The 72,089-nt window shown below is 41.0% G+C and overlaps 1 protein-coding gene and 1 long non-coding RNA gene across 3 annotated transcripts; one reads left to right on the top strand and one right to left on the bottom strand.

The window, feature by feature from the left end:
• Positions 1–21,614: 21,614 nt before the first annotated feature.
• On the bottom strand, positions 21,615–38,654 carry vegfab (vascular endothelial growth factor Ab). 2 transcript variants are annotated; one of them, XM_082506250.1, is made up of 8 exons: positions 37,968–38,654; positions 35,879–35,921; positions 34,158–34,354; positions 33,644–33,720; positions 31,145–31,177; positions 26,983–27,057; positions 25,046–25,189; positions 21,615–23,364 (listed from the first exon to the last, which is right to left on the bottom strand). In XM_082506250.1, exons 1-8 carry the CDS (start codon positions 38,019–38,021, stop codon positions 23,343–23,345), a joined length of 645 nt encoding a protein of 214 aa, XP_082362376.1. In that variant the 5' UTR covers positions 38,022–38,654; the 3' UTR covers positions 21,615–23,342. The 2 variants fall into 2 exon arrangements, with proteins under 2 accessions (XP_082362376.1, XP_082362377.1); XM_082506251.1 differs by lacking the exon at positions 26,983–27,057 and having other exon boundaries at positions 37,968–38,651.
• On the top strand, positions 23,733–25,036 carry LOC309689677. The gene is made up of 3 exons (XR_014271498.1): positions 23,733–23,884; positions 23,962–24,175; positions 24,257–25,036. It is a non-coding gene; the product is annotated as an uncharacterized lncRNA (long non-coding RNA).
• Positions 38,655–72,089: the final 33,435 nt, after the last annotated feature.

Below are 72,089 nucleotides of genomic sequence, written 5' to 3'. Positions count from 1 at the left end.
GAGGTAGTATGTGATAAATAACATGATTTATTTATTTTTTTAAAACAACCCAAAACAAAAGGAGATGGTCAATAAAACCCAAGTAGAGGAAGATTCACAAGCAGGGAGTGTGTTAAAGGATTAAAAAAACCAGTCAGTGAAACAAATAAAAAACAAGGGTACTGGACTTATAATTTTAACCACTGTACTACACATGGGATATGGAAAATGAAAAATACAGCTGGAATTGCTTGAATCAAGTCAAATTTTAAAATCAGACAATTGCAGCAACCAACTATGTTTTTAGCCTTTACATGAATTCTCACAGACCATAGGTTTTTCCAACCTGCACTAAGATAAGCACAGAGAATCTCCAACTGCTTCTCTGTTGCAGCCAATAGTGATGTGTCGGTCGCGAACGAAACGGCTCTTAGAGCCGACTCTTTGAAGTGAACGACATTGGGAGTCGTGTTTTTTTTCTTCTGTCTTTCACCCTCTCTTTTTTATGGAAGCCCGTTTCCGCCACTAAAAAAAAAAAAAGCTAGTATCCATAACTCGAAATTTCGAGTTATTTTCTCGAAATTTCGAGTTACTTTTCTCAAAATTTCGAGTTAGCTCTGCCAATCAAAAATATACGTGAATGAGGTCGCTTTCTTGTTACCCGGAAGCATATGGCGCAGGACCGCGCACTCAAAAACGGATCCCAACAAATTAAAGTATGTTTGCTGATAGTAACACCATGTGATTCAGCTAATAACACAGGGATTTCATCATTTGTGAAGCCAGGCTGAAAACACTCAGCAATCTGTGCATTCACGACTGGATGTAATACCGGTAGCTTAGCTGTAGCATTTGTAGCTGAGGGCTTCAGCTTCCGGGTAACATGGAAATGACGTCATTCACGTAGATTACTGATTGGCAGCGCTAACTCGAAATTTCGAGTTGCTTTTCTCAAAATTTTGAGTTAATATGTCGAAATTTCGAGATAATAACTCGAAATTTCGAGAAAAAAACTCAAAATTTCGAGATAATAACTCGAAATTTCGAGAAAATAACTCGAAATTTTGAGTTATGGATCCTTTTTTTTTTTTTTTAGTGGCGGAAACGGGCTTCCATACTTTTTTCCGCTTCACTATGCATGAGAACCTTGTGCTTGCGCTGGACAGAGGGGGGAGGGGCGGTAGTTACACTCGCAGTAGCACAGGAACAGACCAGGAGGGAGAGAGAGAGAAAGACAGCCAGGGACAACAACATCACATTAGAAAGGTATAGTAATCATCCACAACTATTTTCAGTTGCGGATGATAAAGGATTCAGAAATTTTATTCATGCAGACCCATATGACAGAGAATGTGTATCTTCTGTTTGTTTTCATATTTTAATTTATATTTAATTGTGTTGTGGTTTGCAGTGTTTTGTGTCACTTCAATTTTATTAAAAAGGAAAAAGCTGAAAATTTAAATACCTTAAAGGCCGGTCCGTGAAAATAATGTCGGGCATAAACCGGTCCGTGGCGCAAAAAAGGTTGGGGACCGCTGTCCTAAAACATATACGAAAATGGCCATGACAAAGCATCAACTCCTGGATCAAACCAAGAATTTCTCCCTTCTGTTGCATTCTCTTGAGAATTGGCTAAACCCAAATCTCAGTTTTACCTTTGTTGTTTCGAACCATCAGGACCAGCTCATCATTGCTTGGTGCCAACTTCATTATTTTCACAGCGCGTTTCTTTGCGGACTTATATTCTGAAAAAACGCAACTCTTTCAGTTAATCTCATATTTAAAAAATTCTGAATTTCGTGTTACTTATTCACAAGTTAGAGACACATCTGCTAACAGGCGTGCCGTAGCATCTGTCTGCTAGGCCTCGCCTCCGCTAATTTGAGCAGCTAAACTGGAGCTCTTGACAGTGTTTGTGCCTTTTGGAGCATTTTTAATGGCACATAATATGACCTACTCTTTGAGATAGGCGGAGAAATTTGTTCTTCATTTTTGGTGAGTGAAATTTGTATACTTTATTAGTCTGTTATTTAGTACTAGTGTTGGCTAATAAGAGCAGTAGCACTCACCCCTCTCGTGTAAACATGATGAATTCTGGCTCTGTCAGGCAAAATACTAATGTTGACGCTTCAAAATTGGAATTCCACAAAGTAGCTGGTGACGTCACCGTGGTTACGTCCATATTTTACATAAGTCACCAGTACTGAATCTTTGCTCAGTGTATTGACTTGGCACGCTTTTGTGTGCTTCTCTGAAAAAAACCAAACAAATAAAAACCCAAACAGTCATTTAGCACAGGGATCTTGCAGGAACAAAAGCAAAAACGATTTTTCTTATCAGTGCAGCCACACTTGTAACACGAGGTGATGTAGTTTACATGGGGACTGTGCCCTGCTGAACTGCATGGCCTCTCATATTTTTAAACGATCCTGCGCTTGTCTCTGTGTTCACCTTGAACTTTAATATCTCTTCTTGTTGCCACTCCCAGACATTCTGCTCTGCACACCAATAAAAAGCAAAGCTCCACCACCACCTTTTCTAATTGTATAAAATATAAGTAGGCATCTTCAAATGCTTCCAGACAGTCTTTTGTGCCTCCAATGCACCGTAACTGTCTGTGCACATGCTCGTAAACCCATGTAAACCCTGTATGTAGCATTAGCAGAGGCCTGTGGCGGCTGGAGCAGAGTCAAAGCAATCGTCGCTGCCAAGAAACTTCTGGCTCTCTCTGTGGCATATTCTCCTGAAACCCGAGGTGCAACATTGACATTATCTCAGTACACAAGCGCTAGAAAGAAGTACTAGCGGTTTGTGGAAAAAGTAAAGCAGTTATGTAAAACTTTAAATGAACCACCATGCACCTGTTTGATAGGGCACCCTTGATACTGATTCCTTCTCATGTTTTCATAAACTGCCTATTTGCGCACTTTGGATGGGACTGATAAACTGCAAGCCGTGACCTATCTTTACCCCCCAGAAAGTTCCCGGTTTGTTAGTTGTGTGGTCGATGCACTAAGCCGCCAAATAGGAACACATACCATTCCCGAGAACTCCGCAGGACTAGAGGATCTGGTGACAGTGGCTCTTGGCTTAAAGATAGTCAATGCTAAAATGAGATACACTATGTGGGGGGTGTGGTAGGAGCATGAGGTATGAGAGCAAGAGGGAAAAGTGGAGATAGTGGGCAGAGGAAAGCGAGAAGTGTAATGTGGGGCTCGAACGATCATGTGTCAATGAGTTCATATTTATCCCTCCTTGCTTCACTCTGGGGAGGAGTAAGGAGGGGTGCTGCTTTTATGAATCCACTGCATGTTTTCATTTCTCTTTTATCCCCTTCGTACGGAAAGAGTTACATTTTGGCAGCTGGCTTTCATGTGCACGTCACTTCCATTATTTATACAGTCTTTGTGCACACTTCACAAAGCGAAATCCCACCACGGCTCATGAGATTGGTGATAGGTTGTTTACTTTCACACTATACTTGACATGTATTCTTAATGGCACCATGAAACTTAAAATTCCTTGTGAAGTTCCTATAGGTACTCCTCACTGTACAAGGGTATATCCAGCTTACTGTATATGATATACCTTCACAAAGGCTCAAATGAAAGGGGGATTTCAGGTTTGCTATTGAACATTCACTTTGAGGAATTCTCCAGAGATCACACACCACTTCCACTGTTCAGTTCTTTCTAATGTTATTGAGTGTGTGTGTATATATGCTCGTTTTGACTCTCTCTCTGTGTGTGTGTGTGAATATCTGTTCTCTTATCTGCTTGTCCTTGAGCTTAAGACTGCCAGACAAACCTCAGTAAGCTTGTCAGACAAAAACAGACAGCGTAAACATGCTCACCCTTCAATGTTCTGTATTTCTTGGATATTTCTGCCACTACTGTCCAGATCAAATTGCAGAGCTGCGAGATGTTCCATTGTGCTATGCAGCCCAGTCCAACAAGTTTTCAACATTACGGTCACATTCATTGAAATGTAAGATTTTTTTTGTAGTAGAATTCTTTGAAAACCAGTAAAGAAAAGAAAATTTAAATATTTTATTTGAAGACCCATACAAGTATAGTCTTTAAATATGATCTAAATAAGCAAGTAGTTTTTTCTTTATCTTCTGTCTAAGTCTGTGTGGGGTCTCTCCTGGTACTCTTACATCCTTGCGCAGATTGATTTGTGATCCTAATCAACTTAAAATGTACGTAGGTGGATGTCTGTCACTCTGTGTTAGCCCCAGAGCAGACAGCCGACCCCGGCCCTTGCCCTGTGACAGCTGGGGTAAGCTCCAACCCCCACGACCCTGAACTGGACAAGTGGTTAAGAAAATCAATGGATAAATACGGAGCGGTGAAAAAGCATCTGTCTCCTTCTTGAGTTCTTACTATTTTACATAGTTCTCACACTGAAGTATTTCAGATCATTGAACAAACCAAAGAAAGGTAACCCAAGTAAACACAACATGCAGTTCCTAAATCATGATTTTATTTAATAAGGGAGAAACATATTCTAACCTACCTGGCCTGGTGTGAAAAAGTAATTGTCCCTTAAATGTACTAACTGGTTTTGCCTGCCTTAGCAGCAAGAACTGCAATTAAGCGCTTGTGATAACTGGAAATGCATCTTTCATTTCACTGTGGATGAATTTTGGCCCACTCTTCTTTACAGAAATGTTTTGATTCGGCGACACTGGAGAATTCTCTAGTATGAATAGCTTGTTCAGGGCATCTCAATGAGATTTCATTCTGGACTTTGACTAAGTCACGCCAAAATCTTCATGTGGTTTTTTTTTAGCCATTCATAGGTGGACAGAGGTGGTGTGCTGTGGATCATTGTCCTGTAGCATAAGCCAAGTGTGCTTGAGCTTCAGGGCTCAAACCGATGGTCAAACTTCAGGATTTTCTGGTGGAGGGCAGAATTCATGGGCCCATCAGTTATACTACAAGTCATCCAGGGCTTGAAACAGCAGAGCTGCATCAGACCATCATACTACCACCACCATGTTCGACTGTTGGTATGATTTTCTTTTGTTGAGATGCTGTGTTAGCTTTATGCCAGATGTAATGGGACACAAAGCTTCTAAGAAATGCAAATGTTGTGTGGTCAAACCACAGAATCTTTCCCCAGAAGTCTTCAAGATCATCAAGATTATTTTTGGTAAATGTGAGATGAGTCTTTGTACTCTTTTTGGTCAGCAGTAATTTTCTCCCATGGATGCTATTTTTGCCCATTTTTGTCTCCTTTTTATTGCTGAATCATAAGCACTAAATTTAACTGAGGCAAGTGAGGCCTGAAGTTCTTTAGACATTCTTCTGGGTTCTTTTATAACCTCCTAGATGAGTCATCAGTGCATTCCTGGAGATATTTTGGTAGACTCCTCCTTTTGGAAAGGTTCACCCACTATTCCAAGTTTCACTGTGATTTGCTGGAGTCCTGAAGCCTGAGAAATAGCTTTATAACCTTTTCCACACTGATAGATGTCAATCACTTTGTTTCTCAGCTGTTTGTGGCATGATATGTTGGGTTTTTTTTTTTTTTTTTTTTAAATCTTTCAATTCCTTAGTTTCTGTGTTTTTTGAATTTTAGTAAGAAGTCTTGTTTTTTTTCTTGTATATCCTTACTATTGACAATAATCTCCCTAGTGTTCCTGTTCGTGCCTCGCTCTGCGTTCCCTGTCACTGACTTCTTGAGTCGTATTATTTAGGTCTGTGTTCCGGATAGTTTTCCTGTTTTACTTGTTACTTGTTAATTTTCTGTTGCTTCATGTGTTAGCTCTGTCATTCCCTGATTGCTTTCACCTGTTGTTCATTACTTCCACCTGTGTCTTCTTCCTCAGCTGTTTGCCATCCCCAATCAGTTCTCAGTTCTTTTGTCAGTTTGTCCTTGATATGTTTTCTGCTCGTTCCCTGGAGTTTCTGGATTTTTAGTTTATTGCTACTTTTAGGACATTTACAAACAACCTAATACAGGAATTGTTTTTTTTTAGTGATTGGAAAAGCTTCGGGTTTTGTGAAAAGCTGAAACATTTGATGCAACTGTGCCAGAAAAACAATCTGACATCCATCTCCACAGTGACACCTACTGGCTACTTTTGCAATGGTCATATCTTGATAATGCTATTCTTTGAAACAAAGACATAGACACAGTTTCCAAATGAAGCTACATATTATCCCTAACTGTCGATAATTATGATCAAATCATCAAAAAATGAGATTGTTAAGGACAGCAAGATGTGACGGTAATGGACGGTGTGTTTCGGCAAATACTATTTTTCCACATTTCTGCAAGAGAAACCTTTACATTCTATACTACACATTTCCTGTAAACGCCCAAATACACACACTAATGGTACACCAGGGTCAATTTAGTGTTCTTCTCTTACAAACAACCCATACTGTTAGATGGGTATGACAGTGCCATCGTACCACATCTCTTAATTTCTTACTGTTGTTCTGTTGCAAAGAAACTTAGTGTGAATTTTGACTGTGCTTTAAAATTTGATCAACAGATTAGCTCTGTTGTAAAGACAAACAGAGTAGTTCAGGCTTTTATTACTGCTTGTCTAGGCTATTGTAACTCATATGTTTGCTCTGATCAGTCACTACTTCGTCGCCTACAAGCTGTTCAAAATGCAGTAGCACGCCTTTTGATGGGAAAGAAACGCTGTGATCACATTACACCTATAGTGACCTCCTTACACCGGCTTCAAGTCCATTTGAGGATCCAGTTTAAAATTTAATTGATGTTTTTAAGTGCCTCAATGGTTTGAGTCTCCGTCCTACCAGAGCACTGAGGTCTACGAATCAGGTGTTTTGGGACATTCCTAGATCCAGGATTAAAAGCAGAGCTGGTAAAGTCTTTTCAGTGGTGGCTCCTAATCTTTGGAACAACTTACCTTTTCACATAAGAGCTGCATAGTCTCTTAATCATTTTAAAACACTGTAAAAAACTTACTAGTTCTTGCTTGCTCTCAGGTCTAATTGAGCAGAGTGTCCTGGCTTTTATTATGCAGTCTAACTTGTGTTGTTGTGTTTGATTTTTAGTATTTAGTGACTGTTACATATAATGTGTATTTTGTATAGCTCATGCAGGACTTTGGTTAGCTGGGGTTGTTTAAAGTGTGCTATAGAAATAAACTTTGATTTGACTTGCATGCAGACCAGGCAGGCTTTGTTTCGAACTGGCTGAATGACAACCTGCGCTACCTCCTAAACCACAGCTGCTACACAGAACACAGACTGCTTGACAGGACTGTCTATTTACTGTTTCATAATGAAAAAATGTGTATCCATCATTCAGCCTCCTGAAAATGATGTGTGTAATGAATAAAGGGACATCTAAACAACTTTTATAGCTTATACGTGGAAAAAATCCCAGTTATGAAATTTCAGTGGCTGGATGTAATGACGCAAATGACTCTTTCAGTTCAGCTGGCTTTAATGAAAAAGGAAGCAAGTGGTTTTTGAGATGCTTCATGTTTCCTGTTATTTTTATATTCAAACGGATATACGCATAAGCTAAACTGTAATCTGTGCTGTAATGCAATGGTTTTACGTTATTCTACTTTCTTGGAAGACTCTGTTTCCTTTTTTTTTTTTTTTTTTCTTTTTTTTTTCTAAATGACATCAGAAACAGCAGTATGCGACATTACGTGATGGCAGAGCTTCAGTTCATCCTTTGTCATTTTTTTTTTTTTTTTAATAAATAGGACAGGGGGAATGAATGAGAGAAAGAGGGGGAGAGAAAGAAAGAAAACCAAAGGGGAGAAGAGACGGTGAGAAGGGGGGGGAAGAGAGAGAAAAAAAAAAAAGAACTCCTGGGTCACCTGTATGGAGAAAAAAAAACAAACAAACAAAAAAAACAAACAGAGGAGACAGCAAACAACAAAGAGCAACATAATAATAGAGAAAACAAAGCACCATCACAATAAACTAGCTAGTCATAGATATCAATATTTACTAAGTAATAAACGATATTGTGCAGCACGCAAGATAGACAGCGCACAGTGTGCTTTGAGGCAGCAGCCAAGAAAGCTTTAGTCCGCGTCTGTGAATACCCATGTGTGCATACCTGTGTGGATCAGCATGCTTGCATTCCAAAGGTTTCTCCATGTAATGATCTGCTAGGGAGTGTGGGGGGGCCACAGCCCCGTCCTCCAGGGTGTGAAGCGGGTATGGAGGAGATCAAAACTCCAGACATCCAGAGGCCCCCAGAACACAAGAGACCATGGAAGACCAACAGAGGGGCAGCCGCGCCACTGTTCCAGTAAGAGCTGAGGAGAGTCCCAGATGAGGGCTCGCCCAGCAGCCGCGGAGCAGAAGTCAGGGGGAGTTGCAGTGACGCGCCCGTGAGCTCCGCCGGCCCCCAGCTGCGCCTGAGTGACCGAGCCCCAGGCCGAGAGGCCGGGGGCACCCCACCTCCAAAGGGGCCCGAGCGAGCCCCAGGCCCCAGGCCCCGACAAGACTCTGTTTCCTGCGTGCATGCTCTCTGTCATGTAATAACCTGGTGGTGTTTTTCTTTTGGGGGTGCAGCACATTACAGGGAGTGCAGAATTATTAGGCAAATGAGTATTTTGTCAACATCATCCTCTTCATGCATGTTGTCTTACTCCAAGCTGTATAGGCTCGAAAGCATACTACCAATGAAGCATATTACGTGATGTGCATCTCTGTAATGAGAAGGGGTGTGGTCTAATGACATCAACACCCTATATCAGGTGTGCATAATTATTAGGCAGCGTCCTTTCCTTTGGCAAAATGGGTCAAAAGAAGGACTTGACAGGCTCAGAAAAGTCAAAAATAGTGAGATATCTTGCAGAGGGATGCAGCAGTCTCAAAATTGCAAAGCTTCTGAAGCGTGATCATCGAACAATCAAGCGTTTCATTCAAAATAGTCAACAGGGTCGCAAGAAGCGTGTGGAAAAACCAAGGCGCAAAATAACTGCCCATGAACTGAGAAAAGTCAAGCGTGCAGCTGCCAAGATGCCACTTGCCACCAGTTTGGCCATATTTCAGAGCTGCAACATCACTGGAGTGCCCAAAAGCACAAGGTGTGCAATACTCAGAGACATGGCCAAGGTAAGAAAGGCTGAAAGACGACCACCACTGAACAAGACACGCAAGCTGAAACGTCAAGACTGGGCCAAGAAATATCTCAAGACTGGTTTTTCTAAGGTTTTATGGACTGATGAAATGAGAGTGAGTCTTGATGGGCCAGATGGATGGGCCCGTGGCTGGATTGGTAAAGGGCAGAGAGCTCCAGTCCGACTCAGACGCCAGCAAGGTGGAGGTGGAGTACTGGTTTGGGCTGGTATCATCAAAGATGAGCTTGTGGGGCCTTTTCGGGTTGAGGATGGAGTCAAGCTCAACTCCCAGTCCTACTGCCAGTTTCTGGAAGACACCTTCTTCAAGCAGTGGTACAGGAAGAAGTCTGCATCCTTCAAGAAAAACATGATTTTCATGCAGGACAATGCTCCATCACACGCGTCCAAGTACTCCACAGCGTGGCTGGCAAGAAAGGGTATAAAAGAAGAAAAACTAATGACATGGCCTCCTTGTTCACCTGATCTGGACCCCATTGAGAACCTGTGGTCCATCATCAAATGTGAGATTTACAAGGAGGGAAAACAGTACACCTCTCTGAACAGTGTCTGGGAGGCTGTGGTTGCTGCTGCACGCAATGTTGATGGTGAACAGATCAAAACACTGACAGAATCCATGGATGGCAGGCTTTTGAGTGTCCTTGCAAAGAAAGGTGGCTATATTGGTCGCTGATTTGTTTTTGTTTTGTTTTTGAATGTCAGAAATGTATATTTGTGAATGTGGAGATGTTATATTGGTTTCACTGGTAAAAATAAATAATTGAAATGGGTATATATTTGTTTTTTGTTAAGTTGCCTAATAATTATGCACAGTAATAGTCACCTGCACACACAGATATCCCCCTAAAATAGCTAAAACTAAAAACTACTTCCAAAAACATTCAGCTTTGATATTAATGAGTTTTTTGGGTTCATTGAGAACATGGTTGTTGTTCAATAATAACATTATTCCTCAAAAATACAACTTGCCTAATAATTCTGCACTCCCTGTATTCTGTGATGAAGCAGAGGACCTTCTGAGGCTGAAGTAATCTTAAAAACCTAGCACAATGTTGAGTGATTGGATGATAGATTTCTTGGACAGAATTGTTAGTTGCTATCAATCCACGTATGCGAAAATCCTCAAATATGGCACAGTAAGCAGATTATACCTAATCCACTTAGGGTGTTAGATTATTTTATATGCTATACACTCTGTGATCACAACGTGAGACATAATGCGACAAGATTGCACACTATATGAGCTAAATATAAGACATGGGATTTGCTTGTGAACATCACACTTGTAATGGGTGTGAAGTATTAGCTGTGGTGTGACACATAGGCTTTAGAATACTGTGTAACGAGTCACACTAAAATAGAGAACTGCATCAGCTGTTACAATGTTAATGATAATGCCATCATTCCTTTTTTAGAGTGCAACCAGTTCTGGTTAAATGCCCCCACCGACCCACCCATTTACTTGCGGTTTGATTGGCAAGCCTAAGTAAAACGAAAGTAATCACATGTTAATGATTTAAGTGGTCAGAAATAGGCCGATTTCACAGAGAACACGCTGGGAATGTCTAAATCTCACCTTACACAGGCCCCTCTAAATGCTAATCTCTCTGAAATATCTGCTGCTCCAGGACACTGTGTTTCTGGGCGACGTGTTACCTACAATTAGCCACGGCTAATTAACGGCACCACCAGCCAGCGTGTACAATAAAGCAATGAGGCATGGCTCAGTAGCTTGGCTACTAGCTGTTAAACACAGCCAGGTGTCTCATATTTTTAAAAAGCCGTCGTTAATCAAGCTTAATTATTGTACCTGCGGATCATGTGTCTGAAAATGGAAAATTACTGTATTTGTCATCACCAGGTTGCAAATGCCTTTAAGGGTGTGTAGGTGTTTTACACCACATCACGGCACATAACTGGATATCCTCTTAGCTCCCATCCTTTTATATCTGACACAGCAACAACTCTGTGAGATGATCTGATCTTGTGTTTAGTGTTTAAAGTGAATGTTATTTAACTCTGTAAGTCAAAATGGATATTTTCTCCATCCATATTTCATCCATTCATCTCCAACTGGCTGCTGGATACTTGGTTTTAAACCACTGTTGCCCAGTGAGAGTAGAACGAGGGACAGGAGTTTGGTTCAGTGTGGGAAAAGTCAGGGAGACACTACACAGCATGTTTATTGTCTTGGGCAGCTGATACCAGCAAAATGTTCTGGTCAAAGTTTGTTGTGGTCATCCAGAGGACGAAAATGGTCCAGTGTCTGCCCCGAGGGAGGAAGATGAGAAGTGAGTCATAGAGAAGAAAGAAGGAGGCTAAACAACTATAAAAGGAGGGTAAGGTTGACAGAAATGAGCAAATAACTTCCACTGAGTGACTGGTGCTCAGCTATGACAGTCTCTCAACCAGGTTTTCAAACATAAAACCAGCAAATACCTGCAGAATGACAGAACTTTTAATCTAGGTGGTCGGAGATGGAAGATGTGAAGGTCATGGTGACATGGGGGACCAGGTGAATAAGGCCATAGACCCTCGTTACACATTTTCAAGCTGGCAACTGTTTGTAGGCATCTTTGGCTAGCAACCAAATCACTAGGAGGTTTGTGGTGCAGCAGTTTTTTGTTTTTTTGCTGTTGATTTCACCTAACAAGAGCCAGCAACGTCCAGTTACCACTGACAACCAGGCAGGGAATGCACATTTTTCCATAGCATGTCCAATTTGGTGGATAACTCTCGAGGAGTGTGTACATGAAAAATGTGCAAAAACGGCACTTGTTTGTGAATTGTTGTTGCCACATGGCCCACATCAAATATTAACAGTACGTTGCTGTCTTTTTTCAGTATAATATTTAATTTTTTTTTTTCAAATGCAGCATTTTATTGGAATGTAAAGTTCAAATCATGATTTAAATGTCTTGTGGTTATTAGTACATTTACACTGTGTTCAGACTTGGATTGTTGTGAATGTGTGATGTGGTTTCTAGTGTCAGTTTGGCTGAGAACAGCGTTAAAGTTTAGCTAGCAAGGTGACAGAGAGTTCTGTAGTGATTAATAAGATCTAGCCAATGTTCATCTGCAGTAAAGTTGCTGATGATATTGAAAACAGACAAAGCTGATATCTTGTAACAGTTCAAGGAAGAAGAAACATGCATTCAGGGTAGTCGTGCGGGGGCATATTTTACAGTTACAAATTGTTATGGAAATTGCACTGCTTTTGCCCACTTTATTATGTACACTTTGCTAGTACCAGGCTGGACCCTGTTTTGCTTTCAGAAGTGATTCAGGTGCTGGAAACAGTTCTCAGACATTGTGGTCCATATTGACATGATACCATCACACAGTTGCTGCAGATTTGTTGACTTCACAGCCATAATGTGAACGCATGTTCCCCAAGGTGCATTTGAGAAATCTGAGTGCAGTGAATTCATTGTCATCTAAGGAGCTTGGAAAGAAAAGCGCCTGGACTTTTTTAAGTTGCTTGAAGATGTTTCACCAACAACAAGGCACCAACTGTCTGCCATTTATAATCCAGTTTTGAGATCCCTTCCCAGATGCCTTAACGCCCACTCACATCCTGGGCCATTTGACCTCAGGAAATCACATGATAGGGTGGGGATAGGTTTCACAATGAGCTCACCTGAAACCTTGGCTGATTGTGACCTACACCCGTTTTCACATCTGGGCTCGTGTGATAAGGTAGAGGATCATTAGGGTGTCCATTGTCCCTCTTGGGGGGACACTCCCACAGGGCTTAAATCTGGGACTCTCCACCATTTGACCCCAGACCTGAAGAAGCTTCTCGGATGAGAGGTGAAACATCTTCAAGCAACTTAAAGAAGTCCAGACGCTTTTCTTTCCAAGCTCCTTAGACTGTGATGACCTAAATGAACCTTCACAGACAAATCATTGTCATGTTCAAGAAACCAGTTTTAGATGACTTGAACTTTGTGAGAAAACAAATCCATTACACCACCAGCACCCTGGACCACTGATATAAAGGAGGATGGATCCATGCTGTCACATTGTGTCTGGCAAATTCTGATCATATCATCTGAATGAAGCAGCAGAAAGTGAGACTCAACAGGCTAGGCAACATTTTCCAATCATCTGTTGTCCAGTTTTGGTGAGCCCATGTGAACTGTAACCTCGGTTTCCTATTTCACGCTGTCAGGAGTGCCACTCCAATTTGGTTTTCTGCTGTTGTAGCGCATCTTCCTCAAGATTTAAAGTACTGTGAATTCAAAGATGTTCTTCTGCATACTTTGGGTGTAAAAACTGTTTATTTGAGTTACTGTTGCCTTTCTATCAGGTCAAAGCAGGCTTGCCTAGTTCTCCTCTGATCTCTGGCATCAACGAGGCATTTCCTCCCACAGAACTGCCGCTCACTGGATATTTTCTCTTTTTCGGATCATTCTCTGTAAACCCTAGAAACTGGGAAAATCCCAGGAGATCAACAGTTTCTGAAATACTCCGATTAGTCTTTTGACACCAACAACCATGCCATGTTCAAAGTAACTGGCATGGTCCCCATTCTGATGCTCAGTTTGAACATCAAGAAGTCATCTAGACCAAGTCTAGATGACTAAATGTGTTTACTTAGGGTGGCTGATTCAATATTTGTGGTAAGCAATTGATTAGGTGTAACTAATAAATAACTAATAAAGTGTGTAACTAATAAAACGTGGGATCCCACATTTTGTTGTAGGCATAAAAATTGATGTTAATTCAGCTACAGACACACAAGCAGATGATAGATGTTACCTTTCATAAAGTTTTGAAAGGCCTTTTATATAACAATATAACAAAAACAAAAAACTGTTAGATAAGAAGTCAGACAGCATACATGCACACACTTGCACAGAAATGAAGCCAAAACTACTTTTTGGACTTTGGGATTACAAGAGTCAAGTTTCACTAGAGAGCCTCCTTATATCCATGTTCACCATAATCTTGCAGGTGTCACTGACGATTTAATCACTGATTTTCTTTTGGAGGAATGAGGGAGTAAATTAGTGTTGTTCTCTGCTGTAATCCTAAAATTTCATCCCTTCTAAAGTCGGCTTCCTCTACTGTTTTCTGAGTGATTTGCAGTTGATCGGGAGATGAATGGTTTGCCAAGTTTTAACACTGAGCCCTTGTGGATTCTCTAACAAGGCCAGGCCTGTCTAATACAAAACACTACACAAATCGAGCTCCTTTCTGCCTGATCTGCAGTAATTCCCCCAGCTCACATCACTTCCTCACTTGCAGATCTCGCAGTTATACAGCACACACTGTAATGCCAGCAAATTACTTTTCAAAACTGCTCAACTGCTAATTAGATAGCTTTGGTGCAGACGTGCTGGGTCAGTGACCCTCTGCCCTACAGAAGTGCTCTTAAGCAAGACAGAATCCCTCATTGTTCCTGAACTCGATTCTCCCTGAGCAGGGGCAAAGTTAAAAGAATGTTTCGATAAGAAGATTGATATAATAGTTTGAGACTGCTCTGGTATTGACTTAAGTGTTTCACAACAAAAATAAATAAATCTTGAAGCACCTAAGTTAAAGAGTTGTCCCAAAAATATCACATTTGATTTGATTAAAAACAGGCAGGAAGCACAGTTGCAGCACAGTCACGCACGATTTCATTTCGTGCAATTCAAAGTAGATCTGAATGTAGGGCACGGAAAAAGAGACAGAGAGAGAGAGAGAGAGCGGTGAGAGGAAGTAATCACTAAAGTGAATTGATCAATCGATGCATTTATTTTCTTGTACATGAAAACAAATACACGCACGCAGCACACACACGGGTATTTCTGGTGAATGGTAATGCTGTCATAATGAGGGTAAGCTGGACTACACCCATGTGAGAGATGAGTGGGCGCTCTGGAGCCAGGCTGGCAAAACCACAATTGACCAGTCTGCCCAGTCGAGTATACACTTCATAAATGTAACGCCATGATGTCAGTTTAAAACTCACAACCTTTGCCCAGTTCAGCCCAGTCCTCGTTTCTGTCAGTGAGCATATTACATTTGCTGAGTTCCCTCAGTTTCTCTTGTTCTTCTACATTCAAACACACCTACAGATGAATGAGGACACGGTGTGCTCCCCCCTCTGCACCACTCTCCCTTCCTTCACCTTATCCCTTCTCACACCTGCTCGCCTCCATTCCAACCTTATCCTCTTTTCTCACCCCTGCACCTCACCAACACTTCAGCTCAATTAGTCTCTTTTCCACTGCTCCTCTAGTCATCCTTAAACAGATTTAAGTCTTACTCTCATTCACTCCCTCCTTCCCTCTCCGGTTTCTGGCCTCATGCATCATGAAGGATATTTTCCAGTGTGACAGTCAGTTAGAAATGTGAATAAATATAGATCAGAAGCCTTAAAGACAACGTACGTGTAAGTGAGCACATATCAGGCCTAAACGCTGCAGACACGCCTCAGGGAGGGGTTTTGCCGAGTCATGATTTCTCTCGGTTTAAATCAGCAGCGTGGTGTGATTTACCTGCTTGCGAGCACGTCTCTTGTTTCAGGTCTTAAGGTTCGCAGGACTTTAATCTGACTAGCTTTCCTTGTTCTCCATTTTCGCTCTGTGGAAACCTGATCTCAACCTGAGTCATTTTCATATTCATCAATCTGTCATTATATATTTTAGGTAAAGAGGCAATGCTGTCATTTGTTGTATGCCTGGATTTGAAAATTGCACAAGAAATATAGCTTTCAATTGTGCATCGTTACTTCCCTCCCTTGGTCACACCACATACTATAATGACTCTCTGGGTGTGGTCAGGGAAATAACAGACTAACTCATATACATAACAGGTAAACTGTCCCATTTAATATTGCCTGCAGTGGAAAAATCCCTCAGTTCCCTTTGTAATTTTTGAAATGTTTACATCTGCTTTAATAAATAGTTAAACAATAACTGGATTGTCAGTATGTAATGAAATATCACCTGCAGTGACCACACCATAAAGACGATCTACCAACAGTTTTTCTTTTGACTTTATGGAAAACAGGTTTGCTGTTTTAGTCACATTTAGCTGTCTTCGACATAAAGCCACAAGAGGAAGATATTTTCGGGTAAAAGGTAAGGCGAACGCCTTACTATATGCTTTTCACACCTAACAAGGGAACCTAGTGGAATATTTAACTGTTAGATATTTCATGCTATTTTATGCCAAATATTCAAAATTTCTAAAGCTTCAAACCACCTAATTTTATTTTGCCTTTCTTGACAACCAGAAATCCACCTAACAGACACAGAAGAACTGTTGGATAAAGCTATTTATCGAGGACTAACTACCCCCGAAAATTCAGCATAAGAATTTGTTCGCTCCAAAGTAGTGCATGTGTCTAGAATCAGAAAGAGATTGCACAAATCTGATTTGCAAGGTGGTCCAGTGATTAACACTTTTGCCTCACACCAAGAAAGGTCTAAGTTCAAACCTATAGTGGGTTAACCCTAACCCCTAATGTCCAAATATCCCCCCAAAAGGCCATGGGATGGCAAGGTCCCAAGTTGATCTGATAATCTTTTGCATTCTTCTGTGTCTTTGACTCGGATATTAATCGCAATGCTCAAAATCCAGCAAAGCACAAAGACCAGTCATGCTGATCATGACATGTTGCACCAGTTAAAAGTAAATAAAAGGAGCACCAGAGCAGTCTTCCGTTGAGTGTGATATTTTTCTTTCATTCTGCAATGGTGTGATTCGATTGCATCATCAGTATATGATGTGATATCGATAGATTTCACTGTTTTCACAAACACTCCTTACAGATAAAGTTCCCCATTCAGATTTACTTATCTTCCTTTTTGGGGAAACGTGAAAAGAAAGTTTGATTTGCCTGTTTTCCAACCACACACATGTACACACATGTCAGCTGCTTTTACACACCTTTTTTTTTTGCTTTCAGTTTACCTGACTGTTGTTTTTTGGTGTGGTTAGAGTAATCAGGACCAATAATTTTATTGAATTCTGTCCATACTGTATAGGAATGTTTCTTGTTTGTTAAGCTACTTTAAGACTGACCTGTGAATCATTCAATAAGAAAAAGAAAATGAAAATGTGTTGCGTTTACCCACCACAGACCAATTTTAAATAGTTTTTTATGCACTTTGTTACCAGCAGCCTGTTGTAAAACCTGAATGTAGGAAAAATGCTAAATATAACAGCTTGGCAGGCATAAATGGTACCTTTGTTCCAACAAGTTGATTCTTAAACAGCAGAAATAGAAAAAAAAATCTAGCAAAGACCTGACACTGGACCTGAGAGATGCATCTGGCCCTTCAATCGATCCATCTGCTGTTCACTGAAGCCTCATCAGAAATCGCATCAGCGGAAGGGTGGCTGTCAAGAAGCCATTCCTAAGGGAAACAGGGAGAAAAGGATGAGATATACCAAACTACACAAGAACTGGAAAGAGAATAAGTGGCAACATCATTTGTCATCAATATGCATGGAGCAGATTGGAGGAGAAGTACAACAGTGAGTACAAGGCTTTGTAGTTGTTTGAGGCTGTTTTTCAGTCAATGGTGTTGGAGATCTTGTCAGAACTGATGGAATTATGAATGCAGAAAAGCATCTTCAGATTTTGATCCACCATTGGGAAAACATCTGATTGGCAACGATTCATGATTGCAAATACGCTGCTCATGGAGTAAACACTATTAGTCATGGATTGGCCTCCCCAGAGCCCGGACTTCAACATTATTGAAGCAGCGTGGGATTATCTCAACAGAGAACAGAATGAAAGCAGCCAACATCCAAAGAACAGCTTTAAATGTCGTCCAAGAAGCCTGGAGAATTATTCAATGACTAATGACATTCAAGCTTGTTAGAATTGCACAAACTCTTTTGCCTTGTATACTGTGTTTACATCTTTTCCCCACTTTTCTTGCAAAATATAAAGAAATGAGAGGTGACTTTTTTTGCACAGTACTGTATATTATCCATTTGTTGGTGAGATCATAGTTATAAACAACAAATTCCCCTCTGAGTCTTTTTATGAAACATATAAAAATCTGAAAAAGTTTAAATCATGTTAACATAATTCATCTGGACAATCTGGACAGGCAGCTAACTTGCTTGCTTCTTTCTGGGCTCATGTTAAATCACAGATTAGATGGTTTATGGCATTCTTGTGGGAGTTTTACCCAGTGAAGGGGGGCCCACAATTTACAGGGATTATATGGTGTGCTTTATATCTAGGTATGCACATAAAGAGCATGAGCCAGGGAGAGCAGAGCTTTTGCATGGCTGCATTAGCACCATGCAGGAGCTAATCCAGCAAGCAGCAAGCAATGGGGCTAAGTGGAACAGAGTTTTAAAACAAACACGTCCAAAGAGCCAAAAGCTGCCACTTAATCTACATTCATAGGGGTTAGATTTGGTCCTAGAGATCAGCTGCTGCTGAAGGGTCACTGACTAATACATGCTCTTACAGCTAAACCTGCTCATTGTCCCCCCTTTTGGGTAAAAATTGAGACAAAATGGTTATTTGGAGAAGCTGAGCAAAAATAGACAGCCTACTTTTATTTGGAAGCTGCTGATATCAGGTTTGCTGTAAAACACATGCATAAAGTGTCAAAATACAAGCTGCAAGTCCAAAAGTTCAAATTAAAAGGCAGAGTGGGGGAAAACAGGGTCTACAGGGGTAAACGGGAACTGTAGACCATGAGCCAAAAAAAAGGAAATCAGTTCCTAGGACTTTATTTCTAGGTAATGTTTTTGAGTTCCTAAAAAGGTCTTTCCAAGAAAAGTTGCTGTGGGGACTGTGGGGCCAATGAAAAGGTAGATCGATGATGCAGGTAAACAAGAATCTTTATTCCGTTCAATTTAACAAGTGGCAGCCAGTGATGTTGACTCAAGTAGATATCTGTGTAGCTGAAAGCTCACCTGCACCCCCCCAATATAAAGACACAGTCAGATAATGATTGACTCCTTGTTTTGGAAGTATTCCTTGTCGTCATTGAGGATTTGCTTGTTAATGCCTAACAGTTGCAGAGAGCTGAGCAGAAGGGATGCAGTGTTTCTTCGAATCAATGAAATATGATCCAGGAAGGCTGATTTACATAATAGATTCATGCGTTTAAAGGTTTATCAGATGCCAAAGCACTACATCGTATAATAAAAAACGATTAGGAAGGATTTTACACGCTAACTTGAAAGTGATTATGGCAACAATCATTATACAGCAACCATAAAGCCCACTGCGTCAGCACATCTCCCCCATCAATACAGTGATTGGCGGTGGGTTGGCGGCTTTATTCAGTAGTCCAAATGTTGATGTAGTGAAATGAATGCGAAGCAATCAATGCGCTCCATGACTACGCCTGTAAAACAGTAAAATAAAAGTAAAAATCAGATCTGATTTAAGTTCGGCCAGGCTGAACCTCTGGATCGCTTCAAGCGTGGCTGCTATTTTTAGGTGGCTCTTTTTAAACTTGCAAGTGTGCATTTGCATACACCTCCAGCTTGTGCAGATAGTGAACATAAACCTGATGTCATCTGACCTTCATGTCAGGGATGACAGCCCAGTATCTGACTATGACCTAAAAGCTAAACGGGGGGTCGGCTTTTGAGAAGGGGATATTTGGTGCAACGAATTGAACTGTGGGCATGTTCCACTCTTCTGTTGTATGCTGGCAGTCAGCAGATTTTGGTCCCTACCTGCTCTACTCACATGATTCATTTCACTATAACTCACTATGTCATTTTCTCCTAATTGAAATTCAAGTACGAGGTCACTGTTTCGACATGCTGGAGGAAATCCAGTGCATATCCGCAGGTGTGTGAGTGCAAGCAGCCAGAGCAGACTTCCGTGGAGTGATTTAAAAATAACAGCAGAGCTTAAAATGGTCCAGTGGTGCACCAACAGACAATCTTGAGTGGGACAGTGGCTAAATTTAAACAAGGTATGCATGATCACACCAACTACTGCAGAGTGAGTATAATGTATCCCAGATTTGTCTCACCATAACCTGCATAAAAAAGCACATTTATCTTGCCTTTACTGTTAATCACACAAATCAACACAAATTAAGTGTCATTCTCTTCTGCGCTCTGATAGACAGTTGGAGGAATGAATTATTTGATGTCCTGCAGAATTTGTACATTTGCTCACTTCAAAATAAATGAACAGTCTGCAATTTTTATGGTAGTTTCATTTTTAATGTAAAGAGACAGAATATCAACCAAAACCCCAGAAAAACACCTTACGTAAAACTCTCACACTGACTTGCATGTCACTGAGCGAGATAAGTATTTGGTCTCTGTAATCTCTTTAATCAGAGATTCAGACACGGCTTGGGAGAAAGTGTTGTGGTCAGGTGAAACATAAATGCAGCTCTTTGGCATCAACGACCTGCCGTGTCAGAAATGCAGAGTACGACCCAAAGAACACCATCCCCGCTGTCAAACACGGAGGTGGAAACATTATGGTTTGGGCTGTTTTTCCTGCTAAGGCTACAGGACAATTTTACTGCATTGAGGGGCCATCCATCTATCCATTTTCTTCCGCTTATCCAGGGCCAGGTCGCACGGGCAGCAGCCCAAGCAGAGAAGCCCAGACCTCCCTCTCCCCAGCCACCTCCTCCAGCTTATCCGGGGGAACACCAAGGCGTTCCCAGGCCATTCGAGAGACATAATCTCTCCAGCGTGTCCAGTGTGTCCTGGGCTTCCTCCCGGTGGGACATGCCCAGAAAACCTCGCCCAGGATGCATCCTCGTCAGATGCCCGAACCACCTCAACTGGCTCCTTTCGATGTGGAGGAGCAGCGGTTCTACACTGAGCCCCTCCTGAATGGCTGAACTTCTCACCCTATCTCTAAGGGAGAGGCCAGTCACCCTTAGGAAGAAACCCATTTCTGCTGCTTGTAATGGCGATCTCGTGCTTTCGGTCACTACCCACAGCTCGTGACCATAGGTGAGGGTAGTGGCGTAGATTGACCGGTAAATTGAGAGCTTCACTTCACTCAGCTCTCTCTTCACCACAACAGACCGGTACAGCGGCTGCAGTGGTGCGGACGCTGTACTGGCACCAATCCGTCTGTCGATCTCCCGCTCCCTTCTCCCATCACTCGTGAACAAGACCTCGAAATACTTAAACTCCTCCACTTGGGGCAGGGTCTCGTCCCTGACCCGGAGTGGGCCAATGGACCATAAATTATTGGATGAGAACCTTGTTCCTTTAGCTAGAACACTGAAGATGGGTCTGGAAGGGTCTTCCAGCAAAACAATAAAAAAACAAAACAAAAAAGTGGCCAAGAAGAAGCACATTAAAGTTGTGGAATGGCCCAGCCAGAAAAAAATGTGGTGGGAGCTGAAGCTTAGAGAGTTTCTGTAAAGAGGAATGGGCCAACATCCCTCCTTAGACGTGTACAAACCTGGTGACCAACTACAAGAAACTCTCTCTACCATTAAATATTGGAGACTGTTCATTTCTTTGGAAGTGAGCACAACTTACAAATTCAGCAGTGAATTGAATAATTACTTCCCCACTGCAGCCGTCTATACTCAGATTTAACAAATGAAGATATTGCATGGTGCTTTAAGGTGGCATTTTATTCATTGAACTGAATATCGGTCTCTCATAAAAAATATATATATTTATGTGCAGGAGTTTCTTATTCGTCTCTTCGGCTTTCTTTCATTATTATTAGATGTGCGAATGTCACTTTGCCGCACAAAAACAGAAGAACACCGCTGCCCAATTAAATTTCCGAAAAACACAGCATTCACAACACAGCAACCCTTTTCTTATTTTTTATAAAACAATATGATTTGAAAATAAATATGCTTTACTGTTTACACAGACAAAGAAAACATGTTAATAGTGAAGAAGAGACAAAGGGATCTAATAATTAGGGCTCTAAGACCGATGGCAGAAAGATGCAGATTGTTATCCAGATTTGAAAACGGTGGTAGTGTTGTAGTATTGTATACTGAGCTGCGAGCAGTAGTTTTTTATATTTGCATCTTGGGCCGTGTACAAAACAAACGTCCGCTACTTACTTAAATACTTAAATACTTACTTCACACAGATGTATCCCATTCAATCACTCATATAGACATTAACTCTTACACACACACACACATACACACACAAGTTGAAATTCTACAGAGTACCCACGCCCTTAGATGAGACGGGTTGAAAAGGAGGAGGTGTTATCAGTACAAATGATCTATTTGGGAATGTTAAAATCATTTATGATTTTTTTGTTGTTGCTTATTTTGCTTCGTAGAAACGAGAGTAGCCATCAGTGACCTTACACATGGGGAGATAGGACAGCCACAGGTACATAACACTGCATACATAAATAGACCAAATTAAATATGGGTAGACTGAATACTGAAAAATACTCTATAACATAAATTATCTAGAATGAACTATTAGAGAGAGATATTAACTATGTACAGGTTTAGAGAAGCTGTATAATCACTGGATTCTGTATTGAGTTCAACATTGAAGAAAACTACGTCGACAGTTGACAGACTCCTGAAACAATGCAAACAAAAATAATTTAAAAAGCAGTACTCTTTCGTGAGGCACAGTTTTCAAATGGAATCAATCATACAGTGGTTTTCTTGTAGGACATAGCAATACATACAAACTCTATATCGATGACCAGTATCCCTTTAAAAGTATATGGCACTTCAGAGTCTCCTCTGATCACAGACGTGACCCATGTAAGCACAGGTCAGTGCTGCAAAGTCTTCAGAGGGAAGGAAGTGATATCACGAGGAGAAAAAAGGCAAAACGTCGTCTGAGAAAGGTCCATCCATCGCTTAAAAAAAAAAAAAAAGACACCCACGTCCTCTTCAGTCCTGCCTGCTGTTTTAGCAGTTAAATATATATTAGATTGAGAGGTTTCGCATGTTATGATTGAAACACAACCACAGTAGACTCGTATCCAGTGGAGTAATTGTACACAATGATCTGACGATAAGACTACACCTGCACTGCAAGCCTGCTAGAAATGCAAAACCACATAGCTCCTATTTTGCTTTTAGACGAATCATGGGCTTAGTTATTACAGTAGCAGCAACAATTCTGTATATTCTTTTTTTTCTCTCTTTAAATGTGGTCTATGTACACACAGATATACAGTGGGAGGAAATTTCAGTTCAGTCCTTCTTTTTGTTCTGTTTCGGTCCATGGGGAATGCTTTCCACAGAAAAGAAGAGCTTACAGTTCAAAGGTCAAAAAGTGCGTGCTGTGAAGTATCTCTAATATATTCCTTCATCTTGTACATCTGGTGCCCCCACTTCTCTCATCTTCTTGGCTTGTCACATCTAAACAAGAAGAAAGAGAAATGATCATAAGCGCAATAAATGTTTATAGGGAACAGCAAAATCAGCCTATTTTTAATTCTTTTGTCTTGCTCACACAAATGCAGGCAAGGTGGCATTTATTTGGAGATAACTTATCTCATAAACTCCCCTTCCAGTTCTCCATCTATGCCCTACTGTACTATAAGCTGTTCCGATTCATTCACCTCTCAGTACTATCTGGGGATCTGTCTGGCCCAGTAGGCCTACCCCAAACCCCATATGCTGTCACATCTACATAAGGGTGTGGTCCCAGCTAGTGAATTAATAATTAAGTCAATTTGCTGCTTGGTCCTGGGCAAGCAGGGATGCAGCTTTTTGAAATAATTGTCATGGTCCGGGTGAGCACGGGGTTTTTCCACTCCGCTGGGTTCTACCTTCAGGCAGAGACTCCAATCAGCTTCCACACCTGGTTCCAATCAAGTCACCTGCATATAAGACCAGCATTCACAACAGACCTCTGCCAGATCTTCTGCTAACCCATGTCAGTGCTAGGCTGCGAACCCCTTGTGAGAACCCTCAACTACTGCTTTTCCCTCACCGTGTTTTTCTTTGTCATAGGACCCACCTGGCAGTCACGTTTCCCGAACTACTCTCATCTCCGCCTGGACGCTGGTTCTGTCATCTGGTTTCTTCCTCTCCACCATCGGACTACACCTGCCTGCCTCCCTGCCAAGTCCCTCACTCCACGCATATTCTGGATCCTCTCTGGACACTCCTCACCCGGAACCCCCTGGACACCCCTTCCTCGCATGACACTTTAAACCTGCAACGCGTAAGCCCTAACCTCCATAGCCTAACCCTGCAGCTGTGATTCACTGGACTGCCACTGACTACTTGTCTCTTCTCATTATAGTGACTGCGTACCTCCATCCAAGCCGCTGCCCCTTTTTTCCATCCGTGAAATCCAGCACCTAGCCATAGCACTCAGTTTCATGTTCACAGTTTGGCCTCACAGTTCACAGTTCATAGCATTTCATAATTCATAGCATTCATAGTCTCCTGTTGTGTAATTTCACTAGACACTTGTAAATAAAGCACTGTGTTCACGCCCGTTTGCCTCCCTCTGTGTCTGCATTTGAGTCCACACCCACAGCCGGGCCTTCTCGGCCGTAACAATAATCATAGTTTAAAACAATGAAAAGGGCATTGAAACAAATTTCTGCAGACTGCAGACTTTGCCAGTTCAACATATATTTATCCAGAAACTGCAGTTCCTCAAATGACCCAAAATTCCTCACTTGAACCTTCAAATTGGTAGTACGCAAACCGGTTACTGGCATCTCAGTTGCTATAAATGCAGTCTATGATTTTATGTACTGTTTTTGCATTTAAAAGACTGTAAGACTACAAGAAACAGCATACAATTTTGTATGCAAACCATGTTCCAGTGCTAGTACATTAGATTACAGTAGTTTATAGTTGTACTAGAAGCTATAGTAGTCACGCGACTGAATATGAAGAGAACCTGCAAAAGCCTCCATAGTGGAGTCTAACAGGGATGTTGTGACTAGAGCCTGTTTGCTACCGATGTCATCTGACCGAACTATATTTGGATCTTAAGTTGGTTGCATTACTATAAATTCCACACAGGTTTTCCGTTTAGTCCAACAAATGGGTGAACCACTTTGCCGATGTTACTTACTTGCAGGTCCTCTCGTTGAGCTCTAGCTGGCGTTCTTTACAGTATTCGTCTGTGTGTTTGCAGGAGCACCGGCAGGTTGCAGGGTCCTGTACAAACAAACGCTTTCTCCTCTCTGAGCACTGATCACAACACGGCTCACAAACACTGGACAGACAACACAAGGAGATGGGGAGGAAGAAGGAAAGGCAGATTATCACAGTGCACCGTTATCACCCATAAGAAAGGTCACCCTTGGGTCAACCCTTTCATATGCTCCAGTTTGCTCCTCCGAGCCACTGCCAATTTGTGCATGTGACAGTTGTATAGTATTGCTCACAGGATCCCTCAGAGCAGGCAGAAAGTCAAGCAGTAGAAATAAACCTGCTCCCTACCCCCATCCTTGCCTAGCTGATTCGACCTCTCCTGAATGAACGATATGTGTTAGACATGCAGTTAGCGAAGCTCGAGACCAGTTCATGCATCACAAAGCAATATATGGCTTTAAAGTGCGGGTCAGTGACAGCGCACTTCTCACTGTCACTCTAAACTCGTGATAAAGAAGACTCGAGGGTCTGTTTGATGCACTGTTAGGAAAGATTTCATTTTATTGAAGGAAAGCCGAGGACTAGGTTTCCCACAGAGAGACATGAAATCAAAACAAAGGCTGAAAGTCATCTGAATTACAATTCTCAGCAGGTGTGAAGCCCCAGATACTTCATTGACATCTTAATATACAAATTACAAGTGAAAATACAGACAGGAATCTCTTCACAGTATGAACACTGAAGAAACATGATCTCGTTATATTACTTTTGAATAAAATATTAGTTTTTTATGGTTTCAGACACAAAAGCAGGCAAACAAAGAAATAAAAAAACAGTCCTTGCTAAACAATTTGCTGAAAAAAAAAGCAATAGATAGCATCACTCATATCTTCACATAACATGAAAAGTACCAGCATTAAGCACAGGACAGCAAAAAAACCAAACAAAAAACTGTTTGTAAAGATGAAAAGAACAAAGTGGGGAAAGGAGACGGGTACGAGACACAGCAAAGCAGCACAGACTCAACACTGAAGACGGGACTATGATTACAACCCTGGTGATCCCAGCACAGATACCAGAACAGTATGAGCCGGTTGGCAAAGCCATGCTGGTGGATCTGAGATCAGTGTCAGTAGACAGGAGGTTCATGTTACAGCTAGCAGCTGATCTAAGATCTGTTTATTTGAACTCCTTTAAACGTGGACATTATCAATAATAAAAAGAGCTATCTGACAAGAAGCCACAGCCAATTTGAACCCTAGGTTTTTGTCGGTTTTATGATACAATGCTGTATCTCGTCTCGAACATCAGTCAACCATTGCCTCGGTTATATTACTAGGAGATTAGTTGGAGATTTTGAGGTTAATGTTTATTCCTTGCAAGTTGGTATGTGGTCTGAAGTACCCCCTAGTTATCACTCAAAATTTAACTGAAGCTACCTTCGCAAAACACATCGGCAAACAGGGCATAGTCTAATATCCTGAACATAGACTGTAGATAAAAGGTGGACACAGCCAATATGAATTACCCATTCGTTAGCAAAGACTTCTTTTTTGCCATCGCGGTTTGTTCAAACGAGCGAGGAACGGATCTGACTAAGAAGCTGGATAGCTAAAAATTCCCCTGCTGGCCAGAAGAAAGAATACAGGTTTGAAAAACTTCCACAGTGAAAGTTCCTGAAACCTAAAAACTGTGTATGTCTTTTATATACAGTCTAAGATTCTGAATATTTAGGACATGGATGACAAGACAAAGTTTGGACACCACACGGAAGCAACATGCTAATCGATAGGGCCGATAAGCAAATTAAATGGTACAAATTAAAAGGGGCAAAATAACTCCTCCCAGATTAGCTTAATTATAAGAAGCGCAACACTCAGGTGCAGGTAGGTGGAGAAGGCAGAGCTGACATACGCATCATGAATTGTATTTTCAGGGTTTTTCTTTCGTTTTCTCTTTTGGCCTTTATTCTTGCCTGTCCGGGATTTTCTGCAAGAGAGACAGGAGAACAAGGCAGAGAGATGCCTGAGAGACTGATGAGAGTGACGTGCTTAAATCTCTGAATGATAATTGCTTAAGCCAACATGAATTGATCGCAATGTTTTTGGTTTTTAAAAAAATATGTATATCATTTTATTAGCTAAGAGTTTTAATTTTTGTTACTGATTGGCTTATATGGGATTCTAACTTCACACAAGGCTCTCTGGACCCAATTAATACGATGAGATATGATGTGAAATGAATGAGCGTAGTGAGAAAGTAACTCCATCATGAGTTAAATGACCTACAAATAACGCTTTTAGAAAGCAAGACAACAACTTATATCCTCTTTCTCAAAAAACAGCCAGAGTAAAGCAGCTCACTGTGTGAATATGATTAATATCGCATATTCCGAGACTAAGTTCCTTCACTGCCCAAAACTGGGCTCAAAAGATATGTATATATGTTTAAATAATAAGTACAATGACTCTGCAGAGAGTGAAAGCATATTGTTCTTTGTAGGTTATGGTGGGTGGAAGTTTCCCAGATGATCTGAATACAAAAAAAATTGGACTTTACCAAAACCGCATCTTTTAGTCTATTCGGGCCAACTCTTTATCACTGACTCGACTTGTTACAAACTGCAGCACAATGAGAACAGGCCAGTGTGTGCTTACAAAGCATGCACCTGGTGTATAGGCTGGATTTCATATGCATTATTTATAACGAGCTGAGTCAGATATAATTCCGCTGCACAAGGTATATTTAATTATGCTGGAAACTTTTTGTTAGTTAGACGTAACAGCAAAAACATGATTACAAGTATCTATTGGTATTTATGGCTAGCATATATACAGTACATTAATTCTACTTTCTAAGTAAGAAAAAATACAAAATATTATAAATATTAGGAGGAATAAGAAATAAATAGAAGTGTTGCAATTGTATCATGCACAGAAGACGTGATACAACTGCAGTGTCAGACTCACAGTGATGTGAAAAAGAAAGTTTTAACAGGACTCTATGTAGTCCTGGTAAAAACTAAGTGCACCCCATGATACAAGAGCTTGTCGAACAATTTTTAGCAGCAATATCTTAAAGCGGTTATTTTCTGTAAGACTTTCAGTCTCACACATCGTTCTGGAGAAATTTTGGTCCACTTTTCTTCACAGCGATTCTCCAGTTCATCCATGTTTGCGGGAATTCATTTATGCACAGCTCCAATGCCCCTCCACAGGATTTCGATCAGGTTGAGGTCTGACTAGGCCATTGCAGCACCTTTCCTTTTAAAGCCATTCTGTTGGAGATTTGACTTGTTGTATGACCCAGTTAGGACCAAGCTTTGGTTGTCGGACAGATGGCCTCACACGGTCTCTAGAATACTTTGGTATATAGAGGTGTTCATGGCCGACTCAATGACTGCAAGGTGCCCAGGTCCTTTGGCTAGAAAACAAACCCAAATTATCATCCCTCTACCACTGTGGCTGATAGTCGATATAAGATGCTTTTGCCGATATGTTGTGCTTGTTTTCCCCAAATGTGGTGCTGTGCATTATGGCCAAACGTCTCCACTTTGGTCTCATCTGTCCAAAGGACATCGTTCCAGAAGTCTTGTGGTTTGTTCAGATGCAACTTTGCAGACCTAAGCCGTGCTGCCATTGTCTTTTTAGAGTGAAGATGCTTTTTCCTGGCAGCCTTCCAAACAAGCCATACATTTAACATGCTAACTGAGGCCTGTAGAGTCTGTAGTTTCTCTGAGCATTGCAGGGTCAGACCTTGGGTTGAGCTGACTCGGACGTCCACTCCTGGGAAGATTGTGGCATTGTGTTAACACACAGCTGAATGTTCCAGACCAGAAAACTGCCAAAACTTTACTTTTAAAGAGATATTAATTAATCGATTATCAATTAATTGATAATCAGCAAATGTACTCGATTAAATTATTATCAGTTAACCAAGTACATTTCATTATCAGCGCTTGGCTGCTATTTACTCTTTTAATCATTGTGGAAGCAAAAAGGGTGTACTTAGTTTTTCACAGGACCGTATAAAGTCCCGTGAAAACTTCATTTTTCACAGAGCTGTATAGTCCTGTGACCTCAGGTCATATCAAAGCACATAACCTGATGTCACTCCATTATTCAGTCACATAGGTGCTTTTTTTAAACTTATGTTCAGTGGGTGACCTTAAAAATAAAGTTGCCCTCTTTTTAGTATGACAGATGTTTTTCTTGAAGGTTTTGCTGCTGTTGGTAGTGCAGTCTGTCAAAGAATTTTAGATTTTTAGACTATTATTAGATTTGGATTCTCATTTGACTGAATCTTTCCTTATTTTACACGTCTCTTTCCACATGTGTCCACTCTGCACTTGACACCTAGCTACCTTATTGATGGGCAAACCAAATTTCATTTTATGAAAATGACTGGGAAGGAAGGCTGCAGCCATGCTAGCAGCACATTTAGGTTTAACTTTAGCACAGCAGTGCTTTGAGCTAAATGCAACATCAGCATGGTAACTTGCTCACAATGACAATGCTAACATGTTGATGTGTAGCTAGGTAAAAGGCTATTTAGCCTTGGTTTAGTGTATTAGCATGATAACATTTGCCAATTAGCACTATGCCCAGCCGCGGCTGGTGGTGGTATGTTGTTAGTTTTGCAAATACATATTCATAATCCAAAGCGGGTGATATTGATGGCGCTTTATGAATGATTGGAAGGGATCAAATTATTTTCTGCAGACCATCACCACTCAATGGATGTGTGCAACATTCAAGACTGTCCACCCACTAGTTGTTTTTTTCCCCACCTAAACATGAATGTAATAGAGAACAAGTTGGGGGATAACCAAAGTCATGATTAATATTGAAACGATCACTGTTTTCCTTGTACAAAATGCGCTAATAATTGTAGAGAATTTTTAGTTCAGGGAAAACTGCGGATGGACTGGCAAACTGAAAAGAATCTGTCATTGCTATCACTGTGAGCATGGCTAAAAATAACATTTTGATTCAGGGATGTATCTGGATCACAGACTGCAGAAGTCATAAATGGGGCTAACTAAGCCCCATTTAGGACTGATTGATAAATACAGCATCTAGGTCTGTGTAACAGAATGAAGCAGACGTGTTTCAAATGTAAAATCCACACAATTTCTGCAGAGACGTTGATAATTAACTAATTTCACAACCTCAACATAATGAGTCATCCTAACAGACTTTGAGACTCTTGCCTTAGAGAGGTTAGCCAACATGAATCAAAATATCAGAAACAAGAACATGAACTGTTACCCTAAAGTAACACCCCACCAAAGCCACACTTGCAAAAACAGTTAAAGCAAAGTTCAAGAAGATCACGCAGCTACCCCTTATCTATATGACAGACGACCTGACATAAAACCAAAACAACAACCCCACAATGGAAAAATATCAACGGCTACTCACAGAAAGAGGATTAAAGAGTTTAATGACCCTTAGCACACTGACTTCTGTAGTATTCAAAGGGAGGCCCTCTTAAGATAGGACTATAAACACAAAAGTTTAACAGATCTTCAAAAACACTGTTATCTATATCAGAGGAGTCAGAAACCAAAGTTGCAGAAGTCAAGTGGCATCTACACAGCAGAGACGAGGGAGACGAATGCAGATGAGATAGAAAAGGTGGGAAAGGTGTAAAGGACAGGTTTGCAAGTGCAATGAACTCATCAAGTGTCACTCATTGACCTGAGCGGGATTAGCTGGTATTCCCAATGTTTATTATCTGACAGCAGCATGTTAATTTGTGCTCACTATAGGACGATCTCATGTTGCTTGTTCACTGAGGTTTTGATGACATGTTATTGCTTTTGGCTTTTCTATCTGTGTTTTTGTCTTTCTTTTTTTATATTAAAGAAAGAAAAAAGGAGGAAGTGGGAGTGGGAAAATAACAGGCACATCATTTATGTTCAAAAGGGACTATAGTATAATTTGGGAAGGCTGAGAGTTGCAGACAAATGATTGTTTGTTGGCAAGGCAAAACCGGAAAAAGATCAAATCTCAAGTCCCTATTGTTTTCCACCCAAATCACAATCTCCATGCAGAAAGAGCGCTGTACTCACTTTTCTTTCTTTTCTGTCACTTCATTCTTTAACCTGAAAGGCAGAAACAAAACAACATGACATTAGATCACAGCATGCAACTGTATCCCGGTAAACAGATACTTATCAAGATCATCAGGGACTCGGGGCTTATTATCATCATGGGTGGAATCACATGAATCTTTTCACATCACATTGCGTCACCGTCCTTTACCAGAACCTATGATAAATCTAGTTTCTTTTCAAGTATCTGGCATCTGCAACTGGCAAGTGAATTCAATTTATTGGGAAATTTTGCAGTTCTTGGATTATATTCATTGATGGATCCACACAAAACGCATACACACAACTACAAACACATTTTGACAGGTTTGCTTCACTTCCCAGCCAATAACAGTGTGGAGTTGCTGGCATATCTGGAGGCAATAGTTATTCCAAAGTCTTAGGAAACAATGTTTCCTGCAAGGTAATAGACCACTTGCCAAGTTTCTGCTTTACATAGTAGTACAGCAAGTCTGCACAGGATGGAGAACGCATGACAGTATATGTGTTTACATATACTGTACATTAGGATACAAATTCTTTACTTCAAGTAGCAACACAGTAAAACTACCCAGTTACAAGCTAAACGTCTAGTTTTAATTTAAAAGTTGAGTAGTTACAAGAACAAAACTGTACTAAAGCCAACCCTATACTGGAGGATAGACCCTTTAAATACTTACACTGGGTTATAGCTAGAGTTCATACTGCCATATAGCTAAAGTGTTTTAAGCACCAGTCACAAAAACACAAAGTATAGGACTGAGCAGCTTTTTTCCAGAGGGGTCTGCCTCTCCAAACCAGGGGCATGCTGATCAGGTTTTTAGAGTAGGTATGTCTGTACCTGTAGGTTATAAATATGCTGGCAAAGCTTTCTCATTTACATATGTCTGAATTCTACTGGTCAATCACATCAAATGCAGTCAGTCCAAGTGGTGAGCATTTGCTAAAATGTAGCGTCAGCACCATCAGCGATTGTTCAGTGACAATGTAGCTTTTGATGTGCAGTCATAAACAATGACCCACTGATGTAAAAAGAGATCTAGGTGCAGATGATTCCCAGAAGGGTTGTAAACTTAACAAAACCAAAAGCTATCAACCAACCCTTTAATGTACAATATATATATATATATATATATATATATATATATATATATATATATATATATATATATATATATATATCTCAGTTTCCCAGCGACTTAATAGCTATAAAGCAGTTCCTGTAATAGTTAAGTCGTAATTTTAAAATAGAACTAAATGGATTCATAGCACCATCTAAATTTTTATAAAGGTGTCTTAAAGGTTTATAGCTTCAAGTAAATGGTGAACTAGGACGTCACTGCTGCAGACATGCAGAACTAATTCCCTGTGGATATTTTGCCCAAATTCGGAAGTTTGATGGACAAGTGGCTTCAACGTGAGATACAGTTTAAAAAAAAAAGAAGAGCTATTCAACTCGGCCTTTGGCCAATACTCATACTTGCAATGTTTGCTTTATTGTCAGGGTTTCCTGAAACGTGGGAGGATTAGTAAACCTTGACGCTCTGTCAAGGTTTACTAATTCATGACACAGAGCTCAAATCTGCCATCATAATGTCACGAGTATGGAAAACTACACATGTCCAACAAGAAACAGCAAAAAAGGTGACAAGAAAAAGTGATTATATAGTGTTTGTTGATGCTAGGCCACAAGAGGGACATCATTTGATGTTGATAATGTTACTTGTTTCACCTATTTCTGCCAGTCAAAGCAAAACAGCAAACTGACTGGATCCGTGGTAATTTCAGTCACAGTTAACCTTGTCTCTGGGCAGTCTGTGAGAGGGTCCAGAGACAACTTGTGAACCATCAAACCTAAGACAAGGCCACATCTAAATATAACACTGAATAAAAGCCTCTGAATAGAAGCCATATATACCTAGTTTCCACTGATGCAGAGCCTTTGCATACATGGCAGAAGCTGGGGTAATTTGCACAGGGAAGGGTCTGAGATGGACAGAATCTGCAGTGCACATCGTTCGAACAATAATACAGTGCTGTTTTTGCAGCACCATATTGCCCCAGTAAAATGCAAAATGCCACTTTATAACACTTATCTCACAGACCTATATCTAAACTATGGACCGAGGAGCGACCTCCATGTCGCAATTGCAAACAATGCTTTAGAGGGCATTGTACTCGATGGAACCAAGATGAATGTAAGCAGCATTGTGAATGTCTGCTGTGATGTGTTCAAACCTGCTCGGGTCTTTTTAGAATCAGCGAAGTGAAAGAAGCAAAGATAAGATATGGATTTAGGTGATACACATCTGGTGAATGTGTCAGATGAAAACTTCAAACAATAACTTCACATGGCGTGCTTGGCCAACTTCCACTCTGCTCCACAAAGGCACGTTGATTTGCCTGCAGTGATGTTTGGCTGTGCTTTGTGTGGATGTGAGTATGTGTGTGTGTGTGTGTGTGTTCAGGGTTTCTTACCTACACTCGCATGCGCTGTGTTCTGTAAAACTCATGAAAATATCATTTTTTTGCCTCCTGGGATTAATTCTTTTAATCTGTAAAAGAAAGAGAAAAATAAGAAATACACGTTGGTGTGTCGTATTTCTAAATATCCAGTGTCCTTCATTGTTCCTCAAGTTAAAGTCAGGGTAGTAATATAATAGAAAAGGCAGATCCGAATGGATCCAAATGCACAGCTTTTGCATGCTACAATAGGGTTCAGTGCTCAAAGGTCACACCTAAGCAGCCTTTGAGCTATGTGCACTTGGACAGGCTGAAGGGGCTTTTTTATGCTAAGTACCATGAGGGCCCTGGGCTGGTCGGACAGACACTTGTAAAGCCTGTGCACCTTCTTAGCTTGACGTTTGGGCAAAAATAAACTGAATAAGTGTCCATATTTAGGATACAGACATATCCTTCTTTGGCATAACTGCCAAAGAAGAAAAAACAATATAAAAACACAAGTATTACTGCTCCAAATAACGTTGCTGACCTCCATTGTAACGTTATAAGTGGATGTCGGCGTGCACTGCAGCATCTCGTCGTTGCAGCAGCCGGCACAGCGTGTTAAAACGACGCATGACGGGATGAAGATGTGCTCCACCTCATCTGGATACTCCTGCAGAATTTCCACCAAAAGCTCCCGAGGTTGACACAAACTCTTGTTGTACACCTCCATCAGAGGGATCACTGGGAGACAGAGTAACAGTGCACACAGTTAGAAAATGGCAGAGGAGCCATAGTATAAGTGAGTCACTCCTGAACACACACACCTAAATGGAGATGTGAATAAAGAAAATTGGCAGGCTCACAACAAACACTATACACATAAACATGCACACACACGTTTTATGTTGTATTATTCCATCGAGTAGCGCTCGGTGTCTACCATCAAATACAGACTGGACTGACCTACTTTTACACACTTATGTAATTCCTCACTGAAATTAACAAGTACTCCTCTATGTTGTGTTTCCAACCCCTTTCACTTTTCACTTCAGGAGTGACGTTACCAACCCTCCAGCTTCACCAAAGGCCTCTCAGATAGACTCAAGAACCCCTTCATCAACACCAGCTCTTGTTTATTTGAGCTAATTAGATCCGGACTACTCTCAGCTTACCAATTAATCTGTGCAATTACTTTTAGCTTACCATTCATCGTTTAGAGAACAGTATCAACTTTTTTACCCATATTGGCTTACTTTTTCAGCTGTTCATTTGCCCATCTCACCTCTAAATCACAGTATTAACAGTTTATCTGTTACTTTATGTTAACAAACCCTATCCACATATGTGTGACCCTCAAATGTATTTACCACCCCTTCATATGTCAGTCAGCGATATCCTTCAGTCTCATTGGTAGTCTTTACCGCTATTGCCATCTACAGGTCAAACTTTTAGGTTATTATCTCAGCATCTTTCCAAATATCCATGTTAACTATAGAAGTATCCCCTAGGGTAGATGCACCCTGACTCGGAGTCACTGCTGTCTGACGTCATCACCTGCACTGAATATTCTCTGGTCTTGAATGTCACCCAATTTTTTGTATCCATATTGCCTAAAGCTGTAAACTAATAGCCTGTTGTGTGCTTTTCACCTTCAGTCTATTTCCCCCCCACACACCAACCTCCCGTCACTGAGTCTTTGCAGGAGTTCTGCTCTTGAGAAAGATGTTAGCACACAGACCAGCAATACCTCCAGAACATCACTCAGAGCATTGCTGGACCTAAAACAACCCCAGTCTGAGAACCCTCTGGGAAGCCAAACCAAACATGCTGGGCCTGAGCAACATCACGAAGTTCAGCTTCTGATTGTCCAATTTATGTTGGGCAATGCTGGGATTGTGCAAAACTAAACTTAAGGCCAAGAGGGTGACATTCCTTTCTATAAAAGACTCTGGTCTCTATAACATTTCACCAGCTTAACCTCAAACGAGGAGGAATGCTGTTCAACATGAACGTGTCCAACGGTAAGATTTAGAGATGAAACAGCTCATTTTCTTTAGCTTAAAAAAAAAAAAAAAAAAAAAAAAGGAGAGTCATGGTCCCGGATGACTCTCCATAGGGTCAAATGACAATTTTGTCCACTAGGAGGCAATAATTTGCCTTTAATGTCAAGGTGAAATTCAAACCAGCCCTTTGTTTTATTGGCTTTTAGCCAACCAGGGAGTCCAGCACAGACTGTATTCCCACGGTGCCCTGTAGGACACCTACCGTTATGTGGACCTCTTTCTGTTTCCCTCGGTATGTGGGCACTCTGCAAGAAAAAAGAAATAAAAAAAAGCACGCCGTTAGGTACAGTAGATTGTGCAAGAACTTAGCATAACCCTCTCCATGCCCCTTACTTATCCACAGTTGTGCCAAAGACATATTTACATTATGACATCGCTGTTGAAACATGAAAACCACACAAACATGCCTCTTATCACAGGCCAACCTACACACGGTATAGACTGCAATCACATTTTAAGGGTTTAAATATTCATAAGCTTTTAACACTAATAACAATAAGGTTCTATAGAACATCAGCTGTTCATCCGAGGGGTAGCAGTTTTTCAAAATAAAACACCCGAAGATACAATTCCTTAATCAGCCTGCTCCTAGTCTAATTATAACTTATATGTATATGTGGTGAGGGAGGCCGTATATGGGCAAATGTTTGATCGGAGGCACAGCGTGTCAAACCATCTGACCTAAGTTCAGCCACATTAACGTGACCAAACTTCATAAACTTCAGGATTGGCTGTTTAGTTTCAGTTACTAGACCTTTATTGTTGTGCTGCTCCACTGCCTCCAGGCAGCACGGATTAATAACCGCTGCCATTAAAGCCGGCAAGAATTTCAGCCTGCTACTTTCCCCTCACAGGGGGGTAGCTGTCACCACACCAGTTGGGCCACAAAGGATTTTTTTTTTTTGGCAACTTTCCATTCGTTCGTTACGCACAATGCCGTCTCGTCTTCACACACGCGCGCGCGCACAACCCTTCCCTCTCCCATTTTTTTTTTCACATAGGAGCACGCGCAACTCACGCAATATCTCACCAATGTTGCATGAGATACGGCCTGTGCCGAGTGAGCCGGCATTTGGCGATAAGAAACTCTTTTCTGTTTCTTAATGAAAGGAGAAAGGAGGAGGAAAGAGGAGGAGGAGGGGGAAAAGAAAAGAAAGAAAGGAGAGGAAAAAAATGAAGAAGGTCGGTTTGTTAGCAGGCCCCACCCCCTTCTGGTGGCGTGAGAGGGTCCAACCTTGTGGGCTGAGAGACCCCAGCCCCCCCAAAAAGCGCACTATACATTAATGTATGGGTGTCAAGCTGCCAGCACCGGCTCTTAAACCGAGTGATGATACATGCCGGCTTATAGACGAGCATTTTAGCCTTCACCCGCGTGCAGTCCAGTGTTGATTGAGAGGCCTAACTGTCATTAAGTGATCCAGTTAGTTCAATGAACACTTCACCGGACTCCAGCCTGCTAGTGCTTTTATTATGCTGGGGCTGAGATGCTCGCGAGAGGAGCTGTGTTGCCGCCGGAAACCAAAAGGAAGCAATGGGCTCTTTTGAAAGTGGTGTTACAAGAAAGTCCAATCATGTTACAGGAAAACGCGCAGCCTCCTACTGAGGTTGTATTTTTTTTCACCTTGAAACCTTTGCTCAAAGCCATACCAGCAGTTGATTAATGATTATATAAAAACGATTTACAGTGGGCACTAAAGCGCCATTACAATCCCGCCGCTAGATCGGCTGATTAATCTCGGTTTGAGGGGGATGACTAACGTTCGGTCACTACTGGAATCAAGGGTTGAATTCCAGTTTGAGAACTGGAGCCGCTTCTTGTAGCAGAAAAAGCCAGAATGCCGGTAGTGAACCTGCTCACAAGTCCTAAATCAGAATGGAGCCACTGCGCCTTTAAAGCGTAATAATATCTCCAAGGTGGTTTTTTAGAGCAGGCCTGCAGTCAGCCAACGCCAAACTTAAGATGATTTTTCTGCGTTTTAATAAAAGAAATAAACACTTAGCGTAGATTTACAGGATAAAAAAAGGCTCGCAACACCCGCCGAGTGTGTGTGGGTTATGTTTATACAACGCCACTTTTGCGTAATGGCTGTTTAAATCTCCTCAAAAAAAAAAAAAAAAAAAAGCCACAAAACATTTGAGCTTGTTTAAACACGAGCGGTGACCTAGCTAGAGGAAAGACAAGGACAAGCTACACATTAATGAGCAGTCCCTACATGGCTCAATAGATGTGATCTTTTTTTTTCTTTTAAATTTGTTCTCTATGGGTCAGTTTGCTGTCCGGGGACACTCACCTTGACAGCTGACAGCGTCAAAAATAATAGTGTCAAACTGTCAATAAAGTTCATGGTGTTTGAAATCCAATCCAAGGGGGCAGACGATCTTTGTTTAGAAAAAAATAAAATCAGCAGGCCAAATGTGGCTTTTTGTTCTCAAGCATGAAGTTCACAAGTACGACAATATACAAGAGGACCGGCTAAAACTTCTCTGAAAGGGCAGGAGGTTGTAAAAGCAAATCCATGCTGGTCCCAAGGATACAATCCTTCGCGTGTTAACTACTTCTTCTTTTTGTCTCAACTGTTGCCAATTATTTTCAAGATATCCAGAAACACGAGAATCCAAGATGCACAACGTCTCACATTGTTCCGCAGCAGATCTTTATTTTCTTGCAAGGGAGTAGCAATCCACATTACAGAAATAATCCCATGCTTGTTGAGCCAGGCGTCTCCAAGTGTCTGTCCATTTGAAACTTGAAGCCGTGGACGAGGATGATGTTCAGTGGAAAAGAAAACCGCGGTGTCAGTTTAATCGTGGCGAGAAACTTTTGTCTCTTTAGCTCTGGCTGATTTATCTTTAACCCGGTATCATCACTCGGCTCTTGTCTTAGTGCGTCCTCTTCTGTCTGTCGTATAGTGTGGAGAGATCGCGGTACGAAGGAAGTGAATGATCTGGTAGGTGTGTCCTATAGAGCTCTGCGCTAATAGGAGCCCAGAATGCCCCCACCAAAAAAGAAAAAAAGTGATCTTATACATGTGTAATATTGCATATAGGCAAATAGGCAAGATTTACAAAGGGGTTATATATAAAATAGACACATGATCAGTTTTATATCATTATATCTGCGTTGTTGTATCTGTCCTCTGTTCTACATTATGACCAATCCATCCCTTAAAATATCGTTGTAGAACTGTTATGTGACATTTCATGAAACTTCGTTTCCCCTCTTGGCCACAGCTGCCTTGAAAAATATATTTTAAAGTCGGTAAAACGCCTTCCATGTAAAAAAAAAAAAAAAAAAAGAATATGTAAAAGTCACTTTGGAAAAACAAACAAACAAAAAAACAAAACAAAAAACCCTGAATGAAGCTCCTACTGTGTGCCAGGTATGCTCTCTCTGGCTCAGAATGACTCGATATCAGTTTAGAGATATGGTTGATAGCTTATATGCAACAAGTCATTTACAGCAGCTTAAACACCGCTAATCGTTTTTAAAAAATATATTTTATTTTTAGTCGATTTTTAAAAATCATTTTTAAGGCAAATACCAGACATCACGTTTTTTTTGCCACAACACCTGTCTATTTGTACCCCCCCCCCCCCCCCCCCCATTTGTATTTCTTTTACATGTGAATAAGAAGAAAGAAAACTCTTTGGATACGACAGTCGTATCACGGGGTCGTTACAGCGCAGATCTACGTAACAAATGAACTCCTTTTTGGGGCACCTTCCGAATCGTTTACTGCGAGGGAAATACCGGTGAACGCACACCGGCGCAATAATCTTGTGAGGTTTTAATTTTGTACTGGGGCTCTAATGCGGTACCGGGGTAAGTATTTTCCAGCCTTGTGACTAGACATGAGAGGGCACCCAACTTGTCGACGTAGTAGAGCGTGTGTGGCTGGACACGTAAGCCTTGTGCGTGCGTGCTCCGGTCAACGTTTTCCGCTTGTGATCCGCTGCGACGCATATATCAGGTGCGGTCTGCATCCCTGAGCTCGGCGGAAAAGAAGTATTTGCGTCGTGACTTCCTGGACAAAATATTCTTCGATGGACGTATTTTCTGTGCAGTTTCTCGTCACCTGCCCCCCATCCTGTTGGGGGGCAGGAGGGGGAGGAGGAAAGGGGAGACAAGATGAGAATATAGTTATGGAGCCGGTGAAGCAGCCCGATGGTGACGCCCTTGTGACGTTCACAATGATGCTAAGGACAATTAAAAACAAAAACAAAAACAAAAAAGCCCACAGTAAAGACAAAAAGGCTCAATCTGAGTAAGAATAACGAAGACAGCATGGCAGTTATTTAATTAAATAAAAGCCACACCTTCAAATAGTTAACAACAATGACTTATTAGCAGAAAATGGATTTTACAAGCAAAAATGGATATATTAAAGTAGCCTGCGTGGTATTTTAGAATATCCTAATAAATACACGTGGTTGAGTGAAATACTGAAGAAATGAATGATGCAAACATAGATGAAGCACATCAGTACCTCAAAAGAGGATTTGTTTAAATGTAAAGTGCCCTACAGTTAACCAGTGCTCACAGTCTGTTTTCCCCCTCTTATTTCTATTGAACTGGAAGAAAAAAAATGTCATATTTCTCTTTTTATTTTTAAGGTCTTCCTAATCTAAGACTTGCTTTGTGTGATTTCCATGTATTCTCTCTGATTTCCTGTGCCCTCTCCTGGCCATTGCAGGAAGAGCAGTTTTGTCTACCTCCATCTCAATGACAGATTGATAGACACCTAGGAAATGGAATGAGCTGATAAGTATGTAATGACATAACCTGGCAGCTATGTTCCGGCTTCAGTTCATACCTTATCGTGCCTTTAATGGTATGAGAGAGAGAAGGGGGGAAAAAAAAAAGATCCCACAAACAATGAGACTTTACAGTGCAAAGAACTGAGGCATGATAAAGCAGAAAGCAGAGAAGCAGAGTGAATGACAGATAAGGAGAAAGACAGCTTTAAGGAGGAGAAGGCTGACATGTAATTGTAGCAGTCCTGAGAGGAGTTCCTTGGCTGGCTTCAGAGTTAAATTGAAGAATAACAGTTGGGTTCATTAGCGGTGTCACTAAGCTCCTGTTTCTGCTGACTCAGAGCGTGTGGATTCACCTGTGTGTGCTGGTGCAGTCTCTACAGTGGATACAGTTGGTCTGTGCACACTTTCTGCTGACTTGGTACAGGCATAGCTAAACACATGCACTTTTAATGAAACAGTGCTTTCCTAAAAGTACAAAAAACAGCCTCCCCTGCGTTGAACTGCACACTGACGCACATTTGCAAACGTCATCGTGTTAGCACAAAAGCAGGGTGATGCCTGTCGGCGCTGTGGGGACAGCGGCCTGGTGTAATACTCCAGCAAACACTCCATGAGCCGCGGCTTTATCAGTGATAGGACACAAGAGTAATTAGCTGTTTACAGTACAGCCAAAGTCACGTTGTTTTAAGCCGGTGAGTGTTTGGAGTTTTTCCATCCTGAGCAATCATGCCATGAGAACTGCAGTGTGAGTTCATGCAGCTGCACGAGTAGTTTTCCACACAAGTGCACGACACAGTAAAAAACACACACACACACACACACACACACACACACACACACACACACACACACACACACACACACAGGGTTAGAGAAGCCAGAGGTGTGCCTCTTACCTCGGTATTGCTTCATTGCTCTTTACAACCCTCTAAAATGAATCAATCTCTAATTAAGCGTTCATCTTTCAAAAATAAGAGCTGTGAAAGCAGACTACTTAGAGAGAACCAGTAGACTCACATATGTGGTATAGCAAAAAGCTCACCAGGCTTTCCGAAGGTCTTCCAAAGTTTGACCGCTTTTACACTCATTGTCAGTCCAGTCCTTGTATCCGACCACTTTTAGATGGATAATTATTATTTGTTAAGCCACCTAACAGGGACCTGTGAATCATTCAAGCATAAAAAGGCTCTTAACTTAAGGGAAGAACCGGTGTTGTGTCTTTAAATTGCTCTGAGAGATGCATCTGGAACTTCAGTTGATCCATCTGCTGTTCCCTGAAGCCTCATCAGAAATGGTCTCAATAGAAGTATGGCTATCAAGAAGCCATTTTAAAGAAAGGAAAACAGGGACGAAAGGGTGAGGCATAGCAAATTACATAAGAACTGGACTGAAGATAAGTTGTAACAGGTTTTATGGAGTGATGAAATTTGAAGGTTTTAGTTTAAATTGTCAGTTTTCAGAGGAGGTCAGTACAGAGGTAAATCAGTGTCTGCAGACAATTGCGAAACATGGTGGAGGCTCTGTCATGGTTTGGTGCTCCATTTCAGCCAGTGGTTATGAGCATCTTGGCAAAACTGAGTGAATTATGAATGCAGAAAATACAGTCAGATTTTTTATACAGCACACAATACCACCTGGAAATCATCGCAAAAGGTTCATTTTTCAGCATAGTCCAGCGAGTTGCACTTTTAATTCCCAGTTCAAACCTATAGTAGGTTAACCCTAATCCCCAATGTCCAAATATCCCCCAAAAAGCCATGGGATGGAGAGGTCCCAAGTTGATCTGATAATCTGTTGCATTCTTCTGTGTCTTTTTTTTATTAATCACACTGTTTAAAATCATGCAAAGCACAAGAACCAGCCATGTTAGACCAGTTTAAAGTAAATAAAAAGGATCACCACAGCAGTTTTAAGTTGAGTGTTTTTTTTTTCATTCTGCAACGGTGTGGTATGATTGCATCATTAGTATATGATGCAATTCAACTGTTTTCACTTACACTTTTTTCAGATAAAGTTCTCCATTCAGATTTACTACAGTTCCTTTTTTTGGAAAACACAAAACAGAAGTTTGATTTGCTTGTTTCTTTAAACACACACACACACACACACACACACACACACACACACACACACACACACACACACACACACACACACACACACACACACACACACTAATTATCGTTTTATTGTGCTTCTGAGGTTTCTTGTCACTTTGTGGTCTTTCAGTGTTTCTTAAGGAATTTCAAAGCTGCTTTTTAAGTTTTTTTTCAGTCCACTGCTTATACTTGACCATTTTTAGAGGCATGCTTTTTTATTTGTTAAGCCACTGACCTATGAATCATCCAAGCATAAAGAAGGCACCTAACTGAACCAGTTTTTTGTGTTTAAATTGGTCCTGACACAGGGAATGATAGATGCATCTAACCCTTCAGCTGAAACATCTGCTGTTCACTGAAGCCTCATCAGAAATGGTCTCAGTGGAAGGGTGACTGACAAGAAGCTATTCTTAAGGAAAGGAAACAGGGCTGAGGTGTACCAAATTACACAAGAACTGGACTGAAGATCAAACAGGTCCTGTAAGGCAGCGGTCCCCAACCCCCGGGCCATGGACCAGTACCGGTCCGTGAGTCATTTGGTACCGGGCCGTGAGTTAAGACTCGGGTGTGAAATATATGGCTTTCAGGGTTCTTAAAATCGGTTTTTAGCGTTATGTTGTTATCATTTTTTTCGTTTACTCGGTTTTCCTGGGTCTTTTCACGTGTGTTATGAATAAATCTTTTTTTCGGTACCGATACTGGTTTTATTTTGTTGTATTTATCCGTGACACCTTAAAGGCCGGTCCGTGAAAATATTGTCGGGCACAATCCGGTCCGTGGCGCAAAAAAGGTTGGAGACCGCTGCCGTAAGGTGATGAATTCAAATATGAATATGTCATCAGTGTCTATGGAGGAGTCATGAAAGAGGTCCAACAGTCATGGTCTGTGCCCATCTGTAAAAAACGATGGAGGCTCGGTCATTGGTTTGGAGCTACATTTCAGCCAGTGATGTTTGGGATCTTGTCGAAACTGACTGAATTCTAAAACTTAGAAAAGTACCATCAGATTTTGTTTCACTTTGCTGTACCATCTGGCAACCATCAGATAGGCTTAAATTTTCAGCATGACAATGATCCCAAACACACTGCCAATGCAATAAAAGCATAGCTGGATAGAAAAACACAATGAAACACTATCAGTCATGGATTGACCTCACCCAACATTGCTGAAGCAATTTGGGATTGTCTTGACATAGAACAGAAAGAATGGCATCCAACAGCCAGAGAAGAGCTTTGAATGTCCCTCAAGAAGCCTGAAGAACTATTCCTGAAGATTATATTAAGAAATTAAAAGAAAGATTGCCTAAGAGAGTTCAAACTGCAGTGAAGAGTAAAGGTGGTCAAACCAAATATTGACTTTCAAGCCCATTAGAGTTATCTAAACTCTGTTTTCCCCCTGCATACTCTATTTCCTTGTTCAATAAATCATTGCGCCTATTTCGCATTTTCACAGCAAAATATGAAGTAATGGAAACTGGCTCAAGACTTTTGCTCATTACAGTAAAACAATTACAAAGTTTAAGGACATCCAAGTTAACAAATATAAATAAGCGGCACTGGTATGGGATGATCGGGCGATGGCTAATGATTTTGAGTGCGGCTAACAATGAACCGCACTCTTTAAATACATAAAGCAACAGAAGCTTTTCTTTACCTAAAGCCAAATGGCTGACTGCCAGGCTTTTATCACCTGTTGCTAAATTACACATTCTTCCTTTCTGTTGTCTTTCCTCCTTTCTGCCTTGCACACTCCCATTTGTTAGTAGTGAGTCTTTGCTTCTTGGCAATAAGCTCATGAGAGCTCAAGCTTCTCGTAAGGCCGTGGAAGGGAGTGATTGGCACGGCAAGGTGTGTCTGTCTGGATTATCATAGTTGACTTCTTAACCAATCTCTTATAAATTGTCCTTGAATTAACCCTTGTGCTTTCACCCGCTAATGCGCTCTGATAACATTCATCCCCCTGTGATTGAGCCGTATATGTGCGTGCACAGTTTCACATGGCTACATGGCTGACAGGAGAATGACTGCAGTACGTGCAGATGAGAGTGTCTCTCAGATTACGGTTGAGGGGATAAAAAAAAGGAACCTTGTTAAAACTTTCAGGAACATGGAAGTGTGTAATTTAATTTGCTTTCTGTTTCTCAGAAGTGTTGCAAACATGAAACTGTTTAACAGAATTCCCCACTATGCTTCCTGCACCACGACAATTAATCTTTGTGTCTTATCAAATGTCATTCCATTTCCTGAAAGAAAACATCTGATAGCCACTTGGATGTGACACTGAACAGATGACTTCCGTCAACTCTTAAAGCGACTTTATAAGTTATTATCAGCCTGTCAGTGTCATAACTGTTAACCCTGCCCAGCTGTAAGGAGCGTGCCACACAGAGGAGGCGCACGTCCAACACCCAGCCTCCGTTCCCCTTCTCACTTTCTCCATCCTGCTCTCTTTTTCGGATAGGCAGATAAATTGAAGCTCTAAGATCAAGTGAGAGCAAAAGTTCAAGTACTTGAAGAGGCAAAAAAACCCAACCCAGCAGTTCCTAACCCTTTCCCTCTCCCACATATTCATCTGCATATGTCTAACACTTTTCTTTATCTGTTCTCCGCAGTTTATCTCTCTTGGTCAGTTCCAGTAAGGAGCTGGTTTTTGCGTTCTCTGCAGACAAGCAGTTCAAAGAGTTCATGGGCCCAATTGGTCAGTGAAGAAGAAAAATGAAAGGAAAAAGAGAGATAGGAGAGACAGAGGAGGATATAGTGTACAGGCTAGCCCTGTCAGCATTGATCATATTCGAATATGCTCGGAGCAGCGCTGAAGGAATGCATATTGAGTAAGACACGGCAGAAACACACTAATCTGCTGCTGCCCTCAGTGTATTTTCTCATCCTCGAACTGAACTTGGCTGTGCGGACCAAGTCACTTTCTTGTTTGCTCAGTGGAAACTGAACAGAAAATGAGCAGCTCTTATGTTTTCTGGACAGTCTGAATGTTTAGTCTTTATAATTACTTCAAAAGCCCCAAATCCAACCTATTATCACATACAAAGAGGTTTACAGGCTTTTTGGAATTAAAGTTAGGTTAAAATGAACTCCTTTTGTAGAGTTTTACCCTTTTTGACATATGCAGAGGCTTATAATGACCTTGTTAAGTTAAAAGTACCAAACAATTAGAATCTAATACAAAAAACAGACACTGGAAAAATTGAACGTGATTTATTGCGAACAGAATTCAGTTAATAGGCTATTTGGACAGGAACCGCAGAGTCCAGTTGCTGGTAGTGGTGAAGATGAAGATGGAGATTTAGATGGCGCTCGGAGTGACCAGGGTGAAGCAGAGATGGGGAGGAAAGACAGAAGAGCATTGGGATTTAAAGCACTCAAAGCAGAGGCTGATTGGTTCGCAGAAGGCAGAGAAGAAAATGATTGGAGAAGAGTTATGTCAGAATTGAGTTTGACAGTATGCAAAAGATAAAGTGATATCAAGAATAGACTTGCAGCCTAAACTCCCATGAAAGAGGGCGGATGAGGGATAACAGATCTTCCTTATTGAACTTATGCATGAGAGTCATCAGAATTCAAATGGATTTCAAGTTCAGTGGAACACAGAAAAAGAAGTACACATTTAGTCCTACACATTTAAAAAAAAGGTCAAAGTTTCTACAAAGCATTAGCTACCTTTAAAATTAGAGTACTAAGAGATTTGAAAATGAGGTTACACAGTTTTCACAATATATGAGCCTAAACTTCAAAACCTTGACCATCCCATTCTTAATCCATAGGGTTTAATATGATGTCGGCCCAACCTTTGCAGCTATAACAGCTTCAGCTCTTCTGGAACTGCTTTCTACAAAGTTTAGAAGAAGTTTATGGGAAGTACGTTTGTGAGACACTGATTTTAGACGCAGTCTCCACTCTAATTCATCCCAAAAGGGTTTTCTCAGGACTCCATGCAGGCCAGTCAAGTTCTTCCAAACTCAATCATCCATGTCTTTATGGACCTTGCTTTGTGTACCTGTGCACAGTCATGTTGGAACAGGAAGGGGACATCCCTAAAATGTTCCCACAAAGTAAGGAGCATGAAATTGCTCCACCAAACTTTACGCTTGGCACGATGAAGTCAGACAAGTACCGTTTTCCTGGCAACTGGCAAACTCAGACTCGTGCATTGGATTGCCCGTTAGAGAGAAGATGTCTTCACTGCTCTAGGGTCCAGTGGCTGTGTGCGTTACAGCACTGAATGACTGGACTTGTTGCACAGGTGCCATCATATCACGGTACGACGCTGGAAGTCACTGAGCTCCTGAGAGTGACCCATTCTTTCGCAAACATAAAACTGAAAAAAAGTCTTGTGGGTCATTATTTTTATTATTTTTTAGGTGCCTGCAATTCTTTAGATGTCATTCTGGATTCATTTGTGACTTGAATGAGTCATTGATAGGCTCTTGAAGTAATTTTGATAGACGAGCCTCTTCTGGATAGGTTCACCACTGTTGCAAGTATTCTCCATTGGTGGATAATGGCTGTCACTGTAGTTCCATGGAGTTCCAAAGCCTTAGAAATGGCTTTTTAACCCTTTCCAGACTGACAGATCTCAATGACTTTGTTCCTCAGCTGTGCCTTTAGATTGTGACATAATCTGCTTCATTTTGTCAAACAGATCCTAGTTTGACAAAGGACCTGTCAAATGTCCTTGTCCTGTTTAATGTCCCTGTCTTAGTGTAATGATTCCTTGAATCGCTACACTAGGACGGGGGCATTAATACGCAGGGACATTTATTTTGTTTGTCTCACTTATCAGCAGGTCTGACAGGCACACTTTAACCATTGTTACTGGTTGTCTCTGTACTTTGACGCTGATGGATCATCAGTGTCAAAGTACTGAGACAGAGACCTTTGGATCAAAGGTATCAACACATCTAGCTACTCTTCTTCTTTATGACAACCTGACACTTACTTCACCCACAACGTATCTCAAACACAGCAGCTAAGTCTTTTTAAAATTTTTCCTTAAAAAGGAAAGTGGAAATGATTAATTTCCAACCAGACTGACTCAGATGATGTCATTTGGGGCAACTGGTCAAACTTCGCATGTACTGCTTTATCATTCATGTTTCAAGGGGAAAATATTTCGTCCAGGAAAGTAAGCAATATAAGACTATTTCCAGAGGATGAGGTAGTCAGATACTGGACTTTCACCCAGGAGGTTAGGGTTTTAGATCTTTACAAAATCTTGACTGACATATTTATGTTTTATTTTAGTTTAGTTTTCAGTTACAGTTTGTTTAGGTTTAGGCACCAAAAGTAGTTTAGGAAAATATCATGGTTTGGGTTTAAATACACCCTTTCATAACTTTAACAACATGTTAGAAGCTTAACTACTATTTTAATGGTAATCAGGACGAGTCCCACCCCATCTGATATATGACTGCTGCCTGAAGATGATCAGCAGAGGGAAAGTAAGAAAACCGGCGGCCAAGATAGGTTCATTTAAAGGTTACGTATGATGTCACAACAAGAGCAATTTTTCTTTTCAAATGTACTTAAGGATGCGGTTTATTTAAAATATTTTATATTCATAGTAGTACTGCAGTAACTTCCTCTCCAACACCCAAAATCACTCATTAGGCCCCTTTTAAAAGTATCATTTGGCGTTTTCCTGTAAACAAAGAAAAGTTAAGTTTACATTTAGTGTTATTCACCGAAGGGTTTATATAGTGTGCATATCCTGATTCTTCTTTCTTCCCCCCCCCTTTTTTTTCGTCAGTGTCATCATGACACAGCCACAGAGCATCTGCATCTGCCATCACTGCCGGTATTGTGCTTTGGATCAGCTCTTGGCTCTTTAGATAGCAAATGTTCCTCTGTGTCCAAAGGTTACTTGATGACTTTACTAACGTGATGTGAAAGACACTAAAATGTTCCACAGATGCATTCGTCACTACATGCATATTCACTCACTTAACGCGCAATAGTTTTTTTTTTCCCCCCATTGTAAGTGCTGACCAGAGAGTGCTATCATGGCCAAAGAAAACCAATGTTTACTGTTGGTAAGAAGCAGGAAGCGAACCTTCATCTCTGTTTGTTGAGCTAAACAAGAATAATCTCACTGTTTAACATGTCTTTAAACTACATCCATGACTTTGTCTCACTCTGTCTAAATAGTATCCTGAAGAGTGCAATTCCTCATAGAGAAAACAAAGCCAAATCTTATCCATTCCTGAATATCAGGCTTTTAAATGAATGGTATTTGCTGTAGATTTCCCCCTCCCGAGCTTTTATCTCTTACAAGAACATCTCCCAGGTGTGTTTGGAAACTCTCAGTTTAAGTCACTTTCCTTACGCACACACTGGCTTATCTGTGTGTACCTTTCACTGTGGGCCTGCCACAACTCTCCTCATCCTGCCTGGCTGATGGCCACACAGGCATCCTCATAAGCACAAATACAAACACACACACCCATTTACTCATCCGAATGCTCCTATTCACACAAATACTGACCTGTGACCTCAGGCCGTGACCCCAGGTTAATTACTGCATTGTGAAGCAGAGCTAGATGCCCACTGATTTGAAACATACAAAAACTATATTGTCTTTAAATTTATTAGATGTTCATAGTCCCATGAATCTTGAACATGTTAGTGAGCACCACCAGCAAGTTGACATTAAAGAGGTCCTCTGAAGATAACCCATAAAAAACTTTATTCCACAGCTTTTATGGGAAAGAATGGAATAGAATTGTCCCATATTTAAGATTGTGACTCTAAAACGATATCTGCACATGACTATGCACAGTCTGTAACAAACCGAGAAGATTTTGTCACCAGAAACTGATTTCTGGTGACAAGATCTCTGTCAAAGGCTTGTACTGTGAGTTCTGTTGGCCAGGCATGTTTAGGCATGCATTGTCTACAAAAGATTGTATTTTGCAGAAATGCAATCTTAAAAATATCCCCTATTCTCTAATGATTTATTTATTTTTAAAAAAATCCACTGTTAATAATGACCAGTCCACAGAGCAGGAATAATTGTATCTGCTGGATAAAGCTCAGAAATATTGTTGGTTGGTCCAACAAGTTGCGTCAGCAGATTAGCTGATAAGTTCCTAGATTGGTGGTCAGTTAGCGGCAAATTCAAAGGCATACGCTGTTGAAACTCTGTTATCGCCTGGTTTACTGGGAGGCCGAAATCTCACATGCAAACACCTTAAAACCAATGCAAATAAAAGTCAAACTATTTATCAGACATTAGAGTGAAACTACATATTTGTAATAATCTTTTTAAATCCACAAAAAACACAAAGTCAAATCTAAACGTTTACACTGTAACCCTCTGGTTTGAACTAATATAAAGAAAAAATAGATAAAAAAAAAAAAAAAAAAAGTTCACGTTTGCATGAATTCGCCTTTTTTCTGAGTGTTTCGTGGCAAGCCAAGCCAGCCGTTAGGATCTTACTTCAGGTGCAGATTCCTCTCACATTGTGATACTCACGGTTATTAAATATGCCATTACTGAAACCACATGATGGCTCATGTAACGCACGCTCTGAATGAACTCATTCCATAAGTATTTACTCCCGTGACATCAAAAGAGCCATACCCATAAAATGCAACACAAGTCGACAATTGCATCATAAACATTTTGATTCATAAAGTGGCTCTGTAAACTTCTGTGTTTTGGCGCCACACCCCAAGCACTTTTCAAACGTTTTGATGACTGTCTGCCAGTTGCGGGATTAATTTATCGTTAATGTAGGATACTCTGAGTAGCAGTTGAATTTGCTGAGACATGTTTACACTCCACTTAAAAGGTGAGGCGGAACTCCAGCGAATCAAAGGAATGGAAACAAACCCGCGAGGGAAACGAGGCAGGTAAAATACACAATCACCCAACTCCTCCCCCTGGAGAAAGCTATTCACCACATTCCTGAGCATAAGAGTGTGAAACTAAAATACACACAAATTCAATGGTCACACACATTCACATGCACACCCATATGTAGATATCTAAATGGGGAAACAATAAAAAAAAACAAAAAATAATAAACAAAGGACAGACAATAAGATAATAGACGTCAATTCTTAAATATATAAACGTTTACGTGAACTGACACACCAGCTATTTCTGCACATTGTGTTGCATTGTAATGATATACCACCTCTCCCTCTTTAACAAGAGGCTGAGCCTTCAGCTGTAATCACAGCAGGAACGCATCCTGCCGTTTGGACGGTTTGTAAGGGAGTACCCTGCAATAAACAAAGAATATGTCATCAGAAAACACTTTTTTTCCCTGTCGCATGTGATGAGTCATGCTGCGTGAGTTTGTTGGTGTTGTGAAGTAACGTTCAGTCTGATTGATGTGGGAAGATACTAATATTCGGTGACTGCTGTGGTGACTCTCCAGTCATGGGAGAATTCACACACACACAAGTGTGCGCACAAACAAGCATATGAATTTTTAAAAATGATAATTTTTTTTAAAGGGCCTTACACTGAATGTGCTAGGACTCACTTTTATGAGAGGGTTTACATGAACAGGCAACAGTGTGCGAGCACTCAGACCCAAAATACAAAACAGAGACAAAGCAAGAGGCAAATTTACATAGCTTCTCCGCGGCCTGTAGCGCTATTTATCCATTTAGATCAGGGGTCACGGGGGTCTGGAGACACATGCGGCTCTTTTGTCCATCTCCAGTAGCTCCCTGTGGTTTTGTCCAAAAAAAAAAAAAAAACAAAACAGAAAAAAGAAACCTAGATGAATATGAAAACGATCCCTTTGCTGAACCTCAATTGTGATGGCTAATGTGGATGTTCACACAAATGGCTAGTCCCGAATCCTCCTAGCTATGACTGGATTTGTGCATTTACAACAACACGCACAAAACTTTATAGTTCCTTTTGTTTAAAAGAGAGCCCAAACTTGCTAATAGATAGTTTTCCCTTCACGTCACAATTTTCAGTGAATAAGAAGTAAAGAATTTTAGGTATTATAATTTTACAATGCCATACAATCCAAAACAGTTAATTATAATCTAAGTGGAAAGTTATAAAGTACTAAATAATCATAAATAGCTCACTGCAGAATAGTGACATGTAGGGAAAGATTTGAATTCCAGGTATTAGTGCGGCTCATTTATACTTGATAGTCTTGATCACTTCCATCAAGGTAAGATAAGAAATCATTTGTTATAAAAGGTAACAATTAATTTAAAGTCACCCTTTACTGCTTCCATCGGAATTCGGAGGTGAAGTAGCAGTGAGCGGCTGCTAATCAAATGCACTTGTTTAACTGATCATCAGAAAGTCTGAGCACTTATATCTATACTTCTGGAGAATGTAAAGTGTGTTAACACATTGATACAATATTTGCAGGAGTGGATTTTCCGGCAAATTCAGCCTCTGGAAAGTGCAGAGATACTGCAAAAAAACCCCAAGAACTACAGCTCAGTCTCTACAGGCCTCAGTTAGCATGTTAAGGTTCATGACAGTAATATTAGAAAAAAAAAGACTGAACAAATATGGGTTGTTGGGAAGGGATACCAGGAGAAAATCTCTTCTTTGTAAAAAAGAACATGGCAGCACAGCGCAGGTTTGCAAAGCTCAACATATCACAAAAGCACGGTGGTGGAAGGGTGATGATTTGGGCTTATTTTGCAGCCACAAGACCTGGGCACTACAATCTCCTCTGTCTATCAAAGTATTCTAGTATTCAAATGTGAGTCCATCTCACATTTGACTCACGTGTCAATGACTCACATGTGAAGGAATTGTGAGCCATGCTGCATGACTCAGTTTCAAGCCTCTCGATATGGGTAGATGCATGCTTCCTTCCTGACACTGATAAGGCGTATGAGTCGTTAGGACGAGAATTAATAGTAAAATATGCAAATGTGAATTTGGATTTTATTTAACTCATATTGCATGTAACTTCCTTATTTCCTTTTACGTTTACAGTAAAAGGAAAATATGATGAAAGTTGTGTAGGACAAAAACTTATTGTCTTCTGTCTTTCTGTGGGTGTAGAAGTGGAAGTCCTCCAAAAAACACTGCCAAGTTGGTCCTTGTTTCTACATGTTCATATCTGTCAGTTACCAAAAAAAACAAAACAAAGAAATTTGCATTTTTACCGAACTTCCTTCAAACAGCATGTCGACTGGAAATATGACATAATTAAATGTTTTTTCCTCTTACACAATGGAGGCTTCAAGGCTGAATATTCACAGTGACACTGGAGGCTCTGTGGAGATAATTTAATTTCAATTTATCTCTTCTCTAATCAGTGTTTTCCATGAACCCCCACAAACCTTTGCATTATAGAAGCTTGTTCCTTCCACAGATGACAAGTTTTAGCCTTTGACCCTGGTGGGAATAATGTACCAGTCCAGGCGTGGGTCAATGAAAGGAATGACGCTGATGATGATGCTCAAGCTGGAGGCCTTCCTTCTTCAGCATCATTTTACTGCAACATCACTGGTGATGTTAAAAGCTTCTATTTCCTGGAAATTATTGCCTTTCACCTTGACATTATTAAATTCATACAAAAAAAAAACAAAAACAAAACATCCCCTTAAGACATTTTAGTAATATTGTGTTCTGTAATCTAATTAAAAACTTATTTCATTGACTAAAAGCTCGGCATTTCCCCAGAACTGAGGTACTAATAAAGATAATCTACTAAGTAATTGGTGGAAACGACATAAGCCACACGGTCAGTTACTTAAAGGCAAACAAGCTTAAGATTTAAAGTCAGAACAAACAATGGAGCCAAGAAAAGGATCCGATTTAACACTTTAACAGTTGGAAACGTCACATCATTATGATACAGTATTTCAACATATAGTGTGCACCAACAACAACAAAAAGTTTCGTTTTTAAGAAACCACCAATCAGTGTTTACATTTTTAATATACAAGCTGGTTATGATGGACAGAATGTAAAATAAATTACTGTGAATATGAGTCTCTGTATGTCATCGTGGTTTGATGTGCTCCTGCATGAGGACGCCTACTGTTGCCGGCTTCTGTTGGCCTATGCTGGCAGTGGGAACGGGAATCAAGAAGCAATTCCAAATAGTAAATTTCTGATTGGTACGCTTGAAAGCTTATCAGGACCTTTTATCAGCACTTGCATGATTTTCTGCCAACTTCAAAAAGAACAAAAAAACAACACTTCTGTCAAATTCACTTCCAGACTCATACTTGAGTCATGTTCAGGTATTTTTTTCCTACTGGTTGTGTTCTGATTTCGAGAAGATAAAACAGGTGCATCAACACCGAAATCTTCCACCCTGTTTGGCTGTTGTTTCCGTGTCTGTCTGTGTGCTGACAGATGATGTGAATGCAACAGTGTCTGTATGTGAGATAAGTTTACAGGCATATACTTGAGAGGTCAGGAGTTGTCAGTCTAAATACAAGATATAAGACAGAAATAAAAATTTCTTAAATTGCCAGGTTCCAAAATAATTTTAAATATAAACCCAGACACAGGACATATTAGACTTTGGCATTATTATTGAACAAAAATGAAGCCAAAATGAGGAATCAGTGTGTGAAACGCTAAATGCACCCATGATTCAGTATCTTGTAGAACCACCTTTATCAACAGCATATTGAAGTAATGGTTTTCTGTGTAACATTATCAGTTTGTCAGCAATTTTGACTCACTCTTCTTTACAACATTGCCTCTTCTCATTGAGATTTGTGATGATTTATTCATGCACAGCTCTCTTGAGTTCCTGCCACAGCATTTCAATCAGGTTGATGTCTCGACTTTAACTGAGCCCCTGCAGCAGCTTGATTCTTTTTTTTTCTGTTGCAGATTCAATTTCGATTGAATTTTGGCCAAGCTTCAGCTGTCAGACAGATGGTCTCATATTTGATTTCAGAATACTTTGGTATACAAACGTTTGTAGAGTTCGTAGTCGTCTCAATGACTGCGAGGTGCTCAGGTCCTGTGGCTGCAACAGAAGCCAAAATCGTCACACTTCCACCACCGTGCAAGACAGCTGGTCCAAGGTGTTTGTGCTGATTTACTGCGTTTGGTTTTCCCCAGAAATCAAACACTGGTGTGGTTCTGTGCATTATGGCCAAACATATCCACTTTAGTCTCATCTGTCCAAAGGACATTGTTTCAGGTGTCTGTTTGCGCAGCTCTGCAAACCTAAACCATGCTGCCAATTTTTAAATTCTTTTAGAGAGAGAAGATCCTCACAGCCCTTCCAAATGAACCATAATTGTCATGGCTGTGTGAAGGCATGCAGGAAAAGGTGGATCCAAGAGCAGGACTCGCGGAGGCACAGGTGAACTCAAAAACCCTCGGCTTTATTGTGGGATTACAGATAGAACAAAGAACTAACTAAACTGGAAAGCAACTAAACTGGCAGGCAAACAGAACACACAGGGAGGTATGAGGGTACGACGCGACAGAGAGCACAGGAAAACACAGGGCTTATAGACACAGAGGAGTAATCGGGGAATGAGAAACAGAAGGAAGATACAGCTGGGAGAGATCAGGGCTAACGAGACAAGGGAGGAGTAAAACGGAACACACCGACATCGCAAATGACCATGATCCTTCAATTTAAAAATAGGAAACAAAACACACTTTACTAAGACACGGACTAGACAGAGAAACACAGACTAGACAGTATCACTAACTAATCAGAACATAGGTCATAATCTAGAAAAGCACCAAAACATAAGAAACAGAAAAAGCTGGGTCAAAATGACCCAGAACCGTGACAATAATGGTTCTGTCTTAATCTAATTGCACTGTTTTCATAAACCTTAACATTTAACATGCTAACTGAGGCCTGTAGATGTAGGACTGCAATGTAGGTCTTGAATATTTTGCAATTTCTCTGAGCATTGCACAGTCTTACCTTGTGGTTGATTTGCTGGAACGTCCACTCCCTGGAAGATTGGCAACTGCCTTGAATGTTTTAGATTCGTGAATAATCTTTCTCACTGCAGAATAATGGACTTTAGATTGCTTGCAAATGGTGTTATAACCTTTCCCAGACTGACAAGCAGCAACATTTGCTTCTCTAAGATCATTGCTGCTGTCTTTCCTCCTTGTGTTCAAACACACCACAATGCTCCAGAACAGCAAACAACCCAAACTCCTGCTTTTTATGGAGGTGTTCACACTTGCTGATCAACAGTCAATCAGTTGCATTTGCTTAGAAGCAGCTGGCTGCCCTCTTTATTCATGGAGAAGCAGTAAGGGTGTGCTCAGTTTTTTACACACTGTTTCTCCATTTTTGGCTTAGTTTTTGCAGAATAAATACTGACATTATGCAATACTTCATGTGTTGTTGTTCATCTGAGGTTGTACTTAAATAACTTTTTCAACTTCTAAGGAGTGGGTGGTTTTTCAAGTGATAGATAAATCTTAGTGGGAAAGAAGATGTTGGTTCTTGTTTACAGGGCTGTTTTATGTCTGATGGCATAGATATCATACACACTACAGAGGTTTCTTGCAACCTGGAAGTATTTATAATAATCAGTAATCTCACTGATGAAATTACCCTACAATAACTGCACATTTCCAAGCTCCAGCTCAGTTATTATCAAAGACAGTTGACATAACAAAGCTCTGCTTGAATACACTCAGTTATACTGTGCAAAATTACAGGATGTATTTAGTCTTTCTTTAACACACAGTTGCAGAAAAAGAAACTTGTAGATAAAAAGGAGGGAGAGAAGTAGGTAAAATGGAATTGCGGGAAAAGATACAATTGGTTAAGGATTCCTGTAAAATGTGTAGAGGGCTCGGCTAACTGATAGTAAAACTGATACTTTACTTGTGACTGCTTGCTTGTCTCATCATGGTAAAATGTGGTACTGGTGATACCCCAGGTAGCCAGAACTACCATAAAGGCAGTTTTAAGTACTTATAAGTCTGTGGTTAAATTTTCTTCTATGCATACAGCCATTAACCTATCCAAGTAAAAACATTAAGACGGATTCAGTGACATTAACACTGATTTTATTAGAAAAAATATACCTTGTATCACATTTAGGTACAAGGTTAGAGCTGGGCACGTACACACTATGTTAAAGAAAGTATAAAATACAAATACATTTCCAAAATACAAGTATATTAACACAAGACCATATATGCAAATTCTAAAACCATGCATTCCTGCTGCACCAACAAAACCCAAACGTGTTGTGCATTTATGGGGTGGCTGTAGCTCAGGTGGCAGAGCAGGTCAGCCACTAATCAGAAGGCCGGTGGTTCGATCCCAGGCTGCATCCTGGCTGCATGCCAAATATCCTTGGGCAAGATACTAACCCCATGTTTGCCTACTGGTGGTGGTCAGAGGGCCCAGTGGCGCCAGTGTCTGGCAGCCTCGCCTCTGTCAGTGCGCTACAATGTAGCTTGCTATCGCCTGTGTGTGAATGGGTGAATGACTGAATGTAGTGTAAAGCGCTTTGGGGTCCTATGGACTAGAAAAGCGCTATACAAATGCAGGCCATCTATGAATACACATATGTTCATCCTTTTTAAAAACAGGGACGAATACATATGTCGAATGAATGAACGAACGAATGAACGAACATTAATTTGATTAATTTGTTTTGATTAATGTTTGGATAATGCCCCAGTCCCACATTTGTTTCCCATTTAAATTTTTTGTAACTTGTGTAAATTATTTGTAACTTCCCATATTATACTGCAGTATATATACTAAGCTTCCTGTACTGCTGGTGTGTGTGTGTGTGTGTGTGAGAGAGAGATCATTGAAAATGTTGGTAGCAGCCACATTAGCAGGTCTAAAAGAAGATTTTTGTCAACTCAAAATGCCGCCACGAAACTTCACATATGTGTATTTTGACTTTAAAAGATGGGTGTTGTCTCAGCTGATGCGACTGTGAGCCCATCATAACATGATCTCCAGACTGAATTTGCTAATGTTGTGACTTAACTTCAAATTGGCTGTAACGCCATGACCATAGCAGAAGCGGCCCATGCGTAATTTAGTACTTGTCAAGCCAGCATAAATAAACACAATTTTTTAGAAGCAAAGTTCTCAGCAACAGCCTCAAAGGCTGTCAACAGAACAATGTGATCCCTCTCTGTCTTCCCACTAGTGAACAAACACTCAGTTCAATCTTTTTGAGCAACTGGATAAACCGAAAGCAGCTGCAACTGTTTTTACATCTGTCCAACGCTGCTCCCCACCAACTCTGTCACTGAAGAGCTACTCCAATGCATACTTTAGGTTAAAATTACCACTACTTTTCAGATATATATTGAATTACTTGGAGTTAAGGGGAAGCAAACAGTGCCAGCATATTTTGGGTTAGGAGGAGGTGGAGGTGGTAGGTGTGCATGTCGTGTGCTGCTCATGGCTGCTTCAGCAGAGCAGATGCCTGCTGAGAGAGGAGACTGAAGAAACATGATCAACACTCACACCTGCTCTGATGGCCAGACCCTGAGGATGAAATATTGCTAAGGTTTCAGTTTTTCCCGAGAAGACTAAAAAAAGGGCCAAAGTGAATATTTAGTTTTCCACTGTCTGTTCTTCGGCCTCAGTTAATTTAGGATGATCACTGCCTTGGGTGTTTCTGTCCAGACGTTTCCAAATAAACAGCAAAATTCTAAAGAACTTATTTAAAATTGGCCATTAGTCTCCGAGTGCCAGTAAGCCTGAACAGGCCTCTTCTTGGGAAACTTTGTAAATATGTGACCATCATTTCTGTGACCATGCTTTCCTAATTATGATCAAATCCATGCAAGTTTACCACGAAACTTGTTTCCTCTCAAACATCGTTGATCAGACTAAGAACAGTGCCGACTTTAATCTACAGAAAACATTCCTGGAGAGAATATATATCCATACAGTTTGGACAGAGTACCTGTGATTGAAAGCAGAGGAACTTTGCAGTGTGTGCAGGCACAAATGTGTGTGTGTGCGTGTATCCCCTTTAGTTGACTAAATTGCCTTGTGTCTGTTAGTTCTGCATGCCTCACTCTGACTGGATTCACAGACTGGTAGTGAAACCCAACACTCACACAGGGGAGAAAAGCCTTTCCCAAAAGTCTGGCTTGATTTCTTTACGAGGTGCAGTGTCACACTAGGTGGGCCAGCACACAGGGGAGTCTGCAAAAACCTGACACTGAACACGCCAAAACGAGCCCGCGCCACTTAAATTTACTCGAAGAAATTAAGATGCTATGTTTTCACAGAGCAGGATGTCCTGGTTTTAATACGGGGAGGATGTAAATCAAAGAGAGAGAAAAGAGCAGAGGGGGCAAAAGTGGAGTGGATCAGAAAAGCTGACCTCTGCTCATGAGCGAAGGTTATTTATGTGAGCAAGGTGAAAGACCAGGCCAGGGTTATAGCAAGGCTGATTTCTGGTGTTGACAAGAAACTTTGACATTTTGCGTAAAACTAGATTTTGCTAATGACTCAGAGACAGAGTATTTCAGAAGGCTGTTCCTCCCCAAGTGTATCATTAGCTGCTCCATTGACGTGCTGAACCTGAGTAATGACGCAGGATATGGAACTTCACTATTGCAACAGGAGAACCACTTTAACACAGCACTTTGTGAACATGACATCTTGTTAGTGACATATTTTCCTCAAATTTTAAATCCCTTTTTCACATATCTGTAGTTCATTTTCTCATTACTCATTTCTTTCTCTCCATCATTTTCCTGCCCCGCCTAGCTTTTCAGTTTCAATTACAGTCTTTACAACCAACATCGGCGCTGTCCACACTCCGTCTACACGCCCGTGTTTTCTTTTTATATCCTTTAAAATACCTAAATGTCCTCAGTTTGTTCATCTGGCTGCCAGACATGAAACAATATATGAACTCATTTTCTCTCTCAGCCCTCCTCTGCTTTGTCCTTGTGCTCCCGAGGCAGCGGCTATAAATCTCAAACGGCCACTAAGTGTCTTATCTGCTGTGCGTATTGGCTGTCTCTGGTTTGCCCAGGCAGAGTTTTAATGAGGACACCGACACCCTTGTTGCCTTTGTGTGGTCTGCTTGGAGTCTTAACAATATGACGCTGCATTCTATAAACCAAGGGAGGCCAGTGTGATCACCATGTTTGCAGAGGAAGCAGAGAAGATGCTAACTGGCTTGTGATCAGAGTCTGATAATTGCACAGAAACAAGCGAACCCGCTCTCATTACAAAGTTGGAAAAAGGAAAAAGTAATTTCCTGTATATGAAGTCACTGAGCCTGTGATGCAAACTGTCTGGAACGTGGTTTAAAGAGAGGTGAATTCAGTGGTTTAGGTCAGCTGATGTAAATATCTTTTCCCCCCCCCGTCACAGCTGACAGAGGGCCAACACCAATAGACAGAAGAGACGGCTTTCAGATGTAGAAGAAGCGTGGGCTCCAAACGCGTTTATGCAGAGGGTGAGAATTTATGACTCAAAATGTGGTTTTGTAAAAGCATATGATTTTGAATTACATCATCAGCTTTAGAAACAAACCAGTGTGAAATGTGTTCGTTCAAGTTTAGTCCCTGTGTGTTAGTGGAAGTGGTTGAATTCATTCACGTCGAGGAAAAACAAGTCCTCGGGTATGCAGGGTGGTGCAGTAATGCAAGAGGGTACAGCGTTTTACAGCAAATTAAATGCAATTTGTAGCACAGTCATTACATTCCTTGAAACCACTGATGCCAGCAGCCTTGATCTGTTATAAACTTTGTTATATTTTTCATTTTCACACTCTATTCAAAAAACTGTTTTTCCAACAGTAGTTCTTACCTTGGTCATGGATCTGCCAATTGACTAAGATGTTTCAGAAGCATTTTTGATTGAATCCTTTTATCAAGTTATATGCAAAAGCATCCTACATGGTTCACATTTCTGGAGGCTCAGCAGAGGAAAAAAGAGGACAGCAGTTGCATTGAATTTTTTAGTTACAAGTAGTTGCAATGACCATTTTCAACATCAAGGTGATTGCACAGATCACCTGGTAGGAGGCAACCTGTCTCCAAACAATCGTGGTACTCACAGAAATCGCTTTCAATTCAATTCAATTCAATTTTATTTATATAGCGCCAAATCATAACATAAGTCGCCTCAAGGCGCTTCATAGATACAGAGAAAAACCCAACAATCATATGACCCCCTATGAGCAAGCACTTTGGCAACAGTGGGAAGGAAAAACTCCCTTTTAACAGGAAGAAACCTCCGGCAGAACCAGGCTCAGGGAGGGGCGGCCATCTGCTGCGACCGGTTGGGGTGAGAGAAGGAAGACAGGATAAAAGACATGCTGTGAAAGAGAGACAGAGAATAATAACAGATATGGTTCAATGCAGAGAGGTCTGTTAATACATAGTGAGCGAGAAAGGTGACTGGAAAGGAAAAACTCAATGCGTCATGGGAATCCCCCGGCAGCCAATGTCTATTGCAGCATAACTAAGGGAGGATTCAGGGTCACCTGGTCCAGCCCTAACTATATGCTTTCAGACAGACCTGCGAAAGTGTGAAAATAACTGGCAGCTAATTTATAAAAGTAGACAGATTGCCAACATGTTGCAATCCATCTCAGTAAGTCTGCACCAATGACTGCAGTTTGTCTACGATGTGTCTCTTTGCAGTAGGGGGACTTGATTCAACTGGTTGCATTTTGGGTGCATTCCTGTTAAATGTCCATCCTGCACTAATTATTTCATAATTTCTGGAGGTGTTTCTGAATTTTTAAGTGTGAGTGTAAGTTCATGTGAATTTCTGTGCATGTAGAGGCAAAACATTTGTGAGTTTTGTTGATTTATCACAGTTAATCACCAACTTTGACCTCATCCAAACCTCATACATACTGATAGCAGACTGATTCCATCTTATTACAGTTTTATCGCCTTCTTGATGCACCAACTTTGCCAAGTGCAAGTAGTTGCAGGCCTGGTCCCTGTTGTAGAAGCAACCATCCCATTTCTTGTGCTGCTTACTTTACAACGAGGAACTGGAAACACAGATGCTGTCAGTAGTGATATCTGCTCATAGTATCTTTTGCCAGCTCCGAGCACTGCTTCAGGTGTTTGTGATGCTTGAAGACACGTCTCAGAAAGAGGACGACTGAAGCATGACTGATTGGATTTGCACTAACCCACAGCTGCCCTGGTAATTGTAGTGATGCATGAGTTTGATGATGAGTAGATGCAAAGTAAACTTCAAACTGGCAGGAATGCTATGAATTGTAGGAGCTTGTTTTGGCCTTATGGTCAATACTGTCTTCTGTTTTTATGAGGGTACCTTTGTCATATGCGGAAATCCTGCTTAATTGCCCATTGATCTAGGCTGTATCTAGTACAAATGGAATTTCGTGTTCGCAGTGTTGTGTCAATAAGGTATGTGGAAAAATAAGAATAACTAAGACTCTCCCTGTGTCGAGTTCTGCTGGCGCCACTGACTTTGTGTGTGTGTGTGTGTGTGTGTGCGTGTGTGTGTGCATTTAATTAATGCATGCACTATTGATTTAAGTCCTGCCACTTGCTCATGTCTGTACTGGTCAATACTTTAAAACTTTCAGTGCTTATAAGATGTCTTTCTGATCAGGAGTTAGTTGTTAGAGTTAATAGAAATTTCTTGTCAGTGGAGTGATTTGAAACAGTTTTTCAGCACAGATGAAGAAACTGAAGGTAGATGACCAACACTGGCAAAAACATGGGGAACACACTTTCCTTCTGCTCCAGTGTTGAGTAATTACCTGTTTTGTTTGCGTGTTTTGTGTTCCAGCTTACGTACTTGCAGGGTACAGCTACATCTGGAAGGTGTTTGAAACCATAACATATATGTGTTTGCAGCACTATCCTCCATTGACGTAAGAATGCATATTCAATCTTGGCCGGGAGGTAAACACAAGCGCCTTAAGCTTCTCACAAATGTGGTCATCATGTGCTAAGAGGCAATTAAAATTCTTATTTACTAGCCTGTTAAATTCATTCATACATTCGGATGATGAGAAGCTGTATGCCGAAGAACCCACAGGTTGGAATAAGTGTCTTTTACTTAAAGGCTGTGAACACTAAATAGTGGTAACCTTGAAAGAAAACATGCAGGCATGAATTCATAGTCAAAACATAAGATCAGTGTTACGTAAAACAAAATAGGAAAAAAACCCATACACATAATTTTGTCTCCGTTACAGATTAGAAATGAACAAGTATTATTTTTTTGACTGCATTAACTGTTGAGACGTTATACACCTCAGCAGTTAATGCAGTACAATTATTCAGAGGTTTTGATGTAGTTAGGCAAATTGATGGAAACACAACAAAAAAAAAAGCTAACTTTTAATAATTTGTTGACAATCCCTTCAAGGGGAATGGCTGCGTGATGTCTCGAGCCCACAGACCAAACAATTCCTTTCAAACAAACAGCACACAACAATTCCTCCTTTGTGATGCTTTGTCAGGTCTGTGCCGCAGCTTCAGTTGTTGCTTGTTTGTGGTTCTTTGTGCTTTTAGCTTTGTTGACTTGATCGCTGCACAACATTTCACTTCAGTTGCGTAATTTCACATGAACTTTGCTGCGCTTAAATGAGCAGACAGTAGGACACGGGGATCTTCAAAAAGAGCTACCTCTGTCTCCAGCCATGTCACTTTTTAACATGAGTGATCAGATGCCAATGGAAAGCATGCACGCCCATGCATCACGCCGTCTCTGCTGTCCTTTCATTCTGTTACATGTTGATTATTACTTTGACCCGTCCAAAGTGTGCTTTTCCTGAGCTGGTCTGACTTTCTTGGATGTTCTTGGATGTCTAATGTGACCTTTTTGTGCTCAAGGCTGACAAATTGTTTGCACCTTGTGGTGAATCCTCTGTGCTTGCTCCTTTGAAGTCGTCTCTTTAAAGTAAACTTGGACAATTATATCCCTACCTCCTGGAAAGTGTTCTGCACTTGGCTGGATATTGCAAAGGGCCTTGTCTTTACCATGACAAATTATCCTATGATCATTCACCGCTGCTGTCTTCAGTGGATGTCTGAGTTCACAAAGGTTCTTTTTGTTTCTCAGAATGAAACAAACTCTTGACTGGGTGCTTCCTAATGTTCTCATTATCTCCGATTGCGATTTGTTGTTGTACATTTTAAGGTTTCACTTGTATAAAGAGCATGTTGTGGGTTCACAGCCACAGCTAAATGCAAAGGGCAGAGTAGGATCTTGGAAAGATTCCACCTTTTTACTTCTTTAATTGGACAAAGAGTTGTCTAATTACATTTCATTCATTTAAATACCCTCTAACTAAAGGTGAGAGTCTGGAAATTAAGTTCAACAACTAAAATAACCCAAATTATAGTACTACATGAGTCTAACTAGCCTCTTTTTTGTGAGATACAAATCCCTGATAAAATGTTGTAGTTGTACACCAACGATCCTTTTCAGTATCAACTTCCCAAGTTATTTCCGACTGAAACTGGAGCTCACTGTACCGTGGATGCTGCCGAGGCTTTTCGTTGAAAGCTAATACTTTAGCTTCTTTGAAAGGACAAGTATTCAACACATGGCTGAGGACACAGCAGGAGAAAGGACTGCTTTCTGACCCTGCGCTACTTTGACCTCACGATGACCTCCACTGAAGTAAGGAAGAGATCCCCTTCACTGATCTCTGTCAAATAAAACACTGACCACTAATATATCAGTCAGCATTCGTCAGCCGTAATGGCGGTCCATCCTCAAATGCTCTATTAAAGACAGGTAGGGCACATATTGTTAAGCTTTTTAAATGTTTACTAATTAGGGCCAGCAGGATGATCTGGTCCTCATTCAGACACTTTGTGGCTCAGTTTTATTAAAACAAAACACCCTGTGGCTTAGCAATTTCCACCCCCATTGGATTAAAAACACTTCCCTCTGTGATTAGATCTTCCTGCCACGGAAAAAGAAAACAAATTTTGCCCAGGTAAACAATGCAGACAGAAATAGAGGTAATCTTGGCCTCAGACCTCAAATATTCAATCAAACCATCCATGGTTTAGGAAGTACTCATGCACAGCCTGATCAGCTTGGCGGATGCTCGTCCCTCTCCTGAGGAAGTTCACCACAGCAGGATGTTAACTCTACCACCTACTGCACATCCACACTTAGAAAAACACATGTTTGGCACCACTGTGGTAAACATCTAAGATAAGCAACAAAAGTTTCTCTCTTCTTGACCTCAAACATAACTACGCAAGTGTGTGCGAAATGCCAGGCGATCTTTTCACTCAATAAACAGCCAACCACAGTGAGAAAACCACTGGTTTACTGGTTATCTACGAGAAAACCAAACCCAGTACAGATGATCCGGTAATTTCTAAATATACCCGATAAGCTACTCTGTCAGGATACCTGTGCTAATATGCTATATGCATTCACAGATTTCCAGACTAATAGACAGGCGTGCCTATACGATAGTGAAAGTGATAAATATCTGTTAGTGAGAAAGATGAGTCAGAGCTTGTAGTAACTGAGCGCTTCAGTGGTATATTGCAATGGTTACTTAGAAATTCACAGTAGAAACAGGGAATGGCACAGGAGTTTCCTTATAACTGTATGTAACTGATTTCCATTGCATGGTGAAGTTCTCAGGTTTGAGACCAAGATGAAAGGCAAACCCAATCTGTGAGACAAACTAGAGTGATCCTGGTCCAAAACCTGGATAAGTGGAAGGGTTACGTCACGAAGGGCATCCGGCGTAAAATCTTTGCCAAATCAACATGTGGATCCATCCACTGTGGTGACCCATTGGGAACATGGGAGCAGGCAAAAGCACATTCTGCAACACTTATATTGTAATGTAAAGACCCAATAATAAACCCTTGTATGCAAGCGTGTGGCAAAGGGGGGGGGGGGACTTGCTCTTAATGGAAAGAGACCTCTGGCAGAACCAGGTCGGGAAAGGTAGCCATGTGCTGTTTTAAATGTTAAAGGGAGGTGGATTTTCTATGAAAGCATAACTCAGGACAAGAAATCCCCTCTTAACTCGGGTATGGCGATAATAATCAAACATGCCCAACGATTAAGTTTTATAGTGAAATTCTTGTTAACTGTATAACGATTTAGGTAGCATAAAGGATAAATTACATTAAATTGAGACATTTTTAAATGTTTTTTTGGTCAGAAGAGGCAAAAAAAAAAAAAGGAAAGGGAAAAACTTACAAGGCTGTTAGAGAGTGTGTGTGAATGTGTGGTTTTGCTTGCCTGCACCTCTAAACAGACTTGCTGGGGCCAGGTAAGGTAGTGAAGCAAAGTTGTTGACACACAAGTCTGTGCTTTTTGTCACCTGGAGAAAGGCTGCATGCTAAAACTTGTATGCGATGCAGACAGATGACAGCCTTGACAACATTGCAAGAACATGGCCTGAGAATTTTTGCTCTGTGCTGCGGTGAAGTGGGCCTCAAGAGACAGATTTCTTGATTAGTTTTCTTTCTCAGGCTCTAACTCCTGCTATTTTTTCCCAGCAGTAAGACAACAACATTTATATTTTGAATTGTAGTCAAATTCTTGAGGTCTGTCTCTCTCCCCCCTACTTTAAATGTCCTCTTGGCAGTCTGTGCCTTTTTAAATGCGCACAGCCCTGCAGAAAGAAAGGCGATTTGAAAGAAATATAGTGCAGTTAGAGTAAATTTTACTTATCGATGTGCAGCGTACCTGCAGCCTTGTTTCTGTACACAGACAAATAGCAGCAGAAGGGTCTTCTGAAGGGAGGAAATGTCTAATTATGTTGACTTTGACAACATGCCAGTTTCACTATCATAAAGGCGAGGTGCGCTCAAACAAAAAGGCCAGCAGAAAAGCTCCGAGAACAAACTAACATTGCTCTCTCGCTCTCTCTGGCTCTTTCTCTTGCTCTCCCACCTTGCTGCTTTTCCAGAAAGTCAATATTGACCTTCAGTCATAAAGCAGGGTCTCAGATCTTATGTAATTTACTGCGTACAGTAAAATCCAGAGATGTGAGGGAGAGAGCCCCCGAGAGCAAGCAGACACACAAGGGGGTTATGTAGAAAGATTGCTCTTGGTTGTATTATGTTTCAGAAGAAAAAAGACTTACAACATGGAAAAGATGTGAGGGGAGTGAAAAGGGAAGGCAATAGACGAGGATGATGAAACAACATAGAGGGGCCTGAAGGATGTGTTTAAGGCTGGTAGGTAAGGGGATTTAGTGGTGGGGATGGACAAAAGAAAGGCAAAAATCTTGGAAGTGGTGCTGGAGGGCAGTGAAGGGGAAGAAAGAGGCCAGACAGGAGGGGTGAGAAGAGGCTCAGGGTGGCAGTGAAGGCTACTGAAGCTCTGCAGGAGTTTGGGAACCAGTGAACCTTGCTCTACCCTCCCACCTCTTCTCTTCTCAGGCCCCTCTCCATCAATGTGAGGAAAGCCTCCTGTCGTGCTGGCAATATGTTTCCCATGAGCTTTAACATGTGGCCCATTAACCCTTCTCTGGAACATCTCATGCTGTTATTCTTACGTGTTTGGTGGAAGCTTTATGGAAAATAAAATAATATTTTGCTGAAAACACGATGACATCTCAGTGACCGCAAAGATGAAGATGAACCGGCAAGGGGTGGGGGGACAGGGGGATGATGAGGCAGTTTAATGACGATAATGGTGATATGATCACGAGGAACTCCAATGTCAGCAGTCTCTTTCACAAATTGTCATAGACACCATTATGTCACTTACTGCTCTGTGAAGATATGGGTCAGCATTTTGGCCTCTACCATGTTAATACTTAAAGTTTATACTTTAAGTTTATAGTTAATCCTCATTGGACCAACATATCTGTAGCTTGAAAACGAGTCAATAGATACTGCGAATTAGAAAATGTTGTTGATGTTACACCACTCCAGGACAACTTGGTGTAAACAGCAGAACCGAGTTTATTTGGGTACTTCAGAACCGTGGCTTTCACATACAGAGCCCAAAAATACACTCTTCTTCTTTTCCTTTTTCGAACATAGTTTTTTCTTTTTTCGTGACTGCCCCCTACTGGTGGAAAAACATGTAGCAGCCAAAAATCCAAACATATAGTTGAATAACACAAATACCAACAGATTTATGCAATGTTTTGGACATATTTTAGCTTTACACTTTACCAAGTGCTACATTCCTCCTCTGCTAAATAAATGTTGTCCCAACATTGAGGAAACATGACAATAAGAATCAAAAATAAACAACTATACTTCTCTTTTCCTTGTGACAACGTAGAGATGGCGTAAGTCGGAATAGGATTTAGCAGTGCTTTAAGATCACTTTCATGATGCACTATTGGACCTCAGGTGACAGAATCACATGTTACTCTCTTACCAGATAAGCATCGGCTTATAACAATGCTGAGTTGTTTCCAACAGTCCACATACAATTATTACCCTCTAAGACATTACTATCACTTTATCACGTGCTCCGGAGCTTATCAACTTAGATAGTAACCATTTAATCACAATTAACCTCATCAAACATAACGATCCAATGTCTTACGCTACCATCCCAAAAGTATCAAATACTTGTGTCACCATATTGGTAAGGCCTTGTAAGTCCCCATACATTTTTGAAAAGTAACATCATTTAAATTCAAAAAAACTCTTTCACAGTTCAATAATAACTAACTGGCACATAAGCTGCATAGTAAGGCATCTGTAGAGCTGCCCAAGGTACTCCAAACTGGTCATAGAATGGCGGTGCTGCTGCACTGGCATACAATGGGTTAACACTGTGACCAATTGCTCTTTGAACTGGTTGGCCAAACGCATCATAAGTCAATATTTTCCGTGGACATCTCTCCCTCTGAGATCTTCTCGGCTGCGGTTCCGACAGTTCTGGGTTCATTTCACTGGGCTGACCTGGCGAAGCAACAGTGTCTGATGATGCTGAGGTGTCATGTTCAGCGTTACCTTGTCCATTCACCATTTCTACTTGAAACTCTTCAGCATCCACTCTAAGCTCCGTGCTCTTTCGCTGAAGGTCCTGGTCCAGTTCAGTAGCAGGTGCAGACACCATTAAATCCCCTTGAGGCTGACAGTGGTGGTGCCTCACTCTCTGAGACCAATACTGTTCTTCATCATCTGAGCTCTCTATATGGTTCGATGCGTCTTGTAGGTCTCTTTGTTTTTGTGTCTGTGTAGTGTGGCTTCGTTCAGTTCTTGTTATTGTGGGAAGCGGTAATGCATTACAGGGCATTAACATGTTGCGGTGGAGGATACGGCCTCGCCCAGCACCACGCTCCGGCTTAACCTCATAAACAGGGCTGTTTTCCCCCTTTTGAGAGATCACTATGTGAACTTGATCCTCCCAATAGGAGCGTAACTTTCCCGGGCCTCCCCTCTCTGACATGTTCCTGACAAGTACCCTGTCCCCAGGTGAGAGTACAGCACTTTGTCTCTTCAGGTCATAATGTGATTTCCCTCTTGCCAGAGTCTTTTTAATGTTTCTGGATGCAATGTCATATGCTTCTTTCATTTGTTGTTGCCATTTGTGAGCATAATCCTCATATGATTTGCATTTGTTCGTCTCACTCAGTCCAAAAATTACATCAATAGGGAGACGTGGATGTCTACCAAAGAGTAAATAAAAGGGCGAGTACCCTGTCGAGTCACTAGTTGTGCAATTATAGGCATGCACAACTTTGTTTACATAGTCACTCCAGTTTCCTTTCTTTTCCTCATCCAGGGTCCGGAGCATTGACAGCAAGGTACGATTAAACCTTTCCACTGGGTTCCCCTGTGGATGGTAGGGTGTGGTCTTTGAATTGGCTATTCCTGTGTACTTCTGCAGCTGTTTGAATAAATGGTTTTCAAATTCTCTGCCTTGATCGTGATGTAATTTATCAGGAAAACCAAATTTCAAGGAAAAGTCATTAAAAATTTTGTCTGCTGCTGTTTTGCCAGATTTGTTGCGTGTAGGGTAGGCTTGAGCAAACTTGGTGAAGTTGTCCTGTAACACTAAAATATACTCATACCCTCCCCTGCTCTTTTCGAGATGGACATAGTCTATTGAAACCATTTCAAAGGGTGCAGTAGCCGGCACGTGACACATGGGGGCCCTACACTGAACTGTAGGTTTTTTCTGAATATTACATTTGCACACCTGTGTGATGAAAAACTCAATATCTTTGTACATATTCGGCCAATAAAACCTACTCCTTGCCAAATTCATCACACGGTCCACCCCCAAGTGACCCATTTCGCAGTGAAGGTGTTTGTACACCAGTTCTTTGTGCGATTCCGGAATCACAATCTGAGTGTAAGTCACAGTCTTTCGTATCAGCAACCCGTCATCTGAGATAAACAGCTTTTTCCACTCGTGTAGTAGCTGTTTTCCTGTAGGGGTTTTGAGCGCTGATGTCTTGTCAAGACTCGCACCAGTACTCTTTAAGTTAAGAACATAAGCTATGGCAGGGTCCTGCTTTTGAGCTTGCAATAGCTCCTGCGTTGTGATCCTCACATCTGGCAGATTTTCTGTAAGTATTTTGTTTACTTCTGGATTGCATGTTATGGCTGATATCCAATCCAGTTGTTTGTCTTCCTGTGTTTCAATGGCATTCAGTACTGCGCTTAACACTTCAGGCGAACACAGCTCAGTACATTCTGACATGTATGAATCCATACTAGAAGGTGTTCTGGACAAAAAGTCTGCATCAACGTTACTTTTTCCGGGTCGGTATTTCAGTGTTATGTTAAAATCAGCCAGCTCGGAAACCCATCTGTGCTCTGTTGCATTCAGTTTAGCTGTGCCTAAAACATAGGTTAAAGGGTTGTTATCACTGTACACTGTCACTGAGGGAGCATAGAACAAATAGTCTCTAAAGCGCTCAGTCACAGCCCATTTTAGTGCCAAAAACTCAAGTTTCCCTGAGTGCCACCTGTAGTTCCTCTCAGCTTGTGTTAATGTTCTTGACCCATATCCAATGACTCTTAATTTACTGTCCTGCCTCTGATACAAAACTGCACCAAGGCCTTCTTCTGAAGCATCGATGTGCAGAATGAAGGGTTCCTCAAACTTAGGATAAGCCATCACAGGTGGATTAGTCAAAACATCCACCAAATAGTCTAGTGCTTTTTGGTGGCTGTCACTCCATATGATTTTTTGGGTGGGTGCAGCATGCCCCGCCTTGGCTGACCGCGCTGGTGTTTGGGTGTGGTCAACTGAGAGTAAATCATATAGGCACTTTGCATGTCTTGAAAAATCTTGTACATAGCTTCGGTAGTATCCTAAAAATCCTAAAAGCTTTCTCAGCTCTTTAATGTTTGTTGGTGGGTTGTCCTTCAAAGCTCGTACTGCTTGTACCTCTTTGTCATCCATTTTGTAGCCGTCTGCTGAAATGATTTTGCCCACATAGCGGACCTCATTTTTAAACAAGTCACATTTATCAGGTCTTAGTTTTACTCCCCAAGCCCGCTGACGTTTGAGAACTGATCTCAAATCTTCAATATGCTGTTCAAATGTTTGACTGTACACCAAAACATCATCTAAATATGGAGTGCATATTTTGTCCCTCAAGCCTTCCAAACTTTCCTCCATGCTCCGCTGGAAAGCTGCAGGTGCATTGGTGAGTCCAAATGGGATTCTATTCCATTCATACAGCCCCCAGGGTGTTGTGAAGGCGGTATATTTTTTTGAGTCTTCGCTGATTTCACCTTGATAGTACGCTTTGCCTTGGTCAAGCACACTAAACCACCTATTGCCGCCAAGTCCATCAAGGATTTCCTGTATTCGTGGAATAGGGTGTCTGTCTGGAATGGTCTTTTTATTGAGGCCCCTATAATCAACACACAGTCTCAGGCCTCCATCCCGCCTCCTCACACACACTATTGGAGAGGCATATGGTGAGGTTGATTTGTGAATAAAGTCTTTTTTTTAACAAGTCCTGAATGTGACTTTTTACTTCATCATAGAGAGCACGTGGGACCGCATTATAGGATTTGGCTACAGGAATCTGATCAGTGAGTTTGATATCCATTTTTAAATTTTTTATGTAACCAACTTCCTCTTTGTGTTTAGCAAATGCGCCTGACTCCTCCCTTAACATTTCCAAGACAACTGCCTGTTGTTCTGTGTTAAGGTGGCCCAAATTGACAGGTGGTTCCCAAGGCTCTTCTGCTGAGCTAGGTGGGTTCTGATTGTCTTTTTCTACAATCGAGCCTATCTGAGCTTCTTTGAGATTTACAGGATAACTATGTGTTACCCTCTCTATGTTACCTAGAAGGGTTTTAGGTGGCAGCACAATGTCATGTTTGGTAGCATTAGTAACATAGATATTGACTTTGCGGGTACTGCCTGATATAGACAGCAACTGGCAGTTAGATTTCAGACCCTCATCTAAAGACAAGTTTTCATCTGGCTCAAAAAGCATTTCACTTTTTACCTTTAGGTCTGTTTTGATGGAACAACTAACGCCGTACATTTGTCCACTCGGTACGACAATAGCTTTGCGTCCTGGGGCCCGTTCTTCGTACGTCGCTTACTACATCCAAGATCAAATGACACATCCAAGATCAAATCATCGCGCTAACCGTGAGCTCGCTAATCCGGTTCCCCGAACACACCTGCTGTTGACGATTACTACAGCTGGACGCAGGAATGTGACATCACTGGGTGTCGTAAAAGGGGCT

This window comes from Aulonocara stuartgranti, assembly GCF_965226115.1.
Source record: "Aulonocara stuartgranti genome assembly, chromosome: 15".
Taxonomy (NCBI): Eukaryota; Metazoa; Chordata; class Actinopteri; order Cichliformes; family Cichlidae; genus Aulonocara; species Aulonocara stuartgranti.
The sequence above is the reverse complement of the archived record's forward strand: the minus strand, read 5'-3'. Positions and strand labels throughout refer to the sequence as shown.

Bases quoted from the DNA above. Each gene is read 5' to 3' on its own strand.
- vegfab (XM_082506250.1), bottom strand. From the start codon at position 38,021: ATGAACTTTATTGACAGTTTGACACTATTATTTTTGACGCTGTCAGCT. The intron at 31,178-33,643 runs GTAAGAAACCCT...TCTGCCTTTCAG, and splicing joins CACAGCGCATGCGAGTGTAG to GTTAAAGAATGAAGTGACAG. The intron at 23,365-25,045 runs GTAAGTAACATC...CTTCTTGTTTAG, and splicing joins CTCAACGAGAGGACCTGCAA to ATGTGACAAGCCAAGAAGAT.